The 65,327-nt window shown below is 38.1% G+C and overlaps 4 protein-coding genes across 8 annotated transcripts in view; 2 read left to right on the top strand and 2 right to left on the bottom strand.

Moving 5' to 3' along the window:
• The window catches only part of LOC116252623 (uncharacterized), a 10,340-nt gene extending 9,543 nt beyond the window's left edge, over window positions 1-797 (top strand). For both annotated transcript variants that reach the window (XM_031627008.2, XM_031627007.2), the window contains exon 3: window positions 1-797. This exon is cut by the window's left edge. In XM_031627008.2, the coding sequence (XP_031482868.1) occupies window positions 1-567 (567 nt within the window). In that variant the 3' untranslated portion in view covers window positions 568-797.
• A 19,694-nt stretch (window positions 798-20,491) lies between these two features.
• LOC116252485 (elongator complex protein 4) lies at window positions 20,492-48,731 on the bottom strand. 3 transcript variants are annotated; one of them, XM_050077273.1, is made up of 11 exons: window positions 48,580-48,731; window positions 45,950-46,041; window positions 45,760-45,842; window positions 36,613-36,792; window positions 36,226-36,462; window positions 36,005-36,074; window positions 25,276-25,432; window positions 23,653-23,731; window positions 21,563-21,722; window positions 21,293-21,384; window positions 20,492-20,866 (listed from the first exon to the last, which is right to left on the bottom strand). In XM_050077273.1, the coding sequence occupies exons 4-11, from the start codon at window positions 36,736-36,738 to the stop codon at window positions 20,699-20,701; spliced, it is 1,089 nt and encodes a 362-aa protein (XP_049933230.1). In that variant the 5' UTR covers window positions 36,739-36,792; window positions 45,760-45,842; window positions 45,950-46,041; window positions 48,580-48,731; the 3' UTR covers window positions 20,492-20,698. The 3 variants fall into 3 exon arrangements, with proteins under 3 accessions (XP_049933230.1, XP_049933229.1, XP_049933231.1); XM_050077272.1 differs by lacking the exon at window positions 45,950-46,041; XM_050077274.1 differs by lacking the exons at window positions 45,760-45,842; window positions 45,950-46,041.
• Window positions 48,732-50,872: 2,141 nt separating this feature from the next.
• Window positions 50,873-52,856, bottom strand: LOC126410027 (uncharacterized). 2 transcript variants are annotated; one of them, XM_050077609.1, is made up of 3 exons: window positions 51,813-52,856; window positions 51,396-51,600; window positions 50,873-51,298 (listed from the first exon to the last, which is right to left on the bottom strand). In XM_050077609.1, the coding sequence occupies exons 1-3, from the start codon at window positions 52,834-52,836 to the stop codon at window positions 51,259-51,261; spliced, it is 1,269 nt and encodes a 422-aa protein (XP_049933566.1). In that variant the 5' UTR covers window positions 52,837-52,856; the 3' UTR covers window positions 50,873-51,258. The 2 variants fall into 2 exon arrangements, with proteins under 2 accessions (XP_049933566.1, XP_049933567.1); XM_050077610.1 differs by lacking the exons at window positions 50,873-51,298; window positions 51,396-51,600 and adding an exon at window positions 51,615-51,690.
• A 3,577-nt stretch (window positions 52,857-56,433) lies between these two features.
• Window positions 56,434-57,671, top strand: LOC116253153 (zinc finger BED domain-containing protein RICESLEEPER 2-like). The gene is made up of 3 exons (XM_031627929.1): window positions 56,434-56,677; window positions 56,774-57,528; window positions 57,645-57,671. Exons 1-3 carry the CDS (start codon window positions 56,434-56,436, stop codon window positions 57,669-57,671), a joined length of 1,026 nt encoding a protein of 341 aa, XP_031483789.1.
• Window positions 57,672-65,327: the final 7,656 nt, after the last annotated feature.

Raw genomic sequence — 65,327 nt, 5'->3', positions numbered from 1 at the left:
AGGAGTATGACTTGGATGACTGTTCTTACCCCATCTGCTGAGAAACGGATGGTGGAAGCCTTCAACCGTGCAAGTGAGTATCAAGTGCTACGTTCGGATGAAGTAGAATTTGAAGTAATATCAGGTGAACGATCAAACATTGTGAACATTGGTACTCGAAGCTGTTCTTGCCGAGATTGGCAACTGTATGGTATTCCATGTTCCCATGCAGTGGCAGCGCTTCTTTCTTGCCGGAAAGATGTTTATGAATTTACCGAGAAATGTTTCACCACAGCAAAATACAGGGAGACTTATATGGAGGAGATACATCCCATCCCAGCAAAAATTCTTTGGACAAAGCCACCTGATGGTGGAGGTACAGATGATGATAAATTGAGCATCACTGTTCGGCCACCTAAGATCCGCCGGCCACCAGGTCGTCCTGAAAAGAAGAGGCTCTGCTTGGAAGATTTCAGCAGGGAAAAACACACGGTCCACTGCAGCAAATGCAACCAAACAGGACATTATAAAACAACTTGCAAAGCAGACAAATCACTCATGCCAAGCAATATGATAACAAGTGGTTGAACATTGCAAGTCGGGAAAGCAGACTTAAGTCCTGGGCAATGTAAAATTGTTCCCGTATATTGCCCATCCTTCCCTGCCACGTGATCCTGTAACCATGGTGCTAGTCATAGTTAGTATTTTCTCCTCTGTAAAATGAAAGCATTCGTGTATTCTAGTAACAGTTTAGTTTGGTTGAGATTTGTGACTGCAGTTTCGTCTAAGCAATGTACATCGGCAAGGCTGTCAAGGCATCTCTCTGTCTCCGTCTGTCTCTCTCTCTCATGTGCATGCACTCAGAGGTTAGTCTTATGCCACAGACCTTTTAGGCATATAAGGTTGTAAGTTGTCAAGCTTCTTGCTGGGGACAGACAACCCCATGAATTTGTTAACAATTGACAGTAGAGATAGCCATTGTTCGAAGGGCAGCAAGAGAAACTTGGCTTCTGACAAACTAGGTTTTATCTCAGACAAGCTATTTGATAAAACAAGGTCTGCTAAAATCTGGTCGATTAGTTGTTTTATATGCTGAAAGGATATGCTCAAATTTTTAAGCCAATGGCGAAATGTGGAAACGTAGTTGTCCCATTTTCCAGTAAAAATTGAGTCGTCTATGGCCGTGTCTACTTTTTCCTAGGCAAATGATGGCCAACAAATGGTAGCTCAAAAAGGATAAATCCTTAAAAAGTGTAACTGAACAATTTTGGCCATCTCAAGTTGATGGTAGCAAACGACCAGATAAAGTTATTTAAAAAAAACAGATCAGTTCAAACCAGCATTGCAAAATTCAGGGGCTCCATTGAATTGGCTTGGCTGCCAATTCAGCGAATCCACCGATGGAGCTGAATAGCTTATGAACCGACAAAAAGTTATCATTGTATTGGTTTTTTTGAAAAACAAATGAAACAAATGTATAAAAATCCTAAAATATGCTAAAAATGATAAAATAATAGACAGTGGAGGGGACATGGCACTCCTGCATGAGACGGTGAATTGAATCAATCTTTTAAATCGACTGATTTAGTCAATTTTACAACGTTGGTTCCATCCGATCATTAACTGGGACATGCTTGAAAAAAAAGGATTTCGTGTTAATTTTTTCTTTCAGACCTTCATGGCCCAATTTGCTCATCTACCATCAGCCCATCCAGATTTCCCGTTTAAACATGTCCTGAGAAGCAATTCACGAAGCTTAATTGGTACTCAATTGCAACAGAAGATAAATTTTATTTGGTCAAAAGCTGGTGTTGACGGTGGAAGGGCACATTCTTAGTGATCAAAGGAATTTTGAGGTCTCTATGGCTTCCCAGTCTGATGATTGTGAACTTTTTTCTAGTTGTTAAATATAATCATAGAGATCCCACAGTACATTTTAGTCGGACAATTAATTTCACAGATTGCATTAATTGCTAGAGCCTTGTATTATATTTTATCACAAGAGAGGGTCACAATTGTTCATCACTTTGTTTCCCAGGAGGCAAGAAGGTTCATGTCTCCAAAGAAATATAATAGCTGGTCATAAATTTCTTGGTTTCTAAACATGAAGCCCAAAGTTATAGAGGGCTCTAGTATTCAAGCCAGAAGTAGCGAGGAGAATGCGTTGTCTTAGATCCCTTTTCAATCATTGGGATACTCTAAGAGAATGAGCCCTGTTCAGTTGTCCAGGGTTTTGTGTAAACCTTTTGAGATTATGAACTTTTAAAAAAAAATATTTGGTCTAGTGATGGTTAAATAATGAGAAGTCATACAAGTCCCCTGCAGATGTCTAGGTCCTTGGGCAATTTACCATGTGTAAATTCAAGCTACTCTTCTGTTCTAGAGGAAAGAAAACAAGTTTGGATCCCAACAGTACAAATTCATCTAGAGCATTGAAGGTGTATTCCTGTTGAGATAAGTACAATTCAACAATAATGGATATGGATATGAGGCTCTTTTTATGAGGTTTTTTTTTTTTTTTGAAAAGAAACGAAGTCATTAAGTGGAAATCTAATACCTCTTTTACCTTGTGTTCTGGGATTGGAGGAGGATGAATATTGGTTGTAGGTACAATAGCAAGCCTTGTAATAGAACATATGGGTCTCTCTCTCTCTCTCTCTCTCTTCAAGGTGATTGTTGAAGTAGGTGAATTGGTCGGTTCAAGTTGAGTATGTGAAGGTGATCAGGTTGCAGTATGATTTGATGTTTTAGATTGATATGTGCTATCTCGTGCTACAAGTTCAAGTTGGTCGAGGTCCATGTCATATATTGGGGCAAGGCATTAGAAGCTTGGGTCTTGTACCCCCTTTGTTAGCAGGAAATGGTGGAACAGATTGCCATAAAAAATGACATTTTTAGATGTGAAAGTGCTTGTGCTTTGCAGATCATATAATTTATATGCTTTTTTAATAAATGGGCAACCTTTGAGAACACATTTTCTAATCCTAGAGGTAAATTTGTATTTATGTGATCCTATGTTTGTACCATAAGACAAACAACTAAATACACGTAAGCGATGGTAGGTGGGCTTATCATCAAATAGCCATTGAACTAGAGTTTTGTCTTAACTATTCTAGTTACTAGGTTGCAGACATACTCTTCTCAAAATCAAAATGGAAGATTATCTAGAAAGTAGAAACATCAAGGCATGTTCAACTTTAATGAGATGCTCATGTCTGCATTCAAAATACTCTATTTAATTTGTTCAATATCAACATAATTGTGTTGGTGAAGAACATCATTTTCAAAGAAAAAAGAAGTTTGTGAAGCTGAAGACAAAGAGCTCAGATCTAACGCATTCGACTGACTTCTTGTTTTTTTATCTAGATCATGGAAAAAGATAGATCATTGACATATCAACTAAATCCAAGTATATTTGGAAAAATCATTAACAGTACTAATTAACAATACTGACCAAAGTAATGTGTACCACTTGACAAGGAGGGTCCCAACCCAAATAGCTACATGAATAAGATAGAAAACACATTTTGTACTTATGGAACTAGTAGGAAGAGCAAGGCCTGATAGTTTGGCACAATTGCAAATAACCACAAGCATTTTTTAAGGATAGGACATCTTACTGAGGAATTGGAAGGATTCTTAGAATTGCAACACTTGGAATCAGCTGATGGAGATTGTCAAAGCAATTGAGGTAGGGTAGAGACCGTAAACTTATGCAGCTCTTTTTCTTTATCAACTCCAAGGAACAAGGTCCTAAATAATGCTGCAGTGAGAGAGAAGCATGACTAAGCAATTCAATTGTCTAGTCAATTGACTAGCATGTAGAAGACTAAACTAAGAAGAAGGAACACAAAGGGCATGATTCGAGTGTGTGGAATCTTAAATTTTAATAGTACATTGAGAAGAGGAGAGAGTGTTGGACGTATTTGACAGTTAAACATTCAATTTATATTTTGATGTAGAGATAACTATTAAATATGTAATTGGTAGTCAATTTTGAATTTAATATCCAAAATCTAGTTCCAAATGTGAAGGGACATGTAATCATGAAAAGGTGCATACAAAAAACACCTTGTTTGGATAAAGGTTGCAACTTACACTTCTTTCAAACTTATTAAAAGGTATGTTACTTCATGCGAAAAGATGTAATCTTTTCTAGACTATGGTACGTTCTTGTTTGAACTCTATATGAAAGTCCTCTTCCCTTTGCAAAAAAGTACTCCCATTGCTTCTCTTGATAAAATAATATTTTGAGTGCATTTGCGATGTCATTCAAAACCCCACAAACGATATAAAGAAACAAATTGAAGAAGACTACATTTGAGTTGAAACTATGGTGGTGAATGTGAATAACTTTGTTGTGAAATATTTCAACTTCATGTGTTTATCTTTTATGGTGAAAGCTACAATTTGGGAGTATCAAATAGAGGCTTTATTGCCTCATAGGTGTTTTGGAAGATCATCATAGTGGTTATGAAAAACTAAGAAAATTTCAAGAATGACAAGAAAAATTATGTAAATGTGCATCTATATATACAACCAGAGGCAAGTAATACAATCTTCATTTGGATCATGAATACAACTTCATAAACATGCTTGAAATAACTTAAAACTTGAGCCTAGTTTTTTAAAAATAATAATTTTTATCAAATTTTCAAGCATTATGAAGAGATTTTAATTCATTATCTAAGAAGGACAATAAACCAATTCAAAAGTCTTCCCTAAATTTACTAAAATTATAAATCAAATAAGGAGTTAAACAATTTATCAATTCTATCAATACAAGAGTTGATAGGATTTAAGAGTCAAAAAATTTATCAATTCTATCAATACAAGGGTTGATAGGATTTTTTGACATTTGAAAGGATTCATACTATTGAACATGCATTTCAAATAAAGCTCTCATTGGTTAAAAAAAGAAGCCTCCAATAAAGAATCTCAATTCTAAAAGGAAGAAAACAAAGGTTTGTGGTAAAGGGAAAAATTATTATACAGAAAAAGTAATTTCGACAATAAATAGTACTGTCATGGATGCAAAAAAAAGGGGCATGAGTATAAAAATGCCAATTCAAATGCATGAGATGTTAAAAACTCAATCAATCTCAAAAAATTATTGGCTTCCATAGAAGCATGAAGCCAATTTCTCAAAAAATGAGATGAGAAAAATAGGTTGTTTTCTTTTTGCATGAATAATAAGCAAAAACAAAGTGATATGCAATATAAGGTCAATAGTTGTAGAAGTCAAAGGACTTAGCATAAAAACAGGTTCACCAAATTAAATCAACCTGTCATTCATAAAGAAAGAGTGAGAGATGAAAAATCTCAAAAACATGAAGCCAAATAAGACATTACATTCAAAATTGGTTTACTACAAAAAACAGAGAGTAGAAAAAAATAGAAATGATGTTAGAGTTTGTGTCAAGCAACAAGCAAACTACAATACAATAATCAAACAAACATCTTTGACAAGTTTAAACATTTTAGATGTTTTTGAGAATTGCAAACCAATAGATGTTAAATTAGTAATCTGTAGTTACTTTTGGATTTCAAATCCAAAATCTAGATCCAAATGTAAAAGTACATGCAAAGATGAAAGTGTGCTCCAAAGAGAACTTATTTATGCCTTTTGACATTTACCAAAATGAATGATGCTTTATGTGAAAAGGTGTAACCTTGTCAAGTTCTCCTTGGGCTCCACTTAAAGTCCAATTTTTTTATAGGAAAGTATCTCTATTGCTTTTCAGTAGAGTAATATTTTGAGCACATTTATAGTACCCTTCAAAATCCAATAAGAACAAAGAAAGCAAGGTGATCACTAGCACCAAAATATAAAATCCGAATGTAGATAGAGACTTAGAAGTGGATGACATAGAATTATCGTTGTATTCATTTTTTGTCATTTTAGCAACATCTCCATTTGTTGGATTCAAGTAAAATGGCATAGCATATATTGTGACATTGGATTGTTGGCAATCAATGAAAACCAATTTGCATGATGATTTTCAAGAAAGCCACGTAATCCAAAGCATTATTTTTTGATGTTTAATTCCATTATAGTGAGTGCATCCAAGGTATTGTTTCTTGCTAAATTTTGGTATTGTTGTGGTCAACCCATAGTGAGTATTTATGTTTTTCCATGGTAAAAAGTAGAGTTATTCCAAAATAACAATTCCATTTATGTCAAGGTTGACATAATCATCCAAAGTCTCAAAGCTCGGTGCTCAAATTCTTTAAGGGCTAGAAGTACTTATAGATATACAAACAACATTTGAAAGTGATAGACATCTAAATTCACTATCCCTCCAAAAGTCATTTTAGTTAGGTTACCTTGGGTTTGCGATGGAAGAAAAACGAACAATGATTGACTTTAATGACTCGATAGGGACGATTATCTCACGATTCGAATAAGACATTTCTTTCACAATCCTTACTATAGTTAGCGATTCAATCGAAAAAAAAAAGCATAATCTCTTTGAGCGCGAATCACTTTTATTCTTGTGTCGGTTGCCATACCAACCATTTGCTTTTCTTTTATCCCATACATTAAATTTGCATTTTCCAATGAAATGTAAACCGACAACTTTTATTATTGTGGGAACGGTGCGTTACCACACCAGTCACATAGATCTGGATCCTACCGGACATGGACAGATTTAGAATTGGAGGTTCAACATTCTCCCACTTGAACATGATGGGGAAAGAGATAAGAGCACTTCTAAAGTGGTTTAGGTATATGCATTCTCATGCAACATACTGGTTATATGATTGTGCGACCCATGAGCATAGATGAAAAATGACCAACTATAGACATATTAGTATAACACAGTGATCTCACTTGTAAGGAAAGTTTTTTCTATAGTCAAGTTCCCAAATATAACTCACTATGTGCAGGATCAAAATTCATCGACATGAGTCTCAATACACTCAATTCCTCAGCAATTGATGATGCTATATGACCTTATATTATGCTTCATATTTACTATTGAATCAAGTTTCTCTATTGGCAATTCAACAATGCTGACAGTAAATATGGGTACTTATGTAGCGATAAATGATCTCTTCCCTATATATGTTCATAATTTGAACTAGCTCTTCTTTCAAATATGCCATATTCAGTCGAATCTCTCATGCCCTTAGGTGGCATACTAAAGTAGCAACACTAATTCATCATCTCTGAATATAGTCGAGGGTTCATAAAAGCAACCAAGGTAAATACATGATTTAAAATCATATATTTCTTAAGACTCACACAATGAATAAGTAGAGATAATTCATCATTTCTCACTTCGGTCAATTTCCATTATTGACTCATATTCAGTGAGTATATGTAAGCATTGAAGGTAATTTACTTTGTCATATAGATCAACAAAAGTCTAACTTTTCCCAAAGAATTGACACGAGTTTTCAAAAGATATCCCTCTCAGTCCAACTAAGATAATCTGAGCCATTGGATTTGGTTATCAAGTCTACATGACTTTTTGGAGTTCATGTTGTGTTATGATTCTATAATATGTGTCATCATCTTGATCCAATCAAAGTGATGATCAAAATATGACTTTGTATGAAATATCATCATTTTGTATCATTTTTCGCTTAAACCATTTTGGTTCACTAACACTTATAATCCACAAAACATATCACTTTTTAAAAGTATTCTTAAGTTTTGCCCATCTCATCTCAACTTAGTTGACACTTAGTGCTCAAAGGGATCTGTTTGTGTGAACAAACGATATAGACATGTATGCATACTTACATATAGATGTGCAACATATAAGAATTTAGTCATGAGATTTTCATCCTTTAAAGAAATATTATATTCTATTAAATCTTATAGATATTACATGTTTGTGAAATACATCAACAATATTTGACTTAGTAAGTAGATCTGCCACAATTTCATGGGTAGAAAGGTAACTCAACAACACTTTTTCTTTTGTACTACTTCTCACAAGTACTTACATCTAGTGTCAATATGTTTGTTTTTACAATGAAATTTGATGTTCTTGGCATATGAAATTGCAGCATAGTTATCAATATTAACATCAATTGAAGCACTTGTTTTCAAATCAATATCAAGTTGTTTGAAAAACTTTCTCGATCATGACACCCTCTTGTACCATCATGGACCAAGCTACAAATTCAGCTTCCATGGTAGGTAAGGGTATACACATATGTTTCTTACTACATCAGCATATCACATCATAATTAAATTGAAGCATCCAGATTTAGATTTATGTAAATCAGACTGTCCTCCCCTCCCCAGTTAGCATCTATGTAACACCTAAGCCACAACTCACCATTGTTATAGTATAGTGCTAAATTCTTGGTACCTTTTAAGTACAACCTCTGATTAACAACTTTCAAATGAGTTTGCCCATGGTTTGATTTAGATCGTTTGACTGTCTCAACCTTGACATATGTCAAGTTATGTACACATAGTCTGGTACATTACATTATTGACACACTTGAATATAATACGTTAAACATTTGTTTTTCTCTTTTGGTGTTTCTGAGTACATTTTGGCTTATAGACTATCACCTTACTCATACAAATATCTACTGGTTTGAGAGTCTCATGCAATTTTATGTACCACAGCTTAGACGATTGTTTAAGTCTATAAATGGACCTTCTAAGCTTGCAAACTTAATGATCGGCACCCGTGACAACAAACTCTTCAGATTATTCTGTAAATTTTCTTGTCATATTTTTCATTAAGGAATGTCATCTTTACATCAATCTGATGTAGTTCGATATTTATATATGAAACAATGGCTAATATAAGAGAACAAAAGTCATCTTGATGACTAGAGCGAATGTCTTATCATAGTTGATCTCTTCCTTCTATGTATCTTTGGCAACAAGGTGAATCTTAAATTTCTCGATAGGTCCTTTTGCATTCCTTTTAACATTGAGAATCTATTTGTTACCTATGGTCTTCCTTAGTTCCTAGACCTTGTTGATGCTCGTGGATCTCAGCACTTCCATTGCTTTCTTTCATTCTTCCTTATTAGAACAAGGGATGACCTTTTGCACAAATTTTAAGACATCAATGTGATTAGATACTGTCATCATAACTTCACCATTTATCTTAAAATTTGCACACTGGTATTTTTTTTCCTTGTATACTGGCAAGACACCAGAATTAGGCTCCAAGCCTCATGTAATTTGCTCTTAGGGAATCATTTTTCAAGAATGTAGCATTCACAAAATCTATCTCATTTATACATTTTATCCTAAGAAGATATAACCCTTGGAGTATTTAAAATATCAAATAAAAATACATTTCTTTCCCCTTGATCCTTTTTTACTGCAATGGTGAGAAAGATCGTGAACAAATGGTATGGACTCCCAAGGTCTCAAATGGCTAAGGTCAGGCTGGCAGCCCATCTATTGTTCATATGGAGTTGATGAGACAGATTTTGTGGACACACAATTAATGATGTATGTCGTAGTCAACAAACATCACGTTAAAATGAAATTGGTAACTGTGCTTGCACCATCATAGATATGTCATATCCATCAATGTTTGATTTTTCCTCTCAGTAACGACATTTTGTTATAGTGTGGATGTGATATTCAGTTGTCTATGTATGCTTTTTTCATTGCATGGTTCCTTAAAATGTTCAGATATATATTCTCCACATTGATATGTTTGAAGGGCTTTGCTTTTTTTATCAAGCTGGTTGATAACCAAATTCATGAAGTGTCTAAAGCAATTTAGTATTAAAGACTTATGAGAGATCAAGCTGCTTCTCAACCAAATTCATGAAGTGCCTGAAGCAATCTAGTGTTTCAGACTTATGGGAGATCAAGTACACATAAAAGCATTGAGTGTACTCATTAGTAAAAGTGATGAAGCACATGCACCATGTTTGGATGTTACACTCATTTGGTCCACATATGTTAAAAAGCATTAGCTGTAATATAACAAAAGCATTAATTGTTTTTGTAAATGGTTTCTTTGTTTTTCTTGCTAAGTAATGCTCATAGACAAACTTGTTAATATTTGTAAGGACCTTAGTAGTCCCTCATGAGCAAGTCTAATCATTTTCTTTTGACCAATATGCCCCAGACGAGCATGTCACGTATACACACCTATGTTAACTTACACATTAAGGTATTTATCACTCACATAGTAAGAATTTGAATTAGTATTTAAAACAAAGAAATAATTCATTAACACAAACAAATAACCAAGGTTGTAGACAATATGTCAACATCCTTATCATTAAAAGTAAGTTTATAACCAAATGTCATCAAAGAAGAAGCATAAACTAAATTTGTTTGAATATTTGAGCCATGAAGCACATCATGAATAGTTAATCTCATCCACTCCCCAAAACCAGTTGGCAAGTACCAATCCCATGTACTTCTGCAAAATCGTTGTTCTCTAGAAAGAACAACTTTTTCCAACTAAGTACTTTTGATACTCGACAAATGCACAACGATCATGTGTCTCAATATGATCTATTGCTCCTAAGCATACATCCACAAAGGATGAAGCTTTACAATTAGAGCATAACTTGAAAAAAAAAGTAATGATTTAAAGTCAAAGAAATGCACATCTTCTTTGGTTCACTATATTTCTGAGCGAAGTGACCAAACTTCCCACAATTGAAGCATTTCCCTTACTCTTGTCCTTCTTCTGACTACTCTTTCTACATTGCCACTGTTTTCCATCTTGCTTCTTCTTGGCCTGATCATTTTTACATTTGTTCTTAAACCACCTAGGACTATCACCCTTTTTTCTTTTATGATTGGGAGACTTTCTGAAACTTTTGGCCATCTAGGACTGACCACAGGATTTGGCAGCTTCCAAGTGCTCATACTCTAGTTCTAGGTGTCAAGATATGTCTTAACAAATTTTGATGATCTTGTTATTATTTTCATACTCTCTCAGTCATTCGACAACGCTCTTATCACTACTTAAATTTGTTGTTTATTTGTAAGGGTGTGTCCTATTGACTTTAGCTCTCTAATCATGCTAGCTATCTCCCTTAGATGCTGAGTTACAATTTGTTGGTCCTATTTATGATATGAATTGAATTTAAGAATGAACTCTTTCAGTTTAGTACTTGATGTTCCTCCAATCCTGAGGGCTATCCACATCTGTAGTGTACTATTCAAACGAACACATAATGTCATCTTGCATTGAGTACAACATTGTGACTCTGGCCACACTATTTTTATATATGTTTCTATGCATCATAAGCATCAAAGTCTTTTTGTGCTTATATACTATTTCCCTCAAGTATAATCATGATGTAGTTCAGTGTATCAAGGGCTTTAGCCTTCTATAAGGTCAACCATATCTTTGTATGTCATATGTCACAGTTATCCTCATTTAACTTCTCAATGTGGGTCAAAACTAAGATTGACTTGCTTAGTGCCGATATATCCTAAGTCAATCAAAATGGAAACAACCATTATAATTATTAAACTGTGTGCCGTTAATGTGTCAAATGAAACTCATTGCTCACACACACACACATACACACACACACAATATATATATATATATATATATATATATATATATATATATATATATATATATATATATATATATATATATATATAATTATGGCAACACAACTAGTCGTACAATATCTCACACTAGGGGTAGGATGGAAAGTCTCTAAGTTCGAAATCATTGTCCACTATCCTAGTGATTTCTAACTATACAATAAAGTTGTTCTTCTTAACTCCAATTTTCTACTAGTAGGGATGCAAATCACCATGGGATAAAACCAAAGATCACAAGCATAATTAAATAATTAATCTTGCTTAGAAAAATGAACTATTAAATAAAAGAAAATGAATCTTCATTAATTTTTCATGTCATGAAATAATGTTCATTCGTGAGTGTCAAGCAAAAAAAATGACGTAGTTCAATAAAAAAAGGATATAAATTGACTAAATACGACTATGTTCAAAGACTGCCTATTACTAAGAAAAATAAAAAATAAAAACAAAAATCTATGCCTAAAGACTAAATGTAGAGCTTAGTGAATTTGTGCACTACCTCAGGAAATTGCGACCTATAATAAAAAATGCCCTCCTGTTTTGGAGTTGGTCCCTCTAGCATGCCAAATTGCCGCCCTACCATTCCTTGAATGTAGATGTTGTAGCTTCCCATTCCTAAGGACAAAGTTATCCTCTCGAGCCTGGGCTCACCAGAAATTCTGTTTTACTTGGCTCTTGTCCTCAAGTTCAATTTCAATGACTCCTTTCTCAAAATCTAAGGCAACGACATGTCTCTCCAGAGATTTTTGCCAAAATAGTGCTCCCTTATCATTCAGAAAGGAGAAAAGTATTGCTTTACCTGCCTTAGTAGCTCCATCATATATGCCAAATCCATCTACAAACTCACGTAGTCTAGCATGCATATATGCAATATGCCTACAGACTATGTATGTGTGGCACATCTTAAACTTCGTAAACTACTTCTATAGTTCTATCTCTGTGTCACATTTGCAACTATGTACTTCAGGTGGCTCCACTATGCTATCTGGCGACGGCATAGCTACCAAATGAGCCATATCTTTATTGTCATTGGCAACCATAGAGTGTTCATTTCTCAAGATCGACATGGTTACTAGGAAAACTGCAGTGGCACTAATCAGATGTAGATCTAAAAGGAGCAATATGGATCTTACTCTATATCTACATAGCATTTCCACCATGCATTTAGAAGAGTGAGCACAAATTTGAATCGTATGTCAATAAAAATAAAAATGTGGGTCCAACCGATCAGGGTTTACCATAACAGGCAACCAATACAAATGTATGCACCACAATATCCAAAATGTTTAGGAGAACAGACCATTAAAAAAAATACATATCACATGCCCGTCATGCAATCATGTAATAGCATATCTCAATTATAATATCGTATGTGTACATATCAATGGATCATCAAGAAACAAGAACTGATATAAAATTCACATAATGGTCGGAAATGGGTCAATGGACAAATACATAAGTAATAAAGACATGAAACTATATAATAGTCAAATTTGTCTCGTAATGTGGATCCACAAAAAACGTGAACATGATATCCTATATATATGCACATTTTAACTAAATAGTTATGATTCAATGCATAGACCACAAAAAAACTAATGAGTTAGCAATGAAAAAAAAAATTATAACGGAATGATGCATTGAAACATGGTCATAAAAGAATAAAAGATGAGGAATGGGTGAACGGACATGGCAGGCTCGTGTATGCTGTCTATCTACTGAAATGCATTGCATAATGTGTGGGATTTGATGTCTAGTAACATCGGTCGACTATAGAGAAAAGAAAATGGTCAAAAGAAAAGAACCACCTCAAGGCAAGCTCATGCATGCAGTATTTCTTCTAAACTATTTTTTATAAAATGTTGGGATCCAATGTCTAGAGACATCGGTCAACCAAGAATTAAAGAGGAAGCGAAAACATCACAGCCTCATGTTTCTGTTCTCTATAGTCAAGAAAAGAAAAAGTTACAGTTTAGCCTGCGATTATTGGAGAAGAGATTGATGCAGATTTACAGACCTGTATTGGGCTTATTCAGTAGGGGTGGCTTCATCCAGCCCCCTTCTACAAATTTCTTGAATAAAATTTCCTCATACCGAGGTTGCCTCCAATTCTTGTCTACAAGAAGCAACCAGAGAATAGGTATTGGCAACAACTTCTTCACCTTGCCTGCTGTTAATGCCCAAGGGCAAACTGATTTCGTTGTTATCTTCGATAGGAAAGAAAACACAAAGACAAGTCCAACGACCTACTCAGTGGTGGGCACGCCAGTTGAAGTAATGGCAGTCTTATTGCCTCTTGAGGTTCTATGCATCTGCCTAAAACGTGACTGCATCAAGCCCCAATTGGTTAGCAAGATGATGCAAGACTTTGACCTTCCTAGAAAATCAGCCCCACGAGATCACAGGGCTGATCCATAACCTGTCTCTGGTACCACCGACAGACACCTAGATTCACCATCCATCCAAAAGTCAGTTTAGTTTGATTATCTTAGATTTGCAGCAAAAGAAAGACAAATGATGAGCGGTTTGTATGACTCGATGGGGATGATGCTCTCACGATCCAAAGAACACCTTCCTTTCACAATCCATACTATAGTTAGAGATCCAATTGATAAAAAATAGCCTATTTTTTTTCTACCAAGAATCACTTTTATTCTTGCGTTGGTTGCCATACCCATGATTTGCTCTTCCATTACCCATTGTACGTTAACTTTCCATTTTCCAATGAAATGCAACAGGCAAGCTCATAGTGCATTACTGCACTAGTTACATAGATTTGGATCCTATCCATCATAGGTACATTCAGATCCAAAAGTCCAATAGTAAGAATAAAGTCAAAGACTCTTGGGCCTAGTAATAGGCATTTGGTAGAGCCAGAATTTTTGGATGAGGGGGCATTTGAGTCACTGATGAAGGCTCCACAAGTGATTGGATCTTGATCCAGCTTCATGGTATCGGAACTTTGTATGGGTTTACTGCCTGACACCAGCCCACACAGAGCTCTGCTACTAGTGGTAGGGGGTATAGGTGTGAGGAGTGGGTGGTAATATTGTTGAGACCCATATCCGAAACATTGGTCCAGAATGTCTTTACGCATGCTTCTGATGCAAATGTTCTCACACTCAAACATCACCAGCACGCATGTTGTCTACTTGCAAGGCTCACCTGGAACCTACAAGTATTCGGAAATGTTTCCTTGTCTTGTAAAATATGTAATGTGTGGTACTTATTTATTTGTATATGTACTCATTTAGAGTGAAAGAAGAGTTGGTGCAGGGTTATCCTTTTCTGTGCTGGTTTTAATCTCTGTTCTTACCTCTATTCGTCTTTGCCACTATCTTCTTCTTTGACTACCAATTTTTATCTCCATTACCTGGGATTTTACATGGTATCAGAGCAGATACCTTGCTGCTAGTAGTCGTTTCTGTTGGTGCTCTTGCCTATACTGCTATACATCAACTACGGTTCGGTTGTGCTGATTTCACTTCTCTGTCATGGAAACTCCAATAGATGACTCATCATCATCATCCGAGGAATCCGAAAAGCAAAATCAATACAAAGGAAATGTTTCATTGTTTCCTAACTTAACTTTGGTTTGGTGTCATGTATGTTCCTGCATTCAAGTTTAATCTTTTGTCTATTAGCTCATTAACCAAGGCCGCCAAACTTTAACTGATTTTCAGTTGCTTTGCTTGTTTCCTACAGGACCCGACATCCAAGATGAGGGTTGGAGTCAGTCAAATTAGAGATGGGTTGTATTGGTTTTCTAATCCCTCCGTTGCTTCACCGATGTATGTATCAGCAACTTCGAGCTCAAAACTTGTGCCATTTCATAGCTGTTTTGAATCCATTTTCCTTGTTTCTACTTCTATAAACATCTCTGGTGCGAACTTCAAACCAGAACCGAAAGCTGTTGCATCTGCTATTGGAATCTCTGAGTAAGGATGTTGACATTTGGCATTTAAGATTGGGTCATCTCTTTTCTTCTAGAAACAAGTTATTTTCTCCATATTGTCGTGAAATTAATTTTATAGATTGCCTATGTGAAGTGTGTGCTTTGGCCAAGCAAACAAGATTCCCATTTGGAAATAGCAAACTTTCTTCTACAAAGAGCTTTGAGCATGTGCATTGCGATGTATGGGGGCCATACTCTCAGCCTTTATTGTCGGGTGCCCATTATTTTTAAGTCTAGTAGATGACTTCACAAGAACTACTTGGGTTTTTCTTATGCGTCATAAATTTGAAACCAAGTATTTGCTGAAACATTTTCTGAACTTGGTTGAGACTCAATTTGGAACAAAAGTTCCAAAAATCAGAACTAATAATGGCCTAGAGTTTATGTCATGTGAATTGGAGGAGATATTTCATTAAAAAGGAAAAATTCGGGAGTTAAGTTGTGTTTATAGCAAAACGGTGTAGTCAAAAGAAAGCATCGTCATTTGGTAGCACAAGCGTTTAGATTCCAAGCCAATTTACCCCTCTTGGGAAGAGTGTGTCATAGCAGCTGCTTACCTGATAAATCGAACTCATTTAGCTATACTCTCTAACAAAACTCCTTTTGAAAGATTGTTTCGAAGAAAACCATCATACACACACTTGAGTATTTTTTTTGGGTGTCTTTGCTATGTTTCAAATTTAAATCCTGAAGATAAATTTGACAAAAGGGCACATAGATGCTTGTTTTTAGGACATCCATTTGGAAGAAAAGCGTATTTGGTCTACAATCTAGAAACACACAAAATATTTTATAGTAGAAATATTATCTTTTATGAAAATGTTTTTCCTTACCACTTCCCTTCGTTGACAATATGCCAGAAAATTGTGAGTCTCTATTAAGAGGTGTTAAACCAAACAAGCCGCATGAAACAAATCGTGAAAGCTCAAACCATGATCCACGTGATAGCAACCTTGACTCGTCTGAACCCATAGATCTGGTTCCTATAGAAGATGCTCAAACACCCGTTAATCCAAGTCTTTTCGAGCCTCATCGCTCCACTCGAGTGTGCAAGCCATCAGTGTTACTCAGGGATTTTTATTGCAATGTGGCATCTCCAAGCTTCATCACACAATCTTCATCGAAGGCAAGGTCTGCAACTAAGCACCTTTTATCTAGTGTTGTCTCATTCAGTAAGTTCCCTCCTTCTCACCGTGCCCTTCTACTTAATATTTCTGCCCATCCAGACCCTAAATCCTTTGATGAAGCAAACAATACTCAGGATGCTACGACAGAAGAAATAAGAGCCTTGAGCAAAATGGAACGTGGACGCTTTTGCCATGTCCTAGAGGTGTGACACCTATTGGCTGTAAATGGGTGTACAAAACAAAATTCAGGGCTGATGGACAGATCTCACATCACAAGGCTTGCTTACTAGCCAAAGGGTTGCACAAATAGAGGGCCTGGACTTCAACGAAACATTTGCATTGGTTGCTAAAATGACAACCATTATATGCCGATTATATAGTGCAGTGAAGAAAAATTAGTTACTATACCAAATGTTCACAACGCTTTTTTACATGGTGACTTGGAAGGTACTGTCTACATGTCATTACCACCGGGATATGGAGAAAAGGGGGAGACTCACATATGCGCAAACTGAATAAATCTCTTTATTAAAGAGCTGCAACAGTCACCACTAAATTGGCTTCTTAAGTTATCCATTGCTCTAGAGAAGTATGGTTTTAAGCAGTTCAAGGCTGATTACTTATTTTTCACATGGTGCAAAGGTAAAACTTTTTGTGTTGTTCTTGTTTATGTTGATGATTTGGTCGTTGCAGGAAATGATCAAGAATTTGTGAATAGTTTGAAAAGCTACCTTAACTCGGTCTTTCACTTGGAAAGACTTGAGTAACTTGAAATACTTCTTGGGCATTGAGCTATCTCAAGGAAGGAATTTTTCTTTCACAAAGGAAATATTGTTTAGAAATTTTAAACGAGGCTGGAAGTCTCAATGCTCGCCCAGCCAAAACGCCTATGGAGCAACGAAAATATTTATCTGAATCAGACGGAGAAGTTTTGAAAGACCCAGGTTCTACAGAAGATTGGTCTGCATACTTATTTATTTAACCATATCTAGGCCAGACATGTTGTTTTCAGTTAACACTCAGCCTTTTTCTTCAAAGACCTCGTACTAGTCATTTAGCTGCAGCTATGAGAGTGGTCACTAAAAAACATCCTGGAATGGACATTATGTTTTCGACCAAGAGTCGTCTTCAGCTAAAAGCATATTGCGACACTGATTGGGGAGCTTGCCGCAACATCAAAAAGTCCATTGCAGGTTATTGTGTCTATATTGGGCAAAGTTTAATCTCATCAAAGACCAAAAAACAGACTATGGTTTCAAGGTCAACCGCTAAAGCTGAGTACAGATCCCTAGCAGATGTTGCTTGTGAAATTTTTTGGATTAGGACATTACTTTCTAATTTAAAAGTAAAACATGATGATCCAGTTAAAATCTTCTCAGATAACAAAGCAGCTGTTCTTGTTTTGTCGAACCCAGTCTTTCATGAATGTACAAAGCACATCGAGATTGAATGCCATATAGTACGTGATTACATTAAAGCAGGAATGGTTACAGCTGAGCATATCTCCTCAACATGTCAAGTAGCTGATGTCTTCACCAAAGCCTTGGAAAATAAACAATTCACTTCATTTGTTAGCAAACTGGGTCTACAATCAACGTACACATCAGTTTGAGGGGGATTGTCAACGTACAAATCAGTTTGAGGGGGAGTGTTGAGACCCATATCCGAAACATTGATCCAGAATGTCGTCACGCATGCTTCAAACATCACTAGCACACATATTTTCTACCTGCAAGGATTGCCAAATATTTTCTTGTCTTGTAAAATATGTAATGTGTAGCACTTATATTTGTATATATACCCATTCAGAAGGAAAGAAGAATCGGCAGAGAGTTACCCTTTTTTGGATTACCTCTATTCTTAGCTGTATTTGTCTTTACCACCATCTTCTTCTTCGACTACCAATTTTCCTCTCCATTACCTGGGAGTTTACGAATATATCAGAGACTTATCTTTCTATTGACCTTATCAACTTTATGGATGGCAGATAGTGGCAGCTTACATTGAATGAATTGGTGTCAAAATGAGTTACCTCATGCATGCACTAGGGAACACATCATAAAGATCTGCTATTTTGCACCTGCCAAGTTAAAGATACAGATCTTTGACTGTCTTAAGACAAACATAAGACTGGCTCCTAAGACTTCCTTTGAAGGAGCTTACTTCACTATCCAAGTGGTAAAGTCCTGCATTCCTTTAGAGACAAGGCAGGCACTTTTTAAAGGTGGACATTTTCAAGCTATCGATAATGGGATAATATCGCCATTCTAGACCTTTTGACCAATTGCTTTTAGAGAAAATGGTTAACGTATTAGCTAAGCAGAAGGTGTGCGGCGTCATTGTTACACCACAAGGGTTTAACAAATTAATGAAAGTGAAATCACATCTTATCCCTTGCCCTAAGTACCAAAGCACCACTTTTGTGTTTGCATTGGCTAATTTTCCACAATTTTCTCTTAAATGAACTTCTGATTTACTAAGAAGATAAAAAGAAAAAAAAAAAACTTTTGGTATTTGGTCATGCACAAGGTATCATGATGTGAGGACTTGTATGTTTAAGAAGCAACAAATGCAATCTCCTAGGGGTGGCAATTTTTTTTTCTGTCAGACGCGAATTTAAAGGGAGACCAGGAAATGAATCTTCCCAAGAGCAACAAGGTTCCCCTCAGATGCACTTTCTCAACCCTAAGTTGTAGAAGTAAATACCATCAGCTGCACAAAGCAAGACCACTACACGGCAGCGAAGACTCATAATATTTAGCCTCCATGTACTTATGTAAAATTCTCAGGTTTGACCTGAATTTGAACCAGCATACACATATCATCAACCAATTTGGCGACCTTTTTCCTTAATTGTTTGGGCATTGACACAAAATGAATCAGCATGTTGGTAATTCATGGTCAACTTGTCATTCATTAAAAGGAAATGACAATCCGGTTGCAATTACTAAACCCTGGACACGCTATATCACTGACCACCAAGGTGCCATATAGTCGGCACTGATTACTCGTCCACAATCACTGATTATAGACTTGAACCTACTACTTACCTCTCCCTGCTATGACCGAATTGAACTCGCACTGCGGGGTTCTGAGGATATATGCATAGCCACTGGGATAAAACCAATCTTATTGGCATCTCAAAGATTATTGTGTAATGCCACTGGAGAACCTCAGACCTCTGACTCGTCTACAACAAATAAAAATGGAGGTAATGAAGGGATAAGCGCTTGCCCACCCTTTTGGCCTGCACGCAACCAGCGGTAGCTAGCGGTCCGGACCGCAGAAATTATACCAACGGTTTAGATTTCTTTATGTAGCATCACCGTCTCACTGTCTCCCTAGGGGTTGGACCTCCTCCATCAATAGTGTGAGGCAACTCGAGATGTTGGAGCGTCCGGTCCCCGTCATTAAAAAGCCTTCCTTAAATAATTTAATTCAGTTAACCAGCATTTTGATAATAAGAATAGATAACTAAACTTTTTTTATTGCGAAAACTTCAGGCGTGTTTTTAAAGTGTCCCCCGATTGAGGCGTTCTCGAAGAGATTCAAAAGGTCAACCGGTCTTTCCACGTCCAACTTTAAAGTGTCGACTTGCAGAGTTTTCACTAATTTTACCATTCAATATCAAAAACTCGCAGGCCATTTCCAGTTCACCAAAAACGAAAAATTTGTGCTTTTATCAACATCAAAATTTTAACCATCACTATTGCTGATTAAGCATGTTTTTGGAATTTTTTTCTCCCTGATTCTGTTTCACTGCAACTATGAAATCATAACACCATTCTCCTGAGAAACTTAGGTTAAGCAGATATCCACCCCAGCTGAACGTTAAACTCTCTGCTTCCGTAAAAGAATATTTGAAAAATACATGACGATGCACTTTCCAGTCACACTGGGATATGAGATCACAATTCCCCACTTTGCAATCTGTAGCCTTGGCGTTTTTCTGAATACTGGCGCTGCAAGACGGATCATATTTGAATACACGGTTCAGACGCAATGAAGCTGAAAGGGCAAAATTCATTATACAGAATACGTTCCTTTGGAGGCCCCAGGAATGACATCCAAGCTTACAAGAAATGTAAGTCCTTAAATGAGATCAGCAGCTTAGAAGTCCAAAGATGATACTTTCGAAGAGCCAGAGCAGCTAGCAGAAATGTCACTTGAATTATTTCCTGAACCATCTACAGGTGCCTGATTTAAGCATTCCAAGACCAACAGTTTTCTACGTTGTAACTTCAGAGAGAATGTGGTAGAGTCCAGAACAGCAGGAACCTGCACGCTCAATTGACAAAGCAACCTAGCTAAATCATTTCAAAGTTGGGATACATAAATCATTAATTTCACCAGCTTGACCACTAAGGATTGTTTGGCAGCAGCGACGCTCTGTGAGTGCCTCATGAATCAACCCAATGGTTAGGCTAGATTCATGGAACATTAGTTCTAGTGTTCCATGATTCTACCCAAATTTTTGGGAAAGATTCATAAGGCACTCACAGAGTGTCCCTACTGCCACATGACCTCTAAGGAAACAAAATAAACCTCAAATGGAGAATAATGGACCACAGAGATGAATGAGGCTTCATTGCAGTACACGGCAATTTTCTTAGTCAATTTAGTTTCTAAACCCATAAAGGATAGAAAGCTCATATGAAGTTACAAACCATGAAAAGAAAATTCATAGATGAAATTTGTTTCGACCTGGCTATTGACGCGGCATACTTTATTGATACATAAAAGGCCAACCATTTCATTATAATCAGTTAGCAGTCTCCCTAACTCCTTGTCTTCATCTGCATGTCAGAAAGATATCCGCTAGTTAGCAGAGTGGCCAATTAACCTTGGATACAGCATGAGTTGGATTGGCTGGTTGAGCTTCCAATGGTCATGGTGATCCCAAACCAATTTATGTTCAAGTTGTTTAGAATATATCAACAAAATGGACTGCAGATAGACATAGTGTTTTCATACCAGGAAGTGCTTTAACGGAGAGCAGAGTATCAGCCAAATGCTGCCATCTCGTACAGAAAGGTAAGGAAAGAACAGAGGGCGGGAAAGTAATCATGCAAACTGCATTAGAAGATCGCAGTGTGCTTCTCAGAGAATTGATGAAGGAAAGCATTTTCCAGTCCTGTATTAAGTAAGCATATCAACTCAACAAATCCTTTTATGCAAAAAAGAAGGGGTTTACTCAGAGAAACCAGAAACCGTAATGCACCTTCAGACCTAACACTACTCAAATCCTATGCCATATTGAATGTTGCAGGTTCAGTCATGGGACTGGAGCAATGTTGACTCTATGCATACATAATGTATACATGTGCATATGTTGTCTGTGTATGAGAATGACTCTGTAACTTATGTTAGGGATAAAACCAGATAACTCAAAAAAAGATAAAGTTCATGTGTTTTCTATGTATACTAACATTGTGGATGTGACCTTGTGAATGATTTTAGTAGAAAACACACATTAGGTCAGCACTCGGTCATATTTCAGGCTTAGCATAAGTAACAAAAAAATTAGCGGCTCTTATAGCACCATATATTGATCCTAGCAATAAATTCTTTTTTTATGAGAAGTTCATTTTTCAATCGAAAGCAGTTGTAATAAAAAATTAGAAATAATCATTACATTAGCACGTTCAAATTAAGTTCAAGTGTGTTCAATGGTTGAGAAATTAATTCAAGGAGAACAAAGGCAGCAGATAACCTGTCCACAGGTGTCCAGTCATTATGATTTATCTCCAGCGCAAGTTGTTCCCCCATCATGGACTATGTGGACTAAGCCATTGATTCAATTAACTTGACTGGTGGTCACAATGTGTCCCTTAAAAAGTTACTTCCTTGAAAAAGTGGATGACAACTTGTATTTTGACTTTGAAAAGTAATTTATATGTTGCACATTTTGACCTATCAGATAAAATGATTAGATGGCTCGTAAGCAGTCATCATATTTATACCATATATATATATATATATATATATATATATATATATATATATATATATATATAGACACACACACCCTAATTTATACAGCCGTGACCACTTTGTCTATCTTCCTCTTTATAAAATATTCCCTCTTCAGAATCTAAATGAGAGAAATAGAGAGAATGTCTAGGGATGGATGTCTTGTCAATGAAAATTTAGCAAGTTGTACATATAATCGTACGGTGCTCTTGAGAGTAGTCTCACATGGCTGCATGCCATTATAAAAATGTTAATCCAACCTTATAGACATGATCAACTTCTATTTTATGGTAGAAAACAAGCTTTAGATTATGTAATTCTTGAATAAACATGGGTATCTTACTATCTCCAAAAATCAAGGGCCCATACTACACCAATTTTTAAGACTTGAAAATTCATGTTTTTGTGTTGAACTGACATGATCTGAAACACTATTTTTATTAAATAAATCATGTTGAACACACATACATATATAGGTCTGATGGCAATATATGGTTTTTTAACTTTTTACAACGAAAATATAAGTACTCTGGGATCATCATAGCATTACTATATATAGAACAGAATTGGACTGATACATTAACATACAGGAAACAATAAAGAGACAATAAAAAATTTTTAAGATAACAAAATTGACCAGGCCAAAGAATAGGCCGAAAAAGGACAAAAATTTGAACTTTTTCAAAGTTGATGAAGTTCAAAATTGGACAAAAGGGCATGATAGGCTGCGCATGATGCACCCGGCATGCATAGTGTTGACCACGTCTGAGGCTTTGTGCCATGTCCAAGGGCGAATCTGTTCCTTGAAGTGTCAATACATGCGTAACTGCCTTTTAGGCATGTCAATGTGACATCTCACACCAGGCCAAAATGGATGTCTATTATAAGAATAAAAAAAATCTTATAAGAATCAAACAAAATGGTCTTCACATTCAAAACTTCACTCCTTAATCACTTGGGGCCTTTCATGAATGTAACCAGCATTCACACGGAAAAAAATGTGAAATAAGTTCCATCTGGATTTAGTCTGGAATATAAAAATACTTACAGTTACATGTAGTAATGAGACACTAATTTTTTGTGCATCTTACCATATTAGAGTATTGAGACTGTGGAGCGCAGAATGACTGAATGGCAACACGACCAACACAGTTAATGGGTCCCTTATGTCTGTTAAGTCAGAAGGTTGAATTCTGTCAACATGAAAGTCTTAGCAGCAAAAAATTGACATAATCAGAAACTAGGACCAGGAACAATCATTAACATCCTCAGTATTTCTAAATTGAAGAGACGTTCAATAGCACATTGCAATGGTGGCAAACAATATCATCAAACAGCGACATTTTGACTATAGACAGACTTGTATAGTAAAGTAGAATGACTTATCACTTCATGTAATGGATTTGGCATCTTATTCTTCCATATTGGCCTCTTATGTCATTATAAGTATCTCCTTATTCAAGAACATTATTGATCATGTCCTCATAACTGGGACTGCCAATGATACTTCTTGTAAAACTAACCATACACATACCAATGCATATGTATTTAATGCACCATTAGCAAAATACTTGGCTGGCACAAAAGAAAATGCTTAAAGAACCAATTCTATGTTAAACTGCACTGCCTGTAAACAAAAACTTTACTCATGAAGAAGGGGGAATCACCAATAAAAATTGTTAAATCAAGTTTCTTGTTGAGGTATATTTCTTCTTGTTTCATATACAAGTGAAGTGGGAGTCATTACCGGTGACCCTCCCTCACTTTCTTAACCTGGAAGTGGAAGGGGATGAGTTGCCAAAGCTAATATCTCAAATTACAGCAGAAAACTCATGATGTCATGCTAATTTAACTATATAGACTTCGACCAACTAAATCCCCCTTTTATAACAGCAATACTCATTGGTTGAGTTACCTAGAAACTGATCAAGTGGAAATCAGCCAACATGACTAGTCCGACCAGCTTAATAGTTCCCAACCTGTGTGTGTTGTTCCACCCTGAGAAAGACCTACAGTGCATTTCAGATAAGATGCAGCTGAGTTTACATAAACAGTTTTTGATGAACACACAAGCATATGCATGTACTATGTATTTATGCAGGTGGGGCAGACATTCCCCGTTCCTCAAGTACTGCACCACTTAGTTCACAGCCATTTTTGACATGTTCTCAAACGACTAATAATGAAAATCTAAAGAATATTATCTTAATGGTTATGCAGACAAGTTGATTAGAACACACTTTCTTCAGTTTTCTTATAGAATATTTACAGAAAAACAAAGTTAATATTACATAATGCATCAAATTTCACAACTGAAATCAGGTATCTGCTTTGAAGCAACTAAATTGAGAATAAAATCATGATTAATGTGGACCATATTATGGGGTATGTTCAATTAGTTAAACTTGTATTTCAGATATTTTCCCGAAAGAGAATATAGCATACAAAGGATAACCATTACTTAGATAATATAATATAGCACATACACCTAAACATACTGGCACACATAAAAAGAAATTCCTGTAAATACAAATGGATGAAGCACGAGCTAAAAAAAATTGAGCCCATCAAGAAATAGGTTATTCAGAAATCTACAAGCCATTAATATGAGTTGCACTATCACCTTAGTTTTGATTAAGACGATGAATGTCCCATCATCTATGTGCATACATTCCTATGTTCTAGACCAGTTGATCAATAACCCAAAATTTTACCTTGAAAATTGTGCTAAAAATTCAAAACAGCGTTCACGAATGGATGCTAGGTCTGGAGTATCATGAATGCTCATACAGTCAACATACTGCCTACTAAGGAACTTCCTTTCTAAGGGCTTCCTTAAGTCAAAATCACTGCAATACTGTTTTCTACCATCTGCAGATAAATGTGAAATCAGCTTCTGCAAGCCATATGAATGAATCAAGTGTACTAGAACATATGCATGTCATGAACTCAATATACATCAAATTGACTAGTACATCAGGAACTTCAAAATTGTGAACGATCAAAGTATATCAGATATCTAATACACTTCATGCAACTAAAGTGGCAATTCGACAAGGAAAAATATTATCTAATACATTTCATGTAAATAAAGAGACAACTGGACAAGGCAAAATATGCTGTGTATATCATCTCAATATACCTGCAGAATAAACAGGAATATAACCTAACATGCAAGGGAAGTTTCAGCATATGTCCAGGTGCACTATAGTCTATACATGCTCACCTCAAGTTATGTTTTCACGGATTTTCTATCATAGAACAAACATATGGATGCAACTCTACGTGAAGAAAACTTAAGGATAGACATAAAGATCATGTTTTCTCAATGTACATATAAACACTGCTCATATGCCGAAGAAGTTCAAAGAGCCAATCTCTAAACCGTTGCATATATGTTTCCTTTGTGGAAAAGGAACCTATTTTCCAATCACTACAATTGCTCATTGTTAGTAACTGGATTTGGGATGTGGATCGGGTCCCATTAGGGCTGACACAATAACACTTATAAATAGGTTGAAGGGCATTAGAAAGGGGCCACGGCTAAGTAACATGGGTACGCCTCCAAAGGAGGCATACCCGGCCGATACCGGTACGACACGGGTACCGGTACCGGTATGGGCCTGGGTACGGCTCCAGTGCGGCGTTGACCGTACCGGGTACGGTCAACGCACCGGAGACCGTATCCGTCCAAAATTGGACACGGTCAAATTTGACCGAGTTCAATTTTGTCTGTTTTTTTTAACATTTATTTCATTTAAACTTTTAAAAACATTTTAATGTTAAAAAAAAACTTAAAACGAATGTTACGAAACCCTTTCTCGTTTGTCTTACCTCTCGTCTCTCACGAGTCCGGCGACGAAGGCAGCGGCGAACGCAGTGGCAACAGGCGATGGCAGGGGCAGCGACGACAGCGGCGACGGCAGGAGGTGACTGTCACGTTGCTTTTTTCATTTTTCTTTTCATTTTCATCGGCTCCACCCCTACCTTTGCTGCCGGCGACGACCGGTAGAAAACCCATCGCCTGAAAGCCTCTGCGATGGGTTTTCTGCTCGCCCCTTCTCTACCCGAGAGGGTTTCAAATCTCTCTCTCTCTGTTTTCCGTGTGATGGGTTTTCTGCTTTGACCCCTGTTCTTGTTTTAATGATTCATTGATTTATAAATTGCAGACATATCGTTTCTTATTTTGATGTGATATATCGTCTCTGTTATTGATGCATTTCTCATATTGTTGTGATATATCGTTTCTTATTTTGATGTTGAAAAGGTTTTAACTTTTAATAGTGAATATATCAGAAACTGTTGGCACGAGAAACGGTTTTTTTCGATCTGTTAGCAAAACTTTCGTTCATTAGAGTATATGAGGTGCTTCGTTGTGTACGCTTGCTCCAATGGTGATTATCGCTTCAGTGGTTTCTTGTGCGCAGAGACGATACTTCCTAATTCTTGTTGTTTCTGCTTTCTTTTTCTTGTATGCTCTTGAAGGCATAATCTTCAAAGTATGGCAATTGGCAGCATATATGCTCATTCTTTATGTTTGGTTGTTTCTATTAGTTATGTTATTCTGTTTGAATATATATATATATATATATATATATATATATATATATATATATATATACGGCCGTACCCCCGTACCCAAAATTTTTGAAAATGGTCCATACTGGTACCCGTACCCGTACCTATGTGACATAGGGCCACGGTGATTATTTGCAGTTCTTTTCCTCTGGGAGGAAGGAACCCTAATCAGCGGATTAGGGTCTGAGTGGGTGAGTTCAGGGGTTCATTTCTGGTGTCTTTCCTTTTGTAACCAGCCTTATTAGCCAGTGGCTAACAATTGGTATCAGAGATAGGTTCCAAAGAATTCAGTCGTCTGCTAATGGCTGTTCAACTGGAAGACACGAACGAGTAGCTGCGGATGATCATAGCAGAATACCGGCAGATGCAAGTCATGCTTGAAAACATTCTAGGAAAGAAGACAGCATAAGTTGTTCCTGAGAGCAGGGTTCCCACACCCAGGGAACTATTCCTGCAAGTAGTATAAATAAAGTTGAAGCCATACATGCACTGAAGCCTTCAGACATAGAGTTTGAAGAGCAAGACATTTCCCCACTTCTAGTCTTGCTAGAAGGGCCAATCAGTGGTGTCGTTCAGCATCCTACAGACAGCGACCTTGGCAACCCTCACCACCATCAGATACAGGCAGGGCGAGTCAGTTCGTCGATGACCAGGTCTCTGCATCCGCAGCAGCAGGACTTAAGCCCAAACAACAAAGGTTTAGAAGGAAGCACGACAGAAGATTGAGCATGGTATAGAGATAATAAATAAGCAAAGAGAGAGAAAATGTTGGCCAAATTGTCAAAGCTGTTGTGGAAAGTGTTGGCATCTTTCCATTCCAAGGTCTGCCCAAGGAAGCAATCGACTAACACATCTGCAATTTTGAGCATCTTGGCCACAGAGGTACGTTTTCTACAATTCTTATAGAATCATCACATATAGGTTGGGGTAGAAGGCAGCCTGAGTGTTAGCTTCAGGCTAACAAGGGTTCCTCGACTCACCTACCCCTCACGGAAGCCCAGCTTCAGAAAAAGCTTATCTCCATTCCACTAATCCCTGGGGTTACATCCGGTATATGTATGTAAGAGTATGCCACGGGTGGGTTGTATCCTGCTCCAAGGAGCCCCCCGACCCGACTCCCCAATAGCATCTAAGCTGTTAACATAACATAACGTCAAGTAAAGGAAATAACATCAGTAAGGAAACGGCATAAAAGCTTAAGGCTCGCTATCCGATTGGAGCCTAACATTTCTCCCTCCCTAGAGAAACACCTTGTCCTCAAGGTGTAAAGTTTGGGAACCTTCTCCTCATCTCCTCTGTGTCCTCCCAGATTGTTGGAAGGTCATGGTGGTCTGACCACTCTATCAACCATTCAGCAACTCGATTTCCCCCTTCCTTACATGTGTGTGTGCCTATCCGCCGATGGGGTTGGGTGCAAGGTGGCCCACTAATGGCAGGTGCTGCTGGTGCTTCCTGCTCAGCAATTTGTTCAGTGGCTTAAGCTTAGAAACGTGGAACACAGGATAGATGGAACTTCCTTCAGGCAGCTGGAGTTCATAAGCCAAAGACCTGACTTGCCTTAGGATTCTTCAAGGTCCCACATAGCAAAAGGCCAACTTGTTGTATCCTTGCGGAAGGCGAAATCCTACACCCTGCAGAGGCCTTCGGAGATAGACCTAATCGTCAACTGCAAACTGTTGGTCTTGGTGCCTGCGATTGTATTGCAGGACCATACAGTTTTTGGCAGCTGCCAAGTGCTTCTTTAGGTCTTCTATCACTGCATCCCTGCACCTCAGCTGTGTGTCTACCTCTTCCTCCCTAGCTGTCCCTGGTTGGTATTGGCAACGATCTGGCGAAGGCTTCCCATAGACAGCTTCATATGGTGAGATTCCAGTTGATGAGTGCCACTGTGTGTTGTAAGCCAGTTCTGCCCACGAGAGGTAGTCTGCCCATAGCTTGGGTCGTTGACCCGTGTAGCAGCGCAGATATGTTTCCAAGCTGTGGTTTACGACCTCGGTTTGGCCATCCGTTTGGGGATGGTACGCAGTGCTTAGTTGTATCTTCATGCCCTGCATTTGGAAGTATTCCTTCCAAAAGGAACTCAAGAACAAGAGGTCATGGTCACTAGTGATAGACTGGGGCATTCCATGCAGCTTCCCAACATTTTCTTGGAATGCCTTGGCAACCATCTTGGTTGTGTAGGGGTCGGAGAGTGCTACAAAATGGGTGTGTTGATAATCTATCAACCACAACAAGAATCACTGTTTTACCTCAAGAGAGGGGTAGTCCTTCCGCAAAATCCACAAATATATCTTCCCAAATCCATTCTGGAATCGGCAGGGGCTGTATCAGGCCAGCGGGTTTCATGGTTTCATACTTATTTCTTTGGCAAACGTCGCACCCCTTGGTAAAATCTCTGATCATTTTCTTCATGCCAAGCCAATAAAAGCTGGAGCACATATACTTGTAGGTCCCCTCAATGCTGTCATTGTTGTTCCATGATCTTATGCTGAAATTGGACTGTGGGGGCATAAAGATACACCCTTGGCTTTGTCACATGGATACTACTGTAAAGGCAGTGTACCCGTACCAGTCAGGTACAACACTGGTGCTGGTACTGATACTGTCGGGGGTACCTCTTTTCTTGGGTACTGGTCAAACAGTACCGGATATGGTCAACGTACTCGGGACTGTATCCATCTGATTTAGGACTCGGGACTGTATCCGTCTGATTTAGGACTCGGTCAAAGTTGACCGAGTCTTTTACTATACAAAATTTAGGATTTTAGTTTTGTTCTTTACACCATTTATACTCAGGAACACAGACAGAGCAGCATTTTCATATTTTGTTCAATAGTTTCTTCTTTAGAATCTATAAATTTGAATCATGAATGTATATATATATATATATAGCCGTACCCCCATACCCAAGTTTTTTTAAATAGTCTGAACCCGTACCCGTACCAGTACCCTGCTTGGTTAGGACTTAGGGCTGTGAGAGGTGCAGCCAGTATTCCAAATCTGCACACAAATTTTCTGTAGTAGCCCACCAGGCCCAAGAAGGCCCTCAGTTCCCTGACTGAGCAAGGTTAGGGTGTCTCCAGTCCCTTACAACAGTTTTTTTCTCTTCCTCCATTTGCACACGGCCGTGGCCAATAACATGTCCCAAGTAGGATAGCTGGTCAGTCCCAGATTGGCACTTGGACAGCCTCGCCTGCAGATGGTTGCACTACAGCTTGATAAGTACCTTGTGCAGGTGCCACAGATGTTCTTCCTCATCTCTGCTATATCTCAAAATGTTGTCGAAACATACAAGGACAAATCTACGCAAATGGGGACGGAATACCTCCTTCATGATGGACTGGAAGGTCGCAGGTGCGTTTGTGAGGCCGAAGGGTATCACCACGAACTCTTAGTGACACTCTGTGTGTGTGAAATGCAATCTTATGTACATCCTCCACTGCCACTTGTATTTGATAGTAACCGGACCATAGGTCCAGCTTGGAGAAGAGCACGACTTCCTTTAATTCGTCTAGCAAATCCTCAATGGTGGGGATTGGGTATCAATCCTTGATGGTGACTGTGTTGAGAGCACGATAGTCGATGCAAAACCTCCAATATCCATCCTTCTTCTTCACTAGAAGTGTTGGCAAAGCAAAAGGGCTGTAACTAGGTTGGATAATCCCGCTGCCTAATATTTCATGCACCAGTCTTTCGAGGGTGTCGCATTGCTCCCTGCTATATCGGTAGGGTCTCATCTTCACTGTGGTGGTTCCTTGTTGCAGCGAAATTGTAGTCACAGGTGCGCCGTGGAGGGAGGCCAGCTGGCATGGCGAACACGCCCTGGAACTCTTGAATCAGTTCGCTTAGCTTTTGCCTGGAGAGCATCGACTGAGACAACTACCTGCTCTCTTCATTGCCCATTTCAATTGCAGTCAACAACAAGAAGGAAGCCGCAAGTCCCTTCATTATCTTCAAGGCCGATTCCTCTGTCATGGGTTGCGGCGGGATACCCTCCAACGTGAGTTGGCTTTCGTCACCCTTCTTGATGTGCATCATCATACCTATAAAATCCTAGGTCACCTCACCCAGTCCCTACAACCATTGTATTCCTAAGACAACGTCAGCTTCCGCCATGGCCAAGGTCTAGAGCTCCAACGAGAACCGGTGGCTTTGAATTTCTAATCTCTTGTCTGCATCAACCTCTACACTTGAGGGTACCCCCATCGCCTACCACCATGTCGAAGGCTGGTTGGTCTCCACCTCGCAACCTAGCATTTTCATGGACTTCTCTAAGATGAAGTTATGGGTGGATCAAGTATCCACCAACACGCTGATCATCCTTCCTCTGAGCATCCCTTTCACTCTCATTAGCTGATGAGTTGCTTCGCCCGTCAGGGCATGCAGGGAAATCTCTGAAGCTCCTTCCTCTAGTGGCCCAGATAGTTCCCTTCCTCTTCCAGTTGTGCCTCCCCTTCTTCGTCCAGCAGCTCACCCTCCTCAACCAGGTACATGTGCAGACGTCGACAGGCATGCCCTGGCGTCCAAGGGCGATCGAAGTGGAAGCAGATGCCTCTTCTACGCTTCTCCCTTATCTGCTCTGGAGTAAGGTGCCTCACAAACGGTGGGTACAAGAGGGAATGAGCCGTTGACCATCGGCGGTATTGAGTTCCCTATCCGATAGTTATTTCTCATCAATCCCATACCTTCAGACCACCCTCTTGCCGCGGCATTGAGACGCCGGTTTTTCTCCTCGACAATGCACGCAAGTTCAAAACACTCCTACAAGCTGCGGGGTCTCAGTGCTTGTACCTCGATTCGCAATTCATCCTTCAATCCACCGACGAATGCTCTAATGAAGGCCTCCAAGGGCCATCCATGCACCATATTATTAAGGTTCTCAAAGTGCTCTTGGTATTCCATTACCGTTCCTAACTACTGAATCTTGGAGAGCTCAATGTTGTAGTCCTCGTATGTTGACGGTCCAAAACTGGTCGAAATCGCCTCCACCAAGGTTCTCCAGCTTGGCTTCCCTTGGTGTACCACGATCCACCGATACCAGCGTATAGTGGGGCCCTCCAAATGCATGGTGGCGTGGCTTACTCGTTGGTCCTCTGCAATTCCTTGGCAGTCGAAATATTGCTCCGATTTGAAGACCTAGCTTAATGGATCTTCCCCTGAGAATTTGGGGAATTCCATCTTCGCCGGTTTTCCATATATCCCACTGTGGGACGGCTCCCCGGTTTCCCTGCTCCTCTAGCCCTCAAATTCAGTGCGGTTAATACTTGGAGTGTGGTGAATGCCTCCCTGTTGAAGCATCTCCTGCAGCAGGCCTGTGAGATTCTGTTGTTCCTCGAAGACGGTGTTGAACTTGGCATCGAACCCATCGGATCTCCGCTCCATCGCTTGCATTCTATCGTCTAATGTCCCCAACGCTTCAGGCCAAGGCGTCCTTCGAGGTGACCCTCTCAGCCATGGCTCTGATACCTTGTTAGCTTCAAGCTAACAAGGGTTCCTCGACTCACTCACACCTCACGGAAACCCAGCTTCAGGAAAAGCTTATATTCATTCCACTAATCCCTGGGGTTACATCCGGTATATGTATGTAAGAGTATGCCTCAGGTGGGTTGTATCCTGCTCCAAGGAGCCCCCCGACCTCATTCCCTAATAGCATCTAAGTTGTTAACATAACATAACATCAAGTAAAGGAAATAACATGAGTAAGGAAAAGAAAATAAAAGCTTAAGACTCGCTATCCGTTTTGGAGCCTAACACTGAGAAACCACCCTAGAGCCCAACCATGGCAGCAACTACCGCATTGGGAATTGCAATGGAACCCATAGTCGTGGATCGTCTAGTGGCCCCATCAAGCACATTTCGTCCATTTCTATGCCTAAGCTATTAGAGTACCATTGTCGATGAGGCAAAGCTTGGGGAAATTCTGCTATTACCAAGTAGCGATCCCAGTAGCGTTGAGATGATTGGGGCATCGGAAGTGTTGGGAGAGCTCGTCAAGGTTGTCCATGCCAGACCCTCTCACATTTTCTTTTCACCACCTGAAAATCAGGTAAATAACCCCAATGGCGAGTCTAATAAGGTGGGGAAGGTGGACAAGAGTGGTGAGAAGCAACTACAAGCGTTAGACGTCTTTGGCGATAACATGGACAAGGGAAATAAAGCCCACTCAGAGTTGCAAGGCTTGACGCTTCAAGACTATAAGGGGCTGAGACATGACTGCTGAGTTGGAATGTGTCAATCGAAGTGTTGGTGTGGAGATAATTGTGGTTGTCAAATCTGTAGGTCCTGACTTCACTTCACTTCCATTTCTGTTGCCATCTTCTCCCGTTACTTTGACTTGCACAATGATGAAAAAGTGGTCAGTAAAAACTCCTTTCCATCTTCTTTCGTTGTGTTCTGAATTTAGTAGAGACAGCAATTTGGAGAAACAATGATGATGTTGCAATATTGAGAACAGTAAATGATGCTGCTTATAAGTTCTATAAATGTATTACCAGTTTTCTTAATCAGCCTTATGTATGTTATATCAAGTTATATGCAATATATGATGTATATTTATGCAGTTACAAATTTACAGTACTAGATATATAACAGCTACTTGTTTAATGCCTAATTATGTTATGAGGAAGATTGTAAAATATGAAGTACATAATCTGAAATCAGACTCCAGAATATATATATTATATAGGATAACTTTGTATTATATATATATATATATACACTCACACCCTCGCTACACCCACACCCATGTGACATAGAACCATAGTTTTTAAAGAAAAAAAAAATTAAAAAGATGTCGTTTCAGATCTGGTCTGCCCAGACTCGATCCAAAACCCACTTGCCCTTCACGTGCCCATGAAAAAATGCCATACCAACATGGGTATTACTTGGGCAAGTACTGTGACCATGTTACTTAGGCCCTAAACCTTTCTTGAGTTTGTGTTCCTGAGTTTGAAAAGATTAACCTTAATTTGAAAACTGTGACATATGGGGCTGCACAATGAGTTGAAGAAATGAAAGCAAAATAAAAGGAGAATCTTCCACTCCTGCACTGGAGATGCACAAGCCAGCATCCCATTTTCTAGCCAGTGGGTTGCCATTTCCCCATTTTTTTTCTTTCAAAAAAAAAAAAGGACAATCTGCCACATTTCAGCCATGACTATCAGCACCAAAATGAACCAGTCATTAAAATTTATATAAGAAACAGACGGAAACAAGGCCATTTCTAGCCACTCGCTTGCCAGGAAATGGGTTGATTTAGGCGACCCAGAGCCCATTTATTGGTCTGTGAGTGGCCAAAATCCAGAAGCCTAAACTCAAAAAACAAAAAAAAATTGGAGCAGCTGAGAAATGGACAAAGGAGCATGCCCAACAAGTTTTAAGGTCAGCAGCCAAAACAGGGTTATCTTGGGTTGTCATCCATGTGGGACGTTATAGGTTGTCAATCATCTTGAACACGTCTATGCCATAATTGCCATTGCATAAGGATCAAAATAGCTTGGGCATAAAATATTTTGTAACTAAATTGTATATCCTATATACAAGTAATTCCGACAAACATATGTGTGTTTAGAGAGAGAGAAGAGAAAGAGGGAGCAACATAGATAGAGATGGAGAGCTCCCAAGGGCCAAGAGATCCAGACATCTCAGTGAACAAACTTAAGTATGTTTTGACTTAACCCAGACACATAGTTGTGCTACTGCTGATTATTTATTATGAAATATGAATTGATATTTGGTTTGAATCATGGTCGGAGACTCAGAAGAATTGTTCCATTCAGAAGGTTGGAATTTTCTTAATCATGTTTTTCTCAGAAAAATAATGGAATTTCAAAAAATTAAAAAAATAAAGAAGATAATGGGAAGCTTATGAAAATAATGTGTTTTTTTCGTATAGAAAAAATTAACAATTATAAAAGTTTTTAATTACAAAAGGAAGTTTATGCTTAAAATTTGCTCTTTATGTTATGGCAGTAACATGATCATACTACAATAATTATTTTTCTAGCAACATTTAGCCAATAATGTTGAGGTATTTATTTCTAGTGATATTTTGAAAATATCACGATTTTTTGCCGGTAATACCAGCTAGATTCAACAGGCCAAAGACGTTACAAATTTTAAAAAATAGTGGTGACATTGTGACTATGGTCTTTAATTGAATTTTACAGACGAATCTCATCATTAACTGAGAAAACTTTGAAGTTCTGTGGACCATTCATCTTTTTCAATTGCTAGGAAAGAAAATTAAGCAAGAAAGTTGCCTAATTTAGCATAAATTCTCTACTAATCTATATGGTATCCCAAACTCAAGCTTTTGAGTTTTTTGGCACCTGTAACCATGCCAGCACAACTAGTTACATGTACAGTTCTGGCAAACCCCTGTTTCTGCCTATGATTTTCTACTATATCATATGGTACTAATAATGTTAACAGATACATATCAGTCATCAGATCCATATGGCACGCCCATATATACCAGCAATCATATTCGAATGATAAACATAACCAGCATACATATGAAGAAATAAACCCCAAAAACTGGAAAAGCATTCTCAAACAACTTTCAAGTGCCCAAGACTTGACTAATTATGCTCAAGTTTCTATCCTTTTAAAAGGTTTTCCACTGTCTTAAAAGTATTTATGAGGAAATATCAGAAAACAGAGTAATGCATGAGATATGAGACCGTACTACCGTACTACATACAGGTTCTTTAAAGCATAATGAATAAGGACAACATCATACCCACAAAACCCAGTAACTTTAGCCTACAGAAACTCTGAATTAATGCCTACTATCAACTGTGGGTTTTAACAAATTACCAAAACTGAGAGCAAAAAAAAAAAAAAAAGAATGTCTTAGACTACCTTCAGTTCTATCAAGTTGTTGCTCATCACAATATTTCTTGTATTGCCAGGCGATCCTCAAGTTTTTCTCCTGCATCGATAAGGAGAGGGTTATATAGCTATGCAAGAGCAAGTATAACTAGTACAACATAAAGCTAGAGAGAAGGAAGAGAGCTCTGGAACTGAAATTAACACAAAACACAAAAGAAAAACCAAACAAACATAGGGAAGCTGGGTCCTACCTGTGCTTCATCTGTGATGGAACCTGATTCATGCTTATCAGACTTGGATATAAGCAGGCCCGGCAAGGTACCCAAAAAAGCTTGAGGGTTTTTCTCAGGGCTAGCATATAGAAGTGGTTGTTGATGTATTAGCCCTTGAGACATGAAATTCCTTAGAAGCAAGAGATGATGGGGAGCTTCATTGTCCTCCATGATCATCACAAGTGTACCTAGTGGTATGCCCCCACCTAATATCTTTGAGATCAATGTTAAGGTGACTAAAAACAAGTATCTTCAACAGATCGTAGCTTGCAAAAATACAAAAGCACAAAAGAAAAAAGAGACAACATACAACAAAGACTCAAAGAGCATGTATATCAAACAACAAAACAATGATGGAAGGATATTGTCAAGATATGAGATCCCAGTGGAAACCAGGAATATGCCGTTTGGGCCTGGTTTGACACCAGATGGGAGAGGAGATATGGTGGTACAGGGATTCCTTGAGAATGAGCTCTTCATGTTGGTTGCCATGCAGCTACACCGTGTTAATGCTTTTATTTACTTCTTCCCCTGAACCTTTCCACTCTGCGAATTCAATATTTGATAATCAGTCTCAATAAATAGAAAATTTATTGAACTTCTAGTTGACTAAAAAAATGGCTTTCCTAAATTCATCTCTGACTTACAAACAATGGAAACACTCGTCCCTACCTTATTGTACCGTAACAAATCCATCCATGACATTCACAATTCTAAACAATCTGTCTTTGTATTATTTTACCCATAGATAGTGTGTTACTAGTTACTATTTCATGCACTTAGAAACATGGGTTATATGATCTGGAAAATATTTGTATGCCATTCTATAGCCCATTTATTATCTTTTTAAATGGCATTCATGTATTCTATGAAAGAAAATCTGTTCAAGTTGACTCAGTTGACCCTCAAGGATGACTTCGGTACACTCACATCAAAGGAAGGGATGCATCCTTGAACAGTACAATAGGGCAGTGATATATTCGTTAATAGCAATAAGACAGATAAATCCTGAAAAAGTCCTCCTAGAAGGCCATCCAGATTACAAAGTTAAAAGGACAAAGACAGGATCTATGGAAATTTCTGCACGATTTATGTGCTACGTAACAGGGACTCCCTGTATCATACCAACATTGAGCGCTGGTTTTGCAACAATTCAGTTACCAACTATGACAAATGCAGTTAACCATGCATATGCACGTCGCAAATGACTTTCACTTGAGTTCTTGTTGTTAAGTAAAAGTCTCATACACTTATTTTTTGGCTCCATATGTACAGTTTTTAGAATTTGTTTTGCTTTTGATATTAAAAAATGCACACACACACAGAGTTTCCCTGCGCCCAAGTTTTCTGAAACTACTCTGCACGTCCACCCATGCGGCATAATATGCAATATTGCCCCTCTAACTCCCAATTGTTTCACATAAATCTTCCTAAATTGATCTTACTAAATTATTAGAAGTCGTGATTTTATTTTTTATTCTTATAAGAAGTCCATTTTTATTTTCATTTCAGTACAGGGATCTACTCTGTAATTCTGTTGCCGCCCCCAATCCATCTTCAATGTGGGATTAGGGTTCATGAGATTGTGGATCTTTCTCTCAACCTCCAGCGGTGCTCCAACATCGTATTAGAGCCAGTCCTTCTGAGTTCTGAGAACTGCTTGACACCAGCAGGCAGGGGCAGAGGGGAAAGAGGGAAGGGGGGGCATGAGGGGGCGGAGGTGCTGGCAGGGGCCATGCACCCCCCCCCTCTTTTTTCACATTTTGGAAAAAAAAATTTATGCTCATAGTTTTGAAAATTTTTAATTTGACATATATAAAAATTCTGAAAATATTGTTCAATCCCTGTACAAATTTAGAAAATACTATTTGGCCCCCCTTTAAAAGAAATTCTGGCTCTGCCGTGTCAGCAAGGCTATGGATCCTCTTCTCTCTTTCCTCTTCTCTTCTTCTTCTACTCATTTTTTTCTCACTGATCCTAGTAGCATGCCCTAAGAGGCAGTTGCGTGTGGTTGATCAGAAATCTAATTCCGACTGAGATTAGATGCCCTAGATCACGTTTACTACTTAAATTGATGGTTGTTGGTGTCGACGTGAGGAGTAAATGCTGCTCCAGTTGTCGTTGAAATCTAGTAAGTAGCCTTCATGTCTCGGTTGTTGATTGTTGTTGTTCAAGGAATGCAATTTGAAGCCTCTATATCAGTCGTTGATGGTGGATCTGTCGTCTCCTATGGTAAAGTTTGATGTCATTTAACTCCTGCCGTTGGCTGTGGTAATGTTATGAGGTTGATGAATTCATATTCGTGTTTCTTTGTGGCTGCATCTGCTACTCTCTGTTTGATGAGATCAAACTTAGTATATATATATATATATATATATATATATATATATATATATATATATATATATATATATATATATATAATTCTGTTACGAAATCAGACATATTTCTGAGTCATTGGAAGTTATGATCTCTTGTCTTGAATATTTATGTTGCAATCAATAGTTGGGGACTCGGCTGGACAGTTTTGTGATAGTTTTGGTCGGTGATATCTAACTTGTGAATAAGGACAGATCAGTGCATCATTCTATTCTACATTGCAGGCTCATTTCTTTCGTTGTGCAATGTTCACTTCTATATCACATGGGTACGGGTACGGGTCCGGTGCCGGTAAAACTTGGGTGCGGGGGTACGGCCGTAAACACACACACACATATATATATATATGTCAAAAAATTTCAAACAGAATAACATATTCACACATATATATATCAAAAAATTAGAAACAGAAATAACATATTCATAAATCATGATTCAAAATTTATAGCCATTAAGATTTCCATTGCATTCGGCTGCTAACATGAGAGGCACTTTAGGGGGCTGAGGTATATATATATATATATATATATATATATATATAAAGCACTGGATTCTCAAAGATTTCTATTGCATTCGGCTGCTAACATGAGAGGCACTTTAGGGGGCTGAGGTATATATATATATATATATATATATATATATATATATATATATATAAGCACTGGATTCTCAAGGCCATCGTCCTTTTCTCTGGCTTATTTTGTTCCAACTACATAGAGCAAATAACAATTAGAACACCGAACTCGAAAAAGAAAATAAAACAAGGAAAGGAAAACGAAAAGGAAAAGATAAAACTGAAAACCAGCTGGATCAAAACACTAAAAGGAATCCAAGGTATCGTCTGAACCACAAATTAAACCAAAATATATCCTACAAGGGAACGGTGAGAGAGAGAGAGAGAGAATAGTTACTTGCAGAGAAACCCTTCCGATCGACCCCACAAAATCCAAAACTCAGTTGACCAAAAACAGTAGTCTTCTTCTTCTTCTTCTTCTTCTTCTTTCTCTAACACTCTACAAGAACGGAGCTCGATCAAAAATGAAGAAAACAGCGTTCGCCGCCTGCCATTTGCCACCTGCCGTCGCCACTCGCCGTTCGTGTGTTGGTGAAGGGTAAGACGAAGAAGAGCCATCGTCGTTTAAGAGGGTTTTCGATAATTTTAACGTGAAAATGGTAAAAAACGTTAAAATGAAAAAAACGTTAAAATGAAAAACAGGACAATTTTGAACTCGATCAAAGTTGACCGAGTCCGAAAATGGTCAAAAATGACCCCGGGTACATTGACTGTACCCGGTGCAGTCAACACTACACCCGAGGCCGCACCGGTACCGGTGTCGTACCGGTACCGTGCGGGTACTCCTTCCGTGTTACATAGGTTCTCTTTATATTCAAGATATCCATGGCTGACGATAAGAGTATAAAAGCAGGCAATAAATCAGACCCAGTGGGTGATTATAAAGCATTTATCAATTAATACTAAGAGGTGCTCTACGGTTCCCTAATTTCCTACCACTAACAATCTCCCCACCCTTTGAAAGACACCTTATCCTCAAAGTGTAAATGTAGGAAACAACAATTTTAGCTGCTCTTCTTCTTCCCATGTGGTATCAACAGCTTCAGCCCCCTGCCATTCCACTAGCAGTTGTGTCACCAATTTCCCAGCTTTCTTTACATTTCTCTTCAGTAACATTCGAAAGGGAAACAAGGGATCATCAGGTCCTTGAGGGGGAGGTCTGTCTACAGCTAACTGGTCTGAGGCAATGTGACTGGCTTTTAGATGTGAGACATGGAAGACTGGGTGGATTGTTGTATAAGGGGGAAGCTGCAAATTTGTAGGCCAGTTTTCCCACTCATTCCATGATGCAAAAAGGTCCTGACTCCTTAGTACTGAGTCGTGAACTTGTCAACTCCGTCTGTCTTTGGTTGTACTTGCCCAAGGGGAAAATCTCTGAGGTATACCCAATCGCCCACCATTAACTCCACTTCTCGATGGGGCTTGTTATATTGTTGTGTCATTTTGTTCTGAGCTGCAGCGAAGTTGGTCTTGAGAATTTGAATTACCTCATCTCTAGACAGCAGTTGCACGTCTACATCACCAAGAACTTGCGTAGAGGGATGGAACCTCCGCAAGTCAGGCGGCAGCCTGCCATAAACTGCTTGGAATGGAGACGTTCTAGTTGATGAGAGAATAGTGGTATCGTATATGAACTCCGCCCAAGCAAGATAACATGTCCAATTATGCGGTTGATGCTCACATAACACCTTAAGTATGTCTCCAAAATCTTGTTTACAGCCTCCGTTTGACCATCCGTTTGAGGATGGCAAGCCGTACTCATGTGTAACTTGGTTCCTTGCAGTTCAAAATAGGCCTGCCAGAAATGACTTAGGAACACAGAATCTTGATCGCTTACAATAGACCTGTGCCTTCCATGCAACTTCCCAACGTGATCTTGGAAGGTTCTCACCACTTCCTTTGCTGTGTAAGGGTGGGCCAATGCCACAAAGTGGGCATATTTTGAGAGTCTGTCCACCACAACCAGAATGACTGATTTCCCTTTTGATTTGGGTAGCCCTTCAATGAAATCAAGAGAGATTATCCTCCCAAATTCGTTCTGGTATGGACAAGGGCTGGAAGAGTCCAACGGGCCGTAGTCTTTCATATTTTTGTCTTTTACAAGTGCCACACGACTGCATGCATTTTCTGATATCCTTTTTTATCCCCAGCCAATAAAAGGTTAGTCTCGGCCGTTTATATGTTCCCCCTACTCCTTGATGCCCAGCCTCAATTCCATCATGATATAATTCTAATAGCAGTTGTACAATAGAAGAAGTTGGTGGCACATAGATGATAGACCCTAAGTCACAAGGGTGCGTCGTTTTTGGACCCGCACTCGCGTCGCTTCGACGCGGGTGCGGGTGCAACCCAGATTCGTACCCAACTAAGTCTACAGTGAGTCGGGTGCGGTCAGCTGCACCCGACTAAAATAGTCAAGTTTGGATGCGCACACGACTCGCGTTTGATGCGAGTCGGGTGCGGTCAAACCGCACCATGACTATTTCCCTCCATTTTTTGGGGTTTTTTTATTTTTAACAAAATCTGATTAAGGGCACGAGATCGTGCCCTTCGCCTCTTCCTGCTGCTCTCTGTTTCCCGTGCGGGTGCGGGTACAGACCATTTTTAAAAAACTTGGGTGCGGGGGTACGGCCATACACACACATGCACATATACATATATTTGTCAAAAAATTTCAAACAGAATAACATATTCATAAATCATAATTCATATTCCAAAGTTTATCAGTCTTGATTCTCATTCTTCTCAGTCGCATAATTAACATTCAAAATACATCAGCTTTCTTGATTCTCATTCTCCTCAGTCGCATCATCAAGATTAGAAGGAACAACAGGTTCTGTAAGATCCATATTAAGAGCATGCAAATCATGTTCTCCTTCAAGGTCCACGTCAATGTCCTCTGGATTAACATCCCAATACTTGGATGATCCTGAATTGCAAGTTGCAACAAAATCAAAATATGATTTAAGTTAATATTAACTTTAAACAACCAACATAATATATTATATGTATACATATCAAATATACAAAAAGAAAGAAATACCTGTAATCATCTGAAGTACGTGAAAGTAAGCGTAGGTTGGAGTGGACAGAAACTAAATCTTCTGCTCGCTTACTAGTTAGCTTATTTCTCTTGATGTTATGAATTTGAGAATAAGTACTCCAATTTCTTTCACAGCATGAAGAGGTTGCAGGTTGAGATAATAACTTCAATGCAAGTTGTTGGAGATTTGGTGTCGATGCTCCAAAACACAACCACCAATTAACAGGATCTTTTTCATCCCTTGCCATTGCAGCTTGTATTGAATCATTTCTTCCACCAGAGAAGCTCGCAAACTCAGAATTAATTATCTTCAACCAATGAGAATCAAAATATAGTCTTCCCAAACATATCTCCCTATTTTTTGATATTTCAGGATCTCGATTAGGAGGAACACGACCAGTACCTCCTGCCAACCATGTTTGCACATAATATTTGGTATTTAAGGAGTATGCCATACAATGGGTTATTGCTTCTGTTCCATCTTCTTACTAAAATTTTATGCACATGATCAAAAAACTCAAAATCATCAAGTGGAATATTCTTCTTCTCATGTCTAAAAATGATGTTTTGAATTTTTTCAATCATGTTATCCCACATATCATAAACTTTATGAAGCATGGGCCCTTCTTTATCAACTTCTCTCAACATCAGCCAAATAGGCTTTGTAAACTGCAGAAAATATGTAACTTTATCCCACCATTCATCATCTAAAATACATTTTTTAATTTCTTGAGCCTTCACAATGTCATCACTCCGATAAAACTCCCAATCATTGTCAGTCACCATAAGTGTTAATGCATGTTTGACCTGCTTTATTCTTTTTATCATTACAATAATGGATGCAAAACGAGCCTTTGCTACCTTCAACAATCCATGAACACAACAAACCGGCATTTGGATCATCTTTTGATGGGTTGCAAATACTTTTAAGTGCTAGATTTATACTGTACGCCACACAAGGAGTCCAGAATATGAGACTATACTTAGGATCACTTGCCAAATTCATCTCTGCTCGTTGGCAAACTGGAGCATAATCAGTAATTATTTGCAGTTTTGCACAACATTATGTTCACCCACTTCTTTGATGACTTCTATAAATAGCCCTTTTAAATACTCAACATCTTTATACTCCCCAGATGCATCAACACATTTCAAGAAGATTGGTCCATCAAGCGAATAAGCAATAAAATTTATCAGTGGCCACCTTTGTATATCAGTCCACCCGTCAGAAACAATGGATACTCCATATTGTATCCAAGAAAATTTCTTCTTCTCTAATAATTTTTCAATGTTTGCCTTTTCTTCTGCAAGAATTATTGTTCTCAACTTCTCTGAAATCAGGGGTACATAACCACTCAAACTACAATTAGCCAAACTTGTAACAACATCTTTCCAATAAGGACTTCTGGCTACATTAAAAGGAAGTGAACATGCAAAAAAGAACATTCTGATCCTTCTATCCATCTCTGCCCTTCCCATATTTTTAAATGCTTGTGCTAATGTTTTGGTAGCTCCAATTGCCACATTTTTTTTTCTTTTCTTTGAAGTATCTTCATCTTCTTCAATAGCATAAAGGGGAACAGATAGTTCACTTGACTTGGCTGAAGACTTCTTCGTCTCAGCTGCATCCTGTTCTTTTTTGAATATCTTAATCTCCTCGTTAGTAACTTTTGGGCATGGTCTAATTCCAATGTCTGAGATATGCAACAAATGTGCCTTGCAACGTGTATAAGAGCCAGTGAACATCATATTACAAAATTTGCAAGAAAAAATTACATTCCAACCACCACCTGGTCCTTTTCCTAGTTTTTTCACATAGCGCCAAAGAGGCTGAGATGGATTATCCTTCTCTACTGCAGCGGTATTAACACTACTACTGCTGCTTGCTACATTTCCACTTCCACTTGTAGGCAGCGTTTCTCTTCCATTATCAGCCATTACAACTTCTATGAAAAACACCTAGCAAGAAATCAACACATTTCAGAAAAAAAGACACGAGTTGTATCCAAAAGCTAAGCGCGAATTTACTGCTCAACTGAGCTGAAGCACAAACAAAGATGAAAGTGGAAATGTGACGAACAAAACAGAGGGCAGAAAAAACGTGAACAAGAAAGCAGACGAACAAAAATGTTAGTCGTTCAAAACGTGACGAACAAAAAAGAGGGAAGAAAAAACAGGGAACAGAAAAAAGAGACGAACAAAAAAGAAGATGAAGAAAACAGACGTCCGCCTGAGAATCACCACCTGTCGTCGCCGGAGAACGTCTGCCTACCGTTGCCGATCGTTGGAATGAAGATGAAGAAGAAAACAGACGCCCGCCTGAGAATCACCACCTGCCGTCGCCGGAGAACGTCCGCCTGCCTTCGCCAATCGCCGGTGAATGAAGATGAAGAAGAAAGCAGACGAACGAAAAAGAAGAAAAAACAAGCAAATACCCGAATACCGTCGCCGGAGATCGTCCGTTGTCACCGTCGCCTGCAGTGGTCTTCCGCCTGCCGTCGCAGTGCGTGGTCGCCGGCCACCGTGCGTGGTTGATGGTCCGCCGTGCGTGAGAGAAGACGAAGAAGAAAGCAGACGATGAGGCGAACGCGCCAGAAGTCGAACTTGATACCCTCTTTTAAAGGAAACTGTCTTCCTGCTACTCCTATTCCTCTGTCATCATCACGGTCTGATGTTCGTCAGAGCTCTATTTCTTCATTCCAGAAACCTATGATGATTGATAATGATATCATGATTTGCAAATTACAATTTTGATTCAGTTATTTGATAATTTTGTGCTTTATAGATGATTTGTTGTTATATATATATATATATATATACACACACACACACACATATATATATATTATAATAATAAATACCTTTGCTGCACCGCCGCACCCAAATTTTTTGAGATGTGTCGCTCCGACACCTGCATCTACACCCCGCACGACCCGACCTTGGTAATGTAGGTACAGTTCGCACTTGTACCCATAGCCCTAAATTCGTGCAGTTTCTAGTTGTCTTCTCTTTTCTTGTACCAAGCTGGAGTCATGATGTTCAGCTCTAACCTCTCCTATAGTTGCAACAACGGTCAGATAAGGGTGTGCAGCAGCCCATTTCCTGCCCTTTTTTTATCTTCTAGGGAAAATTTTTTGGATAGTCCATCCGCAGCTGAGTTCTCCTTTGCTTTTTTGTGCACAATTTCAAATTCATTTCCTAAAAGTTTTAAAACCCATTTTTGCTGAACCGGAGTCAATGTTTTATGATGCATACAGGGTCACACCCTGACTTTTTACCCCCAAATCTTTTTTTCATTCAACATAACACATCAAGATGTGAAGACACAACAAACGAAATAGAGCTACACATATCAAAATGACAATGGGGTGACTTTATAATCCATTTATGCACCAAAATCAGTTCATACAAAATGACTTCACATTTATCAATGGCTCTCATGATGAAAATGCCCTCAAAATAAAGCATTGATGCCTAAACAAAAACAAGACATCAATGGAATAAAAACATGTCGCACCGGCATGACTATAAACCAAAATTTCCCCAGTAAAAAGTGAAATGAACCATCTGATCAACTTGTTGCTCCAGGTTCGCCAAAACCTGAAAAAATGAAACAACAGAAAGCTAATCCTTCACAGTATGACAACAAATCAGATAAATCCCTAACCTCTAAGGTAAGTGCTCAGATATAGAAGAAACATAATCACCTTGATATAATGATGCATACGAGTATTCTCATAAACTATGACTGCAATTTTTTCATATTCCACAATATGTAGGGATTACTCAATAGACACAACTACACAAAGAATACACTTATTAGTCATATTCAATTCATTAATATTCAATTTATTTAATTGACAGTTCATGTGGGTGCAAAACACAAGCGCTTGCACACCACGAGCGACTTTCAGTCAATAGATAACTCCCGTGGTAGCCTGAAAAAAGAACAATCTAACATGCTGCAGCGATAGAGCAATTCGCCAAGAAAGTGTATATTCCAAGGAAAGTTGTTCAGTCTTCCCTAGGTTGGCTCGTAGCTATCCTAAGCAAATATCATGATAGGATGTTTACTAATGCACAAACGAGGTCAATGAGGTACTCAACTCAATACCCTGCCTAAGTTATCCTAGACAGTTATAATTTCTAGCATGCATATGCCATCACATAATAATTAAAAACAATCAATATATTTTACACACTCATTCATTCATAAAAAAAAAAATCATGTTTGATCCACTCGTCATTCAAACAAGCACAAATTTATAGGATCCAACGGTCCTAAATTCCTAATAGTCCACACTTGGCAAGTGCAATAAACAAACTCAGTTTGGTCATAACCAAGGATTTGCCTGAAATGTCGTCATACTTGTGGTGCATATTCACAAATACCAAAATCACCTCCAACATTAGATCCTATTGCCCAGGGTCTGCTCAATGTACCTGGTCGACTTGCAAAAACTCAAAACAATAAGTTCTCTACACACACTGCACCCTAAAAATCTATTTACATAGAAATTTGGGTTATCAAGTTGAAGAATGTCAATTCTAGAAAATGCCAAGAGTTTCAATCTAGTTGTAGGACATTTTTTCAAACTTTCCTTACAAGGTCGATACAGATTGATCTAAACCCCAAGTCTCCCATTCAGCACACCAATCGCGCACCTAACGTCAAACATGATGTTACCCCCAATCCTTCGATCAAAAGCACACCCTCACATTATAAACCTCAATTTACATCTCTCACTTGCTAGCCCCAAGTGACGCTGGAGTTGCACAATTGAGGTCACTAAGCATGAATCTTTCCAAATACATCACTACATGCATAGTCAATTAATTTGATCTGTTGAGGCCAATGTTGTAAAAAAACGTATTGTAAGTTGTATCGGTCTAGCTAATAGATACGTTGTATCGTAAAGTATTGTAATGTATCATATGTGTATCGTAAATTTATTTTTAAAATTCGAAAAATAGAAAAAACAGATAAATCAAGAAAAATAAAAATTATGTTTTTTTAATGAAAAAAATGCTATACATAATGGCAGGCTTATTATAGGTATGAGGTTACTTCACAAACATTAATAAGTGGTCATAATATCATATAGCAACACAACATGAACTAAGACATCAAGAAACATGATTTATAATATGATCTACATAATAACTCATAAGTAAGTCATATGATCCATAACACATCAAAAACCAAGTTTTACGTGCACTATACATCACATCACAAGACAAAATTGTTCAATGTTAATGCAAATAACAAATGAAAAGAGCTTCATTCATAATCTTTATCATCTCATTCTCATTTTCATCTTTCATAGAAGATACAAACCCTCTTTATCTAAACAAGAATCAATCATCCACGCATAAATCTGCCCTTAAATTGATTATTTCATGATGAAACTGATTATTCCCTTTGAAAATTGCCACAATCTCCCCCTCCTTCAAATATTAGATATGTTCAGAAATGAAGAGGGAAGCAAGTTTTAAAATTAGTTTGAAAAAGGGTGGTCTTAACCTCATATTTTTCAAAATAGACATATATCATGTGATACGGGATGTATCTCGCTGTATCGTACAGTATAGGCTGTGTATCCCATGTATATGATACACCACCTGTTTGCAATACAAGTGGTGTATTGTATCGTAAATTTAAAAACGACGGAACTTATAGTAAGATACGTTGTGAGGCATCGCCATTTACAATTTTCCTTTCCCATTAGCAATTTAAAAATTTCACAATACACCATCAAGAGTGTACATTAATCAAATCAACCAAAAAAGGGTGTTTCTTTCACACCCTAGTGCAAGTTTGATCCTAATAACTTAAATGTTTTGTCTTTCCCTCAAACTGCAAATTTAACAGAAACAAGTGAGCGGGTGAGAGAGAGAGAGATAGAACAGAAACAAGTGAGCGGGTGAGGAAGAGAGGGCATAAGAGAGCACGCCAAGAGAGATCGGGAGGGAGGGGCCGTGCGGGAGTCAGCGAGGGCCAGGGGAGAGCGTCTGGGAGAGGGAAAAAGTGAGAGAGCATGCGAGAGAGAGTCAGAGGGAAACCGAGAGAGAGAGGGTGAGTCCGTCTGAAAGAGAGAGGTCTGGGCGAGGGAGATAACACGGGACAGAGAGAGAGACGGGGAGGGAGATTATGCAGTTGAAAGAGAGGGAACAGAGGTGAGGCGGTGAGAGAGTCAGGTTGAGCAGAGAGAGTTCGAGAGTGAGGAAGCGTGCACAGAGAGAGAGTTCATGGGAGGGAGAGCGAGATAGATTGTGGAGCGAGGAAGCTTGCAGAGAGAAATCGAAGGAAGGAGGGAATGAAGTAAAGGGGCGTTACCTTTTTTTTTCTCTCTGCGCCACCTTCCTCCCCTGCTCTTCTTCTTCCTCTTCCACAACTCGTTATTCTCCTACGTCCTTTCTCACTTCCGCCTTTCCCTTCCCATGCTTCGTCGTCTCCTTCACTATTCCCCAAAGCACCGAGAGAAAGAGAGACCTGAGGTCCTGAGGCGTTGTGCTCTCCAAAAAAACGCTAAAGGTCCCGAGTCGGGTCGGGACCCTATTTCAGACCCGACCCCAATTGCTTTATGAAAGAAAGAAAAAATACCATGCGTTAGCCACCGGGTATACTTGGTAGGGCTGCACAACTAGTCGAGCCAACTCGGGCTCGACTCGAACTCGCTCGAAAAAGCTCGGCTCGAGCTCGACTCATTTATAAATGAGTCGAGTTTGAGCTCATAGTTAAACTCGAAACCATAAACGAGTCGAGTTCGAGTTTAAAGAACTCAACTCGTTTAAACTCGACTCGACTCGTTATATAACGAGTTGAATTATATAAACCGGTTCGTAAAAGCGATTCACCGGTTTAGGGTTTTACTGAGGTCTCCTCTTATAGCTTACTCTTCCTCCATCTTCCCGACTTCTCTCTGCGGCGCTGACTCTCTTTCTTCTCGTTTGCTCTCTCTCTTCCCGTCTTTGCTCTTTCGTCGACCACGGACCACCCTTCGCCTTCGGTCTTCCATCTTCGCCCTTCGGTCTTCACTCTTCCTTCTTCCCGTTTCACTATTCCCGTCTGCTCTCTTGTTGTCTTCCTTCTTCCTTCGACCACGACAACCAGACCAAACCTGAGGCTGAGGGCACTTGCTGTCTTGCTGAGTTGTTGTCTTCCAACTGTTCTCTCTCTTCCATTGTTGCTGCCTTCTCTCGCCGCCACCGGCCCACCACTGCTGCCTTCTCTCGCTGCCGCTGCTGCTGTTGCTGCCTTCTTTGTTTTGCTGCTTCCGCCTTCACGCCAGGTACCCCTTCGGCCTTCCTTTTTTCTTTTGCTTGTTATTGTTCTTCTTCCTCCTCCTCCCAACTGATTTTGCCCAAATAAAACCCACCAGAAATCACTGCTGCAGCTGCCTCAGTAGCATCGATTGCCCCTCTCGCTCTTGCTGTAGCTCATGCTCCCGCCTTCGCAACAAGTACCTCTTCGGCTTTCCTTTTTTCTTCGCCTCAGTAGCATTGGTTGCCCCTTTTTATGTTGTAAGTTTTTTCTAGTTTTTTGTTGAACCATGTTGCATTGATGATGTATTTTTGAGAAGGTTATCTTGTTTTGTACCTGCTGGTGTTGCTTCAGCTCACCATATTCAGCAGTCTGCTAATGATAAGTGCTTTCCACTCAATATATGCACATTAAACACTCAATATATGCACATTAAACACTCAATATATGCACATTAAACTTGGCTTGTTCTAGAGTTTAATGTCGTTAAGTGAGTTATCAATTGACAGAGTCAAATCCTATAAACATTTGTTGGTTATTTCTATGTACAACTTCAAAACTTTTTCTTGCTTTTGATATTAGAAAATGATATGCACATATGTAGCCATGCGACCCTCGAGCTGCTGGATATACAATCAAGGAGGCAGTATCTCTGGTTAGAAGCATGGTGAGCACCAGATCATGTATCATAGCAAGAGCCCTGATATTCTGTTTGCTTCTATAGCTGTTCTGTTATAGTCACCAATGGTCTACTAAAGTTATGATTCTATTGTTGTAGATGCATTTGACAAGATTCCAGGACAGCGAGCTCTTGCTTTGCAACTTTTGACTGTCAAGCTCTTTGGGCTTACGCTATTGGTCCAGAACTGATTTATCTTTAAGGTAGATGTCTCATTATATCTACACATAAATATTTGCTTCATAGAGTTTTCTTTAGTCTTTTTGGTTATCATAAGAAGCTCTGGAAGAAACAAAAGTAGATGTGGTGCCATGTACAAATAATCTGTGAACTTGGTTGTTTCACTGGATTTTCTTTTAGCATCCGTTTGTTGGTTTTTTTTTTAGGTGGCGGCACCAATGTTGTAAAACGCGTATCGTAAGCCGTATCGGTCGGGCTTTAAGATACGCCGTATCGTAACGTATCGTAACCGTATCGTAATTTTTTAAAAAAATTATTAATAAATCAGAAAAATTTTAAAAAAATTTGGAAAATTCATAAAAAAATAAAAAAAAATTAAAAATAATAAATTGTTCATAGAAAACATGTTTGAGATAATGATAGACTTATTATTGCTATAAACTTACGCGTTCATCATTCATAAACATCAAAATTCATAACAATATCATTCAACAAAGCATAAGGCCATAAGCCATAAAGTGATAAAGTCATAAATGATAAAACATTCAATCAAGTGTTCAACAACCATAGATTCATAACTCTTAAGTTTTTGATACATATAAAATGAAAGCACTCTTGACTTGACTCTCATTCATGATTCATCATTCATAATCTTCATCATCTTCATCTTCTTCTTCTTCTTCTTCTTCTTCATCGTCAAGAATTGGAAGATCTTCACCAACATATTCAGCACCAGCACCAGCAGTAGCAGACTCTCCTTCATCAACAAAGCCTTCTGTTGCTTCAACTTCAAGGTTGAAGCATTCAAGATCTTCATCATCAAATATTGTAGCTGGTTCTTCTTCAATCCATGGCTCTAGATCGTCAAAATTTTCCAAGCTGATAGGATCGAACTAAGATGTGTGCTTCCTTGCTAATGATTTTTCTAATTCTCTACATTAAATAAGAGAAAATTTGTTAGTATATAATTTCATATAAATATATTGTACATAAAAATGTAAACATTAATTAAGGTATATGCCTATATTACCTTTGTTTCAACCTCATATTATATCGAACAAAGACAAGGTCATTCAACCTTTTATGTTCGAGCCTATTCCTTTTTTTGCTGTGGATATGTTGGAACACACTCCAGTTCCTTTCGCATCCACTAGCACTGCATGTCTGGCTGAGGACTTTGACTGCAAAACGTGCTAGGTTTGGACAATCAAACACATACCTATTCCACCACAAATCTAAACAAAAATATAACAAATCAATGTGAAAGTTTTAAAAGAATCAAATGTAACAAATGCAAAGTAAATTAAAAATTTCTATGTATTTACCTGGACGCATCGTTGTCCTGGCTCGAACGGCGGCAGGTAGTCCCATGTTCCGAAAACAACTATCATATAAATCCAACTCATTGTGCACAGCATCTTGTTCTGTAAAATTTCTATGTATTTACCTGGACGCATCGTTGTCCTGGCTCGAACGGCAGCAGGTAGTCCCATGTTCCGAAAACAACTATCATATAGATCCAACTCATTGTGCACAACATCTTGTTCTGTAGAATCTTCCACTAACACATTAATACAATTTAACAAACCATGCATGACTTCTCTGTCCTTCTTAAATGTAGGAGAAAATCTAATTGCAAGATTTAGATAATAAGCTGCTGCATGAAGAGGTTGATGAAGCTGTCCAGTCCACCTTTTATCTACAATCTTCCATATGGGCATATATAACTTTTTCTTTTCCTTTAAGTTGTCTCGAATTGCCTCTTTTGCTTTGTCCATAGCCTCATATAAGTACCTTATAGAATGTCTGTCCTCGCTGTCAGCCAACCTGAGAACCTTAACTAATGAAACACAAACCTTCAATAGCTTCACACATGATTCCCAAAATACGTTATTGAATATAATATCCACAACTAAAGAAGCATTTCTTTTATGAGCATGTGGATATGCAGCCCATTCTTCACTAGCAAACATCTGTCTCAAAGGAGTTCTTTGTTTCACCACACTCTGCACAGTCAATACATTTGTGGCAAATCTAGTTTGTGCAGGTCGTATTAATTCAACTCCTTTTGTAAATTTTCTCATCAAACTCAATACATATGCATGATTATAGATAAATTTTGTTACCTCTTGACATTGGTCAATGGCTGATTTCATATCATGCATCTCATTAAGATCTTGAAGCATTAGATTAACACAATGAGTGGCACATGGACTCCAATAAAATGTTCTATACTTTTGAAATAACAAATCTCCTGCAGCTCTATAATTTGCAGCATTATCTGTAATAAACTGTACAATGTTTGCAGGTCCAACTTCTTGTACAACATTATCAAAAACATTGAATAAAATCTCAGCAGTCTTAGGAACATCAGACAAGTCAAGAGATTTCAAGAACATTGTACCTTTAGGGCAATACACAAGAAAATTTACAAGTGTTCTTGACCTTGTATCAGTCCAACCATCTGACATAATGGAGCAACTTGTTTCCTTCCAACATAATTTCAACTCATCGCAATGCTCAGACACTTCTTTGACTGTATCCTGAAGAATTTTGCCCCTCAACTGATGATATGATGGCATTTTGAATCCGGGACCTATAGAAGCAATTGCATCTGCCATGGCTTGGAATTGAAAAGAATTAGCTGCATTGAATGGAATACAGACATCATAAAACCATTTCCCTACCTGCTTTTGTGCATGATATAGCATATCTTTAGATATCATAGCAGCATGAATCTGCGGCTGACCACCTGGGCTGGTATATGAAGGGAAAAAACTCTTAATAGAGCCAACACTAGACCTACCAGTAGGAACTCTACCACTAGGTGGTCGCATACCACGCCTGGCCCTAACATCTGTTGTGCCTCTCCTCTTCCTTCCCGTTATGCCAGATCGACCTCCTTCATACATAATCCCTTTTCCTCTACGATCTCTACCTCTTGAGGTCTCCAAATCTGTTCTTAGACTGCTATCACCTTCATCATCACATTCATAAGCTTCTTCCTCTTCTTCTTCATCTTCCAAAGGCACATTATAGCCTACATCTACATCTTCAATTTCTTTTTGTATTCTCTTTTGACGTAAAGCATGAAGCATATCTAAACATTGTTGACGCACAAATGGAGGCAAAGGTTTGTTTGGTCCTCTAACACAAGGAGACGCATCTTTGGAGGTCCCTGCCAAATGGTGTTTCATTCTAATAATCCCTCCTGAAAATGTATTCCCACAGAAGCCACATTTGAGTTTCAAACGGTTATTCTCCTTCACCCTTTCGCACCATTGCCATGTAGGATCCATATCTTAAAAAAAAAAAACGAAATCCTATGGTAAACTTAATGAAAAACACTCAAAGTCTTCAAATCTACGATTATACGGTAAAAAATTAAGAATACATGGTAAGAACATGAGATTTCATACCTTACGAAGAAGAAATGTCTGAAATGAAGAAAACCCCTTTCCTTCCCACGAAAATCAAGCACCCACGCACAAATCGACCACTTAATCTTCGATTTGACGATGAAATCAAGTTTTTCACGGTGAAAATGAACGATCGCCCTCCCTCACGGCACTATCCAAACGTTAGAAATGAAGAACGGAAGAAAATTTTGAAAAAGAAGCCGAATAAGTAGGTCTCGGCCCCCTTTTGCGTTTTTAGGCCGTATCGTACGATACAGGGTGTATCGCCCCGTATCGTACGATGCGGGCCCTGTATCGTACGATACGTGCGATACAGGGCCGATACACCCCCTTTTTATGATACGGGGGGTGTATCGTATCGTTTTCTTCAAACGATACGATACGTATCGTACGATACGGGGTCGTATCGTACGATACGGGGTCGTATCGTACGATACGTACAACATTGGGCGGCACCACTGAGACCATTTCACTCAAATTTCAGTCCATTTTCCACATTGTTCCCTTTTTCCTAAAATTTTTTTCTTTTAATCTTGGAGTTCAATGATTGAGCTTCAAATATATATATATATATATATATATATATATATAGAGAGAGAGAGAGAGGGAGGGAGAGAGAGAAGAGGAGAGGAGAAAGAAGCATATTTCAAGCAATGGTATTCAAAAGTCACACTTGAAAGGTTATTTGCCTATTAACTTAACTTCCAGTCCTTGCACATACATGGGAGGTCAAAGAGTTCCATCATTTTTTTTTTGTGTGAAAACTCCAAGAGATTTTGAGTTTCTATTTACTTATGTTACTGGAAGATATATTGCAGTCTCTTTTCTTTTTCCCTTTTGTACTTAATGAACCCAAACAGATGAATTTCTCGGTTCAACTATCAAGGTTGACCACAACTAAATTCAAGGAATATATGAAATTCTTCCTAACTCAATGACTTCAAAGGCAAGTCAACAGCTCCAGAAGGAAAAATCCTACAAGCTCTGACAAAAGGTGTCATTCCATGTTCTTTGGTGAAAATTTTACACTTTTGGCATGCATGGCTAGCATTCAAAGCCACACAGCAGGGAATAAAGTTCCCGTTTATTCAACAAGATCTATGATGTAATTTCACCATCCTCATGCAGTATGTGTTCTAGTGTACCTTGGCTGTGATGAAACATCTTTGTCTTCTTTTGGAACATCGAGACGACTAACCTGGTAATTTCCATGATTTGCTAGTGAGCACATAATAATTGTGAAAAAAAAAATTCATAAATGAACACCATCTGGCAACAGAAAATAAAAACGTATACATTATAGATGTATATGCATACTAGTATATATATTTAAAAGACCATATATGTGATATCAAGGATAAGTATGTCATTTCTTAGTTCTCCCTCTATACATCCACCTGTTGTTCTTTTTGTGTTTCCATAATTATCTTTTTTTACATTGTTTTGTAGCTCATGTTCTGGTTAAGCTTGACTTTCGGTCAGACTGAGCTATATATTAGCAGCAATCAAGTAGAAATCGAGCCGGTGCGTTGTTGTTGGTTGCATGTCTTTAATTCCTTCTTATTTTAATTTGTTTTTACGAAAACGCATTGTGAATTTAAATTTTGCAGTATATAACTGTAGTTAATTATTGTATTATAGATTAGTCCTTCTATCTACGGAAGAAGAATGTCTTCACCGATATAAAATACTATTAGTAAAGACAAACAAGTAATATGCAGTTCAGGAGCAGGTTCAACAGAACCACATAATGTAGGAAGCTCTACACAACAGTCTATAGCTCATGACAGTTTAGATCCTACTAATACAAGGTCTGTTGAAAATGAGGATGTAACTGTGGGTGGTATGAAAAGACAAAGGGCAAGAACTTCTTCAGTTTGGAATGATTTTGAAGAAGTAACTGTGGGTGGTGTCAAAAAAGGTAGATGCAAGTATTGTAAAACAACATTTGTTATAAGTTCAGGAGGGTGTACATCATCAATGAAAAGACATAAATGTCTTATGCGTTCTGGTAGTTTGACGCAAAATACTTTGAGGTTTGGGATTAGTGAAGTTTCAGGCCTTACAAAGAAAGTAATAAGTAAGGGTGCCAAACTTGATACTGAAAAGATAAGAGAAATAATAGCAAAGATGGTAGTTTGTCATGAGTATGCATTCAATATGGTTGAACATTGTTGGTTTAGATTTTTAATGAAGGTTGCTTTTCCAAATTGGGTACCCATTTCAAGGACAACAATGAAAAGAGATGTCACAAAATTATACGAGGTCGAAAAAAAGAAATTGAAGGAATATTTTAAAAGAGTTCCTTTCGTTGCTTTGACAACAGATATGTGGACGTCTAACCAACAAATTGGGTATATTTCCATTACAGCTCACTTCATAGATCATTCTTGGACACTTCAAAAGCGTATAATTGGTTTTAGCCAAGTCGAACCACCTCATACAGGGAAGAATCTAGCAAATGTGATTGCTAAAAATATTCAAGAATGAGAAATAAAAAAGAAGATCATCTCAATTACGGTTGATAATGCTTCTTCTAATGATGTTCTTGTAAGAACATTAAAAGAAATTTTAGAGAAAAGTGGTGTAAGTCTATACCAAGGCGGTAAATTTTTTCATGTTTGTTGTTGTGCACATATTTTAAATCTAATGGTGCAAGATGGTTTGTCTGTAATTAGAGATGAACTTGGTAAGATCAGAGAGGCTGTCAAATACATAAAATGTTCCCCATCAAGACTTTACAACTTTCAGGTTATAGTAGATGAATTTGAAATGCGTGGTCAAAAGAAGTTGGTGCTAGATGTTTCAACTAGATGGAATTCTACTTACTTGATGTTGGAAGTTGCACTTATGTACAGACATGTGTTTGATAGATTTGCTATGGAAGATGTTGGTTTTACCTGGTTGTTGGATGCAGAAGAATGGGAGAGAGTACAAAAAATATGTTCTTTTCTTGAAGCATTTTATAATGTTTCTGTTCTTTTTTCAGGGTCGAAGTATCCTACAACGAACCTATTTTTCTTAGAAATTTGGGGGGTTCAAGAATTATTACAAGAAGGAGTTACAAATGGGTCTAGCTTTATGAAGAGAATGGCATTCAAAATGAAGGAAAATTTTGATAAATATTGGAGTTCCCGCAACATATTAATGACTATTGCTTCGATACTAGATCCAAGGATAAAGTTGAGTTTAACAGACTTTGTCTTTTCAAAGACTTTTTGTCAAATAGAAGAAAAAGAAGAACATATGACATTAGTAAGAAGTACAATGCAAGACCTTTATAATAGCTACATTGCAAAAATTGACGGTTCAAATAAAGATGTTGAAAGTGATTCTACTACTTTTATGAGAGGAACTGACCCATCATGTGGCAACTCCAGTAGAAGTAGAATAAGATTTTTTAGCTTTTTAAATAAAGCAGACAATGTTCATTTTCAAGCTTCAAAGTCTGAGCTTGATATGTATTTAGAAGATGGATTGCTCAAATGTGATGTTACCGCTCATGATTCGTTTGATATATTAATTTGGTGGAAAGATAAAGAACTGAAATACCCCATTTTATCACATATGGCAAGAGATATATTGTGTATTCCTATCACTACAGTTGCCTCTGAATCTGCTTTTAGTATTGGAGGTCGAATTGTGGATGAATCTAGGAGTTCATTGAGCCTAAAGACAGTAGAAGAATTAGTTTGTTTAGGCGATTGGATAAAACAGTATGGCGACCCTATGAATCTTGTACCGGTATTGCTAAAGGCAAGTACCAAAATGCATGTATATTTAAGTTTTATCATGTTTATTTTACGCTTATATGTTATAGAAGTTGTTTACTTATAAACTATTGTTGGTTTTTTTTGTAGGGTACTGCTGAAGATGAGATTGCATGACATGATTCAACAGTATAAGAATTGGCAGCCAATCCATTCCGTGCTCTTTTCTTTATTGTTTTTATGATATTAGCATGTGCACTGTTCTCAAAGACGTGGATAGAAGTATTTGGCTTATCTTCTAGGGATGTTGGCAAAGCAGTTGATGGTAGATGCAAGTTTTTTTTTTTTGATATTTCTGATTTATGCCAGCTTTTATATATTCTCCAATGAGCCTTTTCTTTTGTTTGTTTGCTTGTTTTTTTCTTGCTGTGTGTGTTTCTTTTCCTGCCATACGCACTGGGGTTAGGGGTACATACAGGCTTGGGTTTGTTAGCTGAGGTCTTCAACTCTTGACTGCCTCCAACATCTCATCTTGGTGATGAAGCCTTGAAGCCCATGTTGGTTTTTCATGCTTCATCTATAGCATATTTAGCTGAATTTTTTATCCTTTGTTCATCGTAGGATTAGAGTTATGATTTATTATCACTGATTTGTTTGAAAAAGAACAAGAAAAACTTAAATTTGCCTTTAGGAACAGACTGTTTTCATTTGTATTCTTCATCAAAATGGAAAAAGAATTGTTTTTTTTTTTCTTGTTTCTAGTTTGTGTTGGATCTTTTTTATGTGTAAATAATTGTACATATCTGTTTCGGTTTAGCTTTCAAGTATAGCTGGTTCTGTTTGTAATTTTTGGGCCGCCGTAGGATGGTTTGCTGTCTTGGGGTCCCCTATTTATTTTAGCAAATGTAACTGACAAAAATTGAGGAATGTACTATACATTCTCTCTGCTCCTTCCTTTCTGTCTGAGTGATGAGATTGGCATGGCTGACATTTTCGAGAAATAACTTAACGTGTTGATTTCCAGAATATTGTTTCTGAAAAATGGTGCACGATCTATTTTAGCTGATCCCTGCTCCTTTTATTCTACATGCATTGATGAACAACCAATCTTTTTGATAAACTGAAAAATGTGTGTGCGTGTGTATTGGATTGAGTGCCAGCCAATCTTGTTGATGGACAGCCTATGCTAATCTACATTGGATGATTTCTGTTCTGCACTAAGGAGCATGTCCTTTATTATATCATCTATGTATTGGATGATTTCTGTTGGAAATTTGAACTGGGTTTTGGTGATCATGGCAGCTGGGTATGGGAAGTGCTTTGGAGAAACTGTGTGGACAGGCCTTTGGAGCTGGGAGGTTGAGGATGCTGGGGATTTACAAGCAAAGCCAGAGGTCATGGGTTATTTTCTGTTCTGCACAGCCTTGATCTTGACTCCTGTCTACGTCTTCTCAAACTATATTCTAAAGCTTGCTCAAATTGTTGCTGCTATTATCCAATTTCCTCTTGGAGATGATGCTCTGCTCAGATCTGGACTCGAATCTGCTCGTTTGTTTTTCCATCAAAGGACATATGTAGCTACTGAAGTTGGCTTTTATTTTACCATACTGTGTAGCCAATTTTAAACTTTTATTTCCTCGTATACATTATGTCCTATTTACATTTTGTTCAGTTGTTCAGTCATCAGCTTATCTATTTGCAGCTCTAAACTGTTGGCAGGGTTGACTCGGTTGAGTGATTCACAAATTTCATCCCACGTCATGAAATTTACTAGATATTTTAAAAAGAAGGATCATATTTTATTTAGACGAGCTAATCGAGTTAATCGAGTCGAGCTCGAGCTCAACTTTATTTAATCGAGTCGAGCTCGAGCTTGTGTTAGGTAGCTCGACTCGAGTTCGAGTCGAGTTCGAGCTCGAGCTGGGCAAGCTCGAGCTCGACTCGGCTCGTGTGCAGCCCTAATACTTGGTTACCCAACCCGAAAAAACCGGTTTGAACCAGCCCGATAATGTATCGGGTTAGCTCAGATCGGTTTGAAGCTTGATTGGTTTGATTATTTTTTTATATTATTTTTATTAAATAAGGATGTATATTTTATTATGAAAATATATCTTATATTCAAAAAAATTTATTTTATATTTAAAAATAATTTTTTATTTTAATTGAACCAAGCTGAGTTCGGGCTCAAGATTTAGGCATTGGGAGGAGACCGAGCTCAGGTCTGAGCATTGGGCCAGCTTGGGCCCGACTCTTACTATAAGGTCGGGTCCGGTCGAGCCGACTGGCCCATTACTTTAAATTGGCGTGATCATCCATATCTAAAGCCATTTTCTCACTATGTATTGATGCCACTTGGACAGCCAACTTCATAAGGGGATTTGCTTTGGAATTGTTCTCACGCTATAAGGCTTTTGGCTAAGCGCAGCACCCACCTCCACCTCAAAAGCATCGGTTTCCACCGCAGGAAATTAGGCATTGCAAGAACTAAGGCATGAGTTATGGCATTCTTGAGCTGCTCAAAGGTTGATGTATTGCGTTCTTCCCAACGAAAAGCTCATCTTTTAGTAACCTAGTTAGGGGAGCTGTGGCTTGCGAGGGTTCTAAATCTCTTCACAAAGCATCAGTAGCTAGGACCCAGACCCAGTGTCGACCAAGACCTCTGCCAGATGCCGATCCTACTCCCAAGATCTCTCGAAGAAGCCATCAGACAAAACCAAAACAAATTATTTACAATTTCAAACACCTGACTGGACAAGACCCCAGCGCAAAATCCCATAGGTAGCGGTACAAGAATGGTGTATCATAACCCGTGAGGCTCACTTCCTACTACAAGAAAGGGTTTGAAGGCCGTATAAAGCGCGAGCGATACAAATGAAGCTCTCAATCCTCACTCACAAACCATACAACCAAACCAATCATATACTCTGTCATCCATACCTAATGAACGTGCAAACCACACCAAATCCCAATAGATATGCTGCTGCCCCTACGGTCGTGTCCTCGGCTATTGAGCCTTAGAGGTACCGCTGGTCAAGGCAATGGCCATAGCCGGGCTAGAAAGCAAAGCATGCAAATTAACACCCAATCCACATAGCTATAGGGGGTTGAGAAGTCACCGGCCAAGAGTTGCTTGGCTAAGTCCGCAAGATGACCCCAGGAGAAGACCAATCCTTAGGTATTACAGCAACGGGGAATGAAGAGGCTCGACCCTCCTGGCAGAGGAAGAGGTAGACTTCCGCCGAAGGTGACTGTTGCTCGTGGGCTGAGGTCTACCTTGAGAGGCGCACGCCTTGCCGCTGGAGGAGTTGAAAATGGCACCGACTCCTTGTGAACATGTCGCCCACTTAGATGAACTCCTTGCTCGCCCTCGTAGAAGAGGAGATGGTTCACCTTGGATGGGGGTAGGCTAGGTCAGGTAATACTGAGTTGAGTTAGGTCCAGTGGGTTAGGGCTAGGTCGGCCTGGCCTTGGTTGAACTCGAATGGGATAGGTTCAGATGAGATTAAGTAGGGTGTTCAGATTGTGAAAAGTGACTATAACAGTCACAAAAGATGCATATAACAGTAAAAAGGCACTAAGGCCAAGTGAGAATAATAAAACTCATTCAATAAATCGGGCTGTAAAACACAACTTACTTTTACAAGGGACTGTTACAAGTATTTATACAAGAGAGAGTAAGGAGGAAAGAGGCTGAACTAGCCGTTGGGCTAGTTCCAACAACTCTTAATAGAGTCATTGGAACTGCCAACGGCTAGCTCAACAATACAATAAAAAATAATAAAAAAATAAAATAAAATAGAAAAGAAAAAATAAACTAATTCCTCACTAAGATAATACCTAATTAAGAGGTAGCAAACAACTAATTAAGAAATCCTATTTCTTAATGCCCCCCTTAAACTTATGGTGATATCACCGAAAATTTATCTAAAATACATTAAAGATCCCACAAGCTGACGGTAGGGAGTAGGATTGGTGAGAGGAACTTCATCATCAATCTTCATTTTGCTTCCTACTACTTAAGGAGTTTCCATGATTTTATCATCTGTTATACCTGACTTATCAATAATTTCTGCAGCAAACTTAGTTTGAGACAAAAAATATCTTTTAGTATAGAATGCAACCTCAATACCCAAAAAATAAGTTAGAAAACCTAAATCTTTCATTTCAAAGGTTCTCTGTAGGAAAGCTTTACATTTGTTAAGACTTTCTTTGTCATTACCTGTAACGATCATATCATCGATATATAGTAGAAGGATTATGATACCTACAGTAGTTTTCTTAACAAACAAACCAGTGTCAGTCAAACATGAGTGAAATCCATAATTAAAGATAACAGAGTTAAACCGATCAAACCAAGCTTTGAGAGCTTGTTTAAGACCATATAGAGCCTTTTTAAGTCTAAGAACTTTTCCTTGTGGAATGGACAAACCAGGGGGTACTTTCATATAGACTTCTTCTATAAGATCTCTATTTAAAAAGACATTTTTAACATCCATTTGATAAATATTCCAGTTTTTGATAGAAGCTAAAGTAATAAAAGTCCTAACAGTGGTCATCCTAGCTACAAGGGTAAATGTTTTCTCATAGTCAATACCATATTCTTGAGTATAACCTTTTGCAACAAGTCGCGCCTTATATCTTTATAGAGATCTATCACTCCTAGTCTTCACCTTGTATATCCACTTGCATCCAATAGTCTTTTTTTTCATAGGTAAATCTTGTATTTCTCAAGTTTGGGCTTTCTTTAAGGCATCCAGTTCTTCTTCCATGACACCCTTCCACTCAATATATTTGGAGGCTTCATTAAAAGTGGAAGGTTCAAAGTGAGAGTACATTAATTCTTGCTCTATGTGATGGGGTAAAAGTTTCATATGCCACAATATGTCCTTGCCTACTCTACTATCACTATTATCATCAGTGTTACTATCATCAACATCATGTATTTCATCATCACATTGAGAGAGATACTTAAATAAAAAATAATAATCATTGTCGTGTTGTGACTCTTCATAATTTTTTAATCTACTTTCATCTTTGCAAAACTTTACATTCGTAGAAACTATGAACTTATCTTTGACAGGGTCATAACATTTGTAGCCTTTTTTAGTCTCAGAATAACCAATGAATGCACATTTAATAATATTTGAACTTAGCTTGTCAGCTTTGTCATTAAGAACAAAACATTTGCATCTAAAAATATGAAGTCTATTGAAATCGGGTTCATACTTGAATAATTTTTCAAATGGGATTGTATTATTTAAAACTTTTGAAGGCATTCTGTTTATGAGATAAATAGAGGCAAGGGCTGTTTCAGCCCAAAAGTTTTTAGGCACATTTTGACAATAAGAAAAGTTCTTGTTATTTCAATTATGTGCCTATGTTTTCTCTCAGACATTCCATTTTGTTGATGTGTTCTTGGACATGATTTTTGATGGACTATTCGGTAGTTTTTCAAATATCTTTTGAACTCATTTGAATTCTACCTTAAAATTTTTAATTTAGCATTGAATTGAGTTTGTACCAACTTGTGAAAATTTTTGAATATTTCAAAAACTTTGGATTTGTTTCTTAGAAAATATATCCAACAGTACCTAGTGAAATCATCAACAAAGATCACATAATATGATAGCCCTCCTTTTGACATGACAGGAGAGGGTCCCTATACATCATAATGAACAAGCTCAAAAGGCAAAGAAGAGAAGAAGTTTTTTTATCCAAAAGATAAAAAAATCATTTTTTCATGTATACAATCATTACATTTAAAGTTTTCAATACAAATATCCTTGGTATGACTCATCATAGATAATTTTCTAATGTTTGGATGACCTAATCTTTGGTGTCAAATATTGATGTTTACATTTTCGACACAGTGACAAAACTTCTCTTTGGGGATACACAAATTGTCCATGTGGTGAAGGTCCCCTTTTCTAAAACCTTCCCCAATCAATCTCTCGGTTTGGTGATCCTGCACCAAACATTTATTTGATGAGAAAACTACATCAAAACCAAGATCTGAGATTTGTGACACAGAAAGTAAGTTAAAATTAAGTCTAGGGACATAACTAACTTTTGGAACAAAAAATTTTTGTTTTCCAAATTCTTTTTTAAAATTCTCAATCCCTTTAACACTCAAAGAAGTTCCATCAGCAGTAACTACATTTGATTCTTTTCTAGTTTGTTCAAAATTTATCAAAGATGATATATTCGGTGTCATATGGAAAGATGCATCGAAGTCTAAAAGCCAAGAAAACATACTGAGAGTATTGGAGATGGATGCCATTGTTGGTAGTGCTCTGGAATTTGACTCCTTGTTCAAGGGTTGAAGGGATCATGATTTGATGAAAGATCACATCCTTCATTTGCAATATTTGCAACCTTTCTGTGATCAAATTGTCTAGTGTTGTATTGTCCACCTTGAGGATATGAAATTCCCCGGTTGTATTGCCCTCCTTGAGGATATGAAGCTCCTCATTTGAGAAAATTTCCTCCAATATTTTGTGATTGTCCTTCATTGTTGTTCAACTTTGGACAACTAGGTCTTATGTGACCCGGTTCATGACAAAAGTGGCAAACAACTTTATATTCTCCTCTATTTTGATTCTTAAAGTGAGGAGGTATAAAAGATTTGATGTTGCTTCCGGTCTAGAGGTGGTTAAGACTTTTTCTTCTTCTTGTTTTGAAATAAGAACACTTTCCTTATCCATTTCTTTGGATAGTTTCATTCTAATTTCTTCTCCACTTAACTCAGTAAGGAGTTCATGAATGGGTGGAGGAAAGGCTAAGGAAAGAATGGCTGACCTTATTTTTTCAAATTCGGATCGTAGTCCTTGAAGAAATTGGAAAAGCCTAAATTCATCAATTTCATTTCTTCTAATCTCATGGCACGTACAATCCATCTCTAGTTAGGGACTAAGTTGATCTAACTCGTTCCACACACTAGAGATTTTCATAAAATATTCTGTAACATTTTTCTCTCATTGTTTGATACTTTTGGCTTTTTGAATCAATAGATACTTTCGGGCCATATCTTTTTGAGTAAACATTCCCTTGAAATATTCCCAAACTTCACTAGCTTTTTTATAGTACATAAGATTTTGAGCAATCCTAGGTTCAATACTTCCATAAATCCATTCTTTAATCCTATAATTCTTGGATTCCCAATCGTCTAATTTATTATAATATTCATTCATGACATTTAGTCTTTCCTCCCCGTCTAATTGTTTTTCAATCCCATTCTATACTTTGGTTAACTTTAAAGAATGAGGGATAGACGTACCTCTTATGAAGCCCCATAAATATTTCCCTTTGATATGTATTTCCAAACATTTTGCCCACAACGTATAATTGGTCCCATCAAACTTGTATGAAGCATAATAACTTCCTCCTTCGATTGAAACTTTGGAGTCCTCCATGAGAGTAATATATGAAATAATAATCTCCAAGGAAGTCAAGAAAATATTCCTCTAGAAGTTTCAGCAAACATTTGGTGAGCATTCACGGCATTGGCTTTCAAGAGATGATATCCACTAGCAACAAAAAATTCTTCCACGAACCAGCAACTCAAGATAATAGTAACAACCTTTAATAGATTTCAAGAATCAACCCAATGACTCTGATACTATGTGAAAAGTGACTATAAGAGTCACAAAATATGCATATAACAATAAAAATGTACTAAAGCCAAGTGAGAGAATAAAACTCATTCAATAAATCATGTGAAGGTTGTCAAACAGAGCTTACTTTTACAAGGGACTGTTACAAGTATTTATACAAGAGAGAGTAAGGAGGAAAGAGGCTGAACTAGCCGTTGGTCTAGTTCCAACAACTCTTAAT

This window comes from Nymphaea colorata, chromosome 4 (assembly GCF_008831285.2).
Source record: "Nymphaea colorata isolate Beijing-Zhang1983 chromosome 4, ASM883128v2, whole genome shotgun sequence".
Classification (NCBI taxonomy): Eukaryota; Viridiplantae; Streptophyta; class Magnoliopsida; order Nymphaeales; family Nymphaeaceae; genus Nymphaea; species Nymphaea colorata.
The sequence above is the reverse complement of the archived record's forward strand: the minus strand, read 5'-3'. Positions and strand labels throughout refer to the sequence as shown.

What these genes read in the sequence shown, in the direction of transcription:
- LOC116253153 (XM_031627929.1), top strand. Translation starts at nt 56,434, where the DNA reads ATGGTGCAAGATGGTTTGTCTGTAATTAGAGATGAACTTGGTAAGATC. An exon ending in ATTTGCTATGGAAGATGTTG is followed by an intron (nt 56,678 to 56,773) that starts GTTTTACCTGGT and finishes TTCTTTTTTCAG; the next exon opens with GGTCGAAGTATCCTACAACG. An exon ending in ACCCTATGAATCTTGTACCG is followed by an intron (nt 57,529 to 57,644) that starts GTATTGCTAAAG and finishes TTTTTTTTGTAG; the next exon opens with GGTACTGCTGAAGATGAGAT.
- LOC116252485 (XM_050077273.1), bottom strand. Translation starts at nt 36,738, where the DNA reads ATGGCAACCAACATGAAGAGCTCATTCTCAAGGAATCCCTGTACCACC. An exon ending in CTGGGATCTCATATCTTGAC is followed by an intron (nt 36,463 to 36,612) that starts AATATCCTTCCA and finishes ACATTGATCTCA; the next exon opens with AAGATATTAGGTGGGGGCAT. An exon ending in CTCCGTTAAAGCACTTCCTG is followed by an intron (nt 21,385 to 21,562) that starts GTATGAAAACAC and finishes TCTGACATGCAG; the next exon opens with ATGAAGACAAGGAGTTAGGG.
- LOC126410027 (XM_050077609.1), bottom strand. Translation starts at nt 52,836, where the DNA reads ATGTCAGATGGTTGGACTGATACAAGGTCAAGAACACTTGTAAATTTT. An exon ending in CAGGACAACGATGCGTCCAG is followed by an intron (nt 51,601 to 51,812) that starts GTAAATACATAG and finishes ATTTTTGTTTAG; the next exon opens with ATTTGTGGTGGAATAGGTAT. An exon ending in AATATGAGGTTGAAACAAAG is followed by an intron (nt 51,299 to 51,395) that starts GTAATATAGGCA and finishes TATTTAATGTAG; the next exon opens with AGAATTAGAAAAATCATTAG.